The sequence below is a fragment of the Natrix helvetica genome, assembly GCF_964273705.1.
Source record: "Natrix helvetica genome assembly, chromosome: 1".
NCBI classification, from domain to species: Eukaryota; Metazoa; Chordata; class Lepidosauria; order Squamata; family Natricidae; genus Natrix; species Natrix helvetica.
The window spans coordinates 215025205-215095315 of record NC_138548.1 but is presented as its reverse complement, the minus strand read 5'-3'; the positions used below and the strand labels follow the sequence as shown (position 1 = coordinate 215095315).

At 43.8% G+C, this 70111-nt stretch overlaps 4 protein-coding genes across 6 annotated transcripts; all 4 read left to right on the top strand.

The window, feature by feature from the left end:
- The first annotated feature begins 3826 nt into the window (after positions 1-3826).
- Positions 3827-9736, top strand: HOXC13 (homeobox C13). 2 transcript variants are annotated; one of them, XM_081934365.1, is made up of 3 exons: positions 3827-5692; positions 8262-8476; positions 8966-9736. In XM_081934365.1, exons 1-3 carry the CDS (start codon positions 5029-5031, stop codon positions 9062-9064), a joined length of 978 nt encoding a protein of 325 aa, XP_081790491.1. In that variant the 5' UTR covers positions 3827-5028; the 3' UTR covers positions 9065-9736. The 2 variants fall into 2 exon arrangements, with proteins under 2 accessions (XP_081790491.1, XP_081790492.1); XM_081934366.1 differs by having other exon boundaries at positions 3831-5692; positions 8262-9736.
- Positions 9737-20941: 11205 nt separating this feature from the next.
- HOXC12 (homeobox C12) lies at positions 20942-23550 on the top strand. Its single transcript, XM_081937268.1, has 2 exons — positions 20942-21798; positions 23179-23550. Exons 1-2 carry the CDS (start codon positions 21231-21233, stop codon positions 23415-23417), a joined length of 807 nt encoding a protein of 268 aa, XP_081793394.1. The 5' UTR covers positions 20942-21230; the 3' UTR covers positions 23418-23550.
- A 508-nt stretch (positions 23551-24058) lies between these two features.
- On the top strand, positions 24059-52334 carry HOXC11 (homeobox C11). 2 transcript variants are annotated; one of them, XR_014173774.1, is made up of 2 exons: positions 24059-24195; positions 50937-51075. XR_014173774.1 is itself a non-coding variant. In XM_081935342.1 (2 exons), the coding sequence occupies exons 1-2, from the start codon at positions 48715-48717 to the stop codon at positions 51167-51169; spliced, it is 939 nt and encodes a 312-aa protein (XP_081791468.1). In that variant the 5' UTR covers positions 48404-48714; the 3' UTR covers positions 51170-52334. The 2 variants fall into 2 exon arrangements, 1 of the variants encoding a protein (XP_081791468.1); XM_081935342.1 differs by lacking the exon at positions 24059-24195 and adding an exon at positions 48404-49420 and having other exon boundaries at positions 50937-52334.
- A 10995-nt stretch (positions 52335-63329) lies between these two features.
- Positions 63330-68914, top strand: HOXC10 (homeobox C10). The gene is made up of 2 exons (XM_081935785.1): positions 63330-64243; positions 67778-68914. The coding sequence occupies exons 1-2, from the start codon at positions 63379-63381 to the stop codon at positions 68053-68055; spliced, it is 1143 nt and encodes a 380-aa protein (XP_081791911.1). The 5' UTR covers positions 63330-63378; the 3' UTR covers positions 68056-68914.
- The last annotated feature ends 1197 nt before the right edge of the window (positions 68915-70111 follow it).

Sequence of the window (70111 nt, the reverse complement as noted above, 5' to 3'; positions counted from 1 at the left end):
CTTCCTTGCAGGTGAGAGGGAGAGGAAGATTTAGTTCAGAGTCCTAGTCTGCCAAGGATTTCCACTGGGATCTGGGGAGGAATTATCTTGGAAAGCCAACATACCATTCTGTTTGTGAAATCTATTTCCAAAATTTGATAGAGTGCCTTGTAGAAAATGTCTGCAAAAAGTGGACGGGGAACACTTTTAAAAAGTTCCTTTAGCAGCATTTTTTCAAAGGTAGTTCTCCTTTTTTTTTTCTTCTTCTTCCTTTGGACAGGTGGGTTAATGTTTAAGACATTATAAAGGCTGTTCTTCTGCAGCTCCAAATGAAACATTGATTGCCAGGTTTTTTTTCCTCCTGCAAAAAGCAGCCGCCAACTCTTCAGTAATTTTTGGCTAGGTTTACTACGGTTGTCCCAAGAGGGCTGGCTTACTTGTTGGTTTAATTAATTTATACATCTCTAACTACTATCTCCAACTAAACCCAGACGGTGCTCTTTAGGGGGACAGGTTCTGCATGAAACCATTATTTTCGTGCCTCCGCTGCTGGGCGAGTCTACCAAATGTACCATTTTTTAAAAATAGGGTGCATTTGGACTCCGGCATTAAGGTGGTAATTTGGTAAACACCAACTGGGAAATTAAACCCTTTTAAACTCAGTGGAATGTACTTCTGAGTTGCCAAGCCATTAGCTTATGGTTAAGGCTTAAGTATTTGAGAAAGTATATGGAGAGAGTGTTTGTGAATAACTCTGGTCCCGGAGTTGCTGGGGCGGAAATAGATGACATTTCAACCTTGCCTCTTTACCTAGAAATAAATTAGAAGTGAAAAGAAGCCGATTTCACTTCAGACTGGTTTACACAGGTAGACCATTTCCTCAATGTTTAGCACTATGATTTGCTTTTTACAACAAGGATCAAGGGAGAGGCTTATCGGAGACTTTCCTTATCTGCCCTCGACAACATACCAGAGTTAACTAAATATTAAAGTTCCAGAAGATGGCTCAGTAGGTTGCGTTCTTGGCAATTAATCACTAACTGCAATTAAGTACTTTTATCTCATTCTTCGAAACAGCATCCTTCATTCCTATAATCAGATCAGAGTCATTGCAATTAAAGCAAGGAAGAGTTAGGCAGCTGCTTTCCAAATGAAACCCCTCTTTATCATCTTCCTCCTCCTTTTCCTCTACAAAAAAACCCCAATTTACAGCTTATTGGACATACTAACTAAACACATTTACACCTTAACAGCGCAATCCGGGTGTAACCAGGAGGAAATAGAATCTTCCCATTCCTTGGCGTCTTCTCATCGGGACGGGCTGCTTTCCTTGACAAAACTTTTAGAAAGGGTGGGTCTTACTTTTGAGTAAAACTTGGGGCTGCCCAGTCCTTTTGTCTTTCAGATTTCTCCCTTTCTCTGACTGAAGGTCTTTCTATTTTTCTTCTGTTTGTGTGCACGCCTGCGTGAATGGAAAGGGTTGCAAAGTGAACGTAATCTCAGGAGTCAACGTGGCTCTCTTTTTCTTTTCTTTGCCTTCCTTTTTCTCTTTCATTCTTTCTTTCTCTCTTTCTTATTATATTACATTGCCACAATCATAAGCGGAGATGCACATTCCTCTTTTTCCAAAGTTACAAGCCAGCCTCGGTGTGCATTCTTAAGTTAATTAACCTGCTAAAATTGATTTCTCCTATCAGCCAACAGCTCTCTATCTGAGCCAGATCAGCCCCTTTAAATGAGATAGGGCTGAACAATTTATGAAATGAAAAACTGCTTAAGACAAGACAAATAAATAAAAAGGGTCTTATGGCTCAGGAATAAACTGCTGTGAGGAAAGAAAGAAAGGAAGAAAGAAAGAAAGAAAGAAAGAAAGAAAGAAAGAAAGAAAGAGAAAAAAAGACTTCACTTCTCAAGAAAAGTTTTAAAATCAATGTTTCTCTCAGAGAATGAAATGTGCAAATTCTTCATTCAGTTTTCTTCACTTAATTTTTCTGATTCCTTTTAAGATGTGCTAACAGCAATGAAATTGTAAAATCCAATTGTTAATTAAAACCATATTTCATTGAAATGAACATTGTAAATAATCTTACATAATCTGGAAAAAGATCAAAGTCAACTTTTAATTAATTATTTTTGTCTCATTTACTCAGAAACCACTTTTAAAATAACTCACACAGTTTATTATTTCTGGACATAATTTTAAGCCGAGAGTACTCTTTCATTTATACATAAGCTCTTATATCTCTTACATGTACTGTCAGATGTGTGCCGTTATTTTGTTCAGTTTATTCTCCTGATATATCCCTTGATTTTATAACATCAATTGCCAAGAACATTAAGAGCATGTCTTCTGTGCCCCATGTTTTAAAAATGTGTATCAACTCTTGAAAACATTCAAATTGTACTTTAGAAAAGGATGTCCAGTGCTCTCTGTATTTCTTAAAGAAAAATTAAATTAGATCTTTTGAGTTAAGATTTTGGTTTTCTCCTTTATTAGCAATAGCTCACCTATTGAACACCACACATTCTTGGTCACTTTGATTCCACAAGTAAAGTTCACTAAGATTGAGGTCAGAGAAGGTTGATTGTGAAATAATTTGTCTATTCCACCTTGACCTTGGACTTTGCCTGGTTTGATTGTCACATGTGCAAAACTGTAAACATGGGTTGTATGTGAAGCTCGGATGTCTCTTTTGAAGACATCGTATTTTCAGCAAAAACTTCGGATGATTCTTTGGTTGAAATATTGGATAGATTTTCCAGCTTCACCTCACACCAGGGTGTTTTATTGATAGCAGGCAAGATTTATATTGGAAGTCCAGAAAGAGTAATTATACCTGCATTTATTGATAATTCTCCTTAAATTCTGGCAGTGAAAATCTAATGTGCCACCACTGTTCCTTAACATAGGAAAATATTGATATTTGACTCATAGGTGGATATCATGGAACCTGGATATTCAGCCTTTTTTGCTGTACAGCTCCAATTATATTAGATTGGATAGTCATCCACTTATTGATTTATGTATTTATTTTGGTAGATTCTTCTTGATCGGTAAGTTAACTTTGTTGACTGTAGCCTCTTGGAAGCAATAGCCCCACCCATCTTTGTCTGAAATAAAAGGCACCTTGGTTTTGGAACTTGGTTTTGAATAATGGAACTTGGTTTTGAGTAAACCTACATGATATATAGATAGCTATAGGCAAGATTTGGCCGCTTTCCACCACCATCCCAACCTCCACTCCATTTTCTTTTCTCAGAATTCTGTTTTTTCCCACGCCACCAAAATCCTGGTTCATCCCAATGTTCACATTTGCCAAGATTATTTTGCATAAAATGGGGATGAAGAGCGAGAGGAGGAAGAGAGGAAAACGGAAGATCCCTGCTCCTTTTAAGCTAAATTTCCCATGGTTTCACACACAAAATTAGAATTTTTAAAAAGGAGAGACATGTGTTCCTAAGAAGTAAATAAACAAATTAACTGATCCCGTGGTCCAGTACTGCTTGCAAAGTGTTGGCGACCTGCGTGCATTACAGCCATCAATCTTAGGAAGAGACACTTGCAATTCTTCTATTTCATCCATCTCAGATTCAGTTTATATTGCGTACACTCAGTTGCACTTATTGTCTTTTACACACACATACACACACACCATGTATGCACATGGTAATCAAACTTCAGACCACATATGTAGTACACACAAGCATTATTGCACTGTTCACTGCTACAATATTAAAATTTAATAACATAACCACCCAATACAAACATGACCAGACTCTTTGAAACCATCAGTTAATTGAACACAAAGTAATACATATTATTAGGTTGGATTCATTGAAAGAATACATCTTTAGAAAAAGTTGAAGTGTTTCGAAAGCATCTAAGAAGTTCTTGTGAGGTTGGTGACTTCTCCTCCTTTCTGTTTTTCCTATTGCATTTCTTTCTTTCTGCCCCAATAATGGTTTGTTTGAAAGATTTTAAAAAATCAACAAAAAGAAGAGAAAAAAAGCTGGGGAAAGTAGCAAGCAAAATCTCAGATGCACCCTTTCAGTGAAAAACAAGCTGTAGCGTTGTTTGGGTTTCTAATATTAATACAATTTTATTGGACACTTGAAGCAAACAAAGGGTTAAAGGTTTTTAAGACATTCTCCATCGAAAAATAAGATACTTAAATAAACATTTGTACTGCGTAAAAACTATCAGCTGATACACATATGTTAAAGCAAGCAGATATGATTTCCCCCCACTCACTCTGGAGACCGAGAGAAGAAAAAATCAATTTCCGGAGTGATACATGTCCAGATTCCTTAGTTCCCGTAAGATCCAAGAGTGGATTCCCAGAAACAGGAGCAGGGAAGGGGGAGGGGGGAGATAAAGCAGCCCAACCGCACCTAAGCGCTACAATAAGATTTACCCCTTTTCCAGTGGTTGTTTTTTTTAAGGTCTTTTTGCGCTAATATTCCGCAGCTCTCCTTTTTTTCCCTTGTAAAATAACCAAATCCTTCCTCCGACTCCCATCCCAGAATTTCATTCACCGCATTTTCCTTATTATGGCAATTAGGATTTCCTTTCACTTGATTCCCCCCATCGCTCCCGAATATATAAGCCAATGCCTTTTCTCCTCGATACTACAATCTAACGAGAGAGGGAAAGGCAGGCCAGCTTATTCCAACCACCGCTTTTATATTTAGCGCTAAGGTGGGTTTTTCCCCCCACCAAGATTCGCAGGACAAATAGCGAGCTCTTTGTGTCGGCCAAACATAGACCGCCACCACCACCACCCCTTATTTATCTCCCCATTCTCTTTACAATCAATGGGTGACTCACTTTGCCTTTAAAGATTCCTACCTCTGTCTCCGGGAGGCAGCCAATGGGAGGCCTCCGGAGGTCACGTGGCCCGGCAGATTTCTTAATGAAGCCGACCCATCCCGCCGCCTCTGCGCATGCTCCCGGGTAAACAATATGTTGGGGACTTGTCTCTCTCTCTCTCTCTCTCTCTCTCCCTCTTTCGGAAGTCGAGTTTTTAAAAAGCTCGAGCAGACCATGATATGACGACTTCACTGATTTTGCATCCACGCTGGGCGGACACTTTCATGTACGTGTATGAGGAGAACCCGAATGAAAATAGCCAGACTAAAATCCCAGCCATGGAAGGGCTCAGTGGAAACTGTCCAACGAGCCACTGCAGGGATTTAATCACTCACCCGGTCCTGAGTCGTCACTCCGGCACCATTGGGACTCACCAGGGTTCCGTTTACACGGAAATACCTGCTCCAGATGCAGCCAGGCAGTGTCCCGCGCCGCCCGCTCCTTCTAACGCCACCTTAGGCTACGGCTATCCCTTTGGAGGCAGCTACTATGGATGCCGCCTGTCCCATTCCCACAACGTGAACTTGCAACAGAAGCCTTGCGCCTATCATCCGGCTGAGAAATACCCCGAGCCCAGCGGCTCCCTCCCCAGCGAAGAACTATCCTCCCGGGCCAAAGAGTTTGCTTTTTACCCCAGCTTTGCCAGCTCCTACCAGGCGGTCCCTGGCTATTTGGACGTATCGGTGGTTCCAGGTATCAGTGGGCATCCCGAGCCAAGACACGACGCGCTGCTCCCCATGGAGGGGTACCAGCACTGGGCTCTTTCCAACGGCTGGGACGGGCAGGTTTACTGCGCGAAGGAGCAGTCGCAATCCACCCACCTCTGGAAGTCGCCTTTCCCAGGTAGGGTGCTCTCCGCTCGGCCTCTGGCTCTCTGCTCCGCCATGATTGCGTCTTTAGGCTGGGCAAAACCTAGCACACAGGTAAACTTGGCAGGAGGAGGAGGCACTTGCTTGGACGCGGATGGCGGGGCGAAGGGGCCGCGGGGAGCGGGAGCCGCGAGAGAGACTTCAACAAAGCGCAGGCTTGGAACTCTTTCGCGTTTAGTTTGGCAGCTGCAGCCGGTTGGGGAATAGGAGGGTTCCGCGGGCGTGCCTGGTTTTTTATTCTTCTCCGCCTTGGTCCCCCGGCTAATTTTTTTTTTTTTTTTTGCCTCTTCGACTTTAATTTTTGCAGGAATGTTTAAAATCAAAATTCTATATCCAGAAAAGCAGATGTATCTCTTCTTCTTCTCCCCTGTCCGCCCCACCCCTTAAGCACCAACAACCCATGGAAAGGCTGGGCTTTTCCAAGGGACTCAGCAAATTGCGCTGTAATGCAGTTACCAGAAGTAGCTGACAAGTGTCTTAGGGAAATGCGTCTTGTAAGGCTGGAGGACCGAGTGGGAAAAGCAAGAAGGGCAAACGCTTTCGCCTCTAGGTTTAGAAATCTGGAGTGAATGACATCTTACGAACGCCCCCCCCCCCCCCCCGAAAGCAGAAACGTCTCGGAACGATTGCCTCTCGTGTAGAGGAGTGGCGAAAGATGGGGTCGAACCATGCCTTCTGCGTTAATGGGGGGGGGGTTCCTCATCTCGCCCACCTTCTCGGAAATTGGCCCAAGGGATGGGTTGTTGGAGCTCCCCAAAGGGGAGTAAGTAAATAAGGTAGGACTCGGACGTTTCTCTTGACAAGACGGGGGAGGAGATACTCCGCCAGGTCGGATGCGGCTCGCCAGCGATGCCTCTGCAAAGCGTTGCATGCTGGGGTTCCCTTTTGAGAAAGGAAGAGGAATTCGAGCTTTGAGATGGAAGGAAGGGAAGGCCTTTTTCTTTTCTTTTTTTATGGTGGATCTCGCTGGATTTCAGCCGCCGGCAGCGAGCAAAACAAACCCATCCGCCTCCGATTCTTTATGCTAGAGAAAGAAAACGTCTATCTTGTAAAAAAGCCGTTTTCTTCATAAATGGTTTTTGTCCCGCCCCGACTCCCCCGGGTGAAATCTGCTTCAAATATCTCCACTCTTACCCTCGTTTCATTTTCTTGAAGCTCTGTACGGTTCTCCTATATATATTTCTTTCAAATTCCATTCTTTATACCCCTGCTATCCAAAGCCTGTCCCATAACCTCCTCCTACTGAATTTTAAGGCCTTAATAAAAAAAAATCCAAAGGAAGATTATCACCCATAAAGAGATTGACACTTCTCTTTTAAAGTTGTAAAAAATATGACTGGAATATAGAAATTACACTCTCTAAACGATGAGGAAAATATTAGAGAAATATTTCTTTCCTAACAGCTATGAACGAGCATAGCTCGAGGACAGCTCGGAATAATCATTTGTAGAGGGGTTCTATTCTCTTCCACTGGGATTCGTTTCATTGTTGTTATTACCGCTACTATTGTGCGCATTTTTTAAAAAAAAAAACCCATCAAGTAGCATATTTGACTTTTAAATCTCTGCCTCAGGAAGCCTTTGAGGGAAATAGGGGGATAAGAATGGTGGGGGGGACTGATCTGTGAGTGGTTATAGTTAGTCGTGGAGCACTGGCGAATGGGGCACCATGGTGTAAGTAGCTATGACTGAATGCATTGGCGAGGAGCAGGCAGGGTCTCTCCAATGCATTCTAGAGAAGTGCAGGAAAATAACACAGCTGGTAGGTACTTTTAAGGAAAGTAGAATATTTCCCGAGCAGTGAACAGTAGGTGAACGTATTGAGCACTTAGCATAAGTTAATGGAGGACTTGAAGAGTTAACTCTACGGAGCAGAAATGAGGATGGTCCCCATGTTCCCTGGATCATTGGGGAGGGGGGGGCGGAGGAGGCTTCCGAGCAACCTGCCTCTATATAAACAAGGCAGCTTTTTCAGGAAACCTGCTGAATTAGAACACCCAGGCTGGAGCAAAAATCTGTATCTGAAACCCACCTGTTAATGGTGGTCAGGTTTAGAAAGGAGGTTTGGAAAAGTTGCATTCTGTTTCCAGTTTTGTGAGTGTTGGGAGTTTAGTTAGACTGCCCCACTTGCCAGGGTCCTTATGTGACTTGACTCAACTTGCCGTGGACAAATACCCCATGGAATAAACCAAATGCATAGGTTCATATCTTGTTCAGCCTGCATCCCATTTCCCGGACACCCATCTCTCAAACCCCACTGGTTCCGTCCCACTCCTCCCCTCATGTACTTCCAAGTTCACCCCCTCCTCGTAGATCCATTTTCATTGCTGTCTCGCTTACATTCTGACCGTCTTGCTACTTTTCCGCCTGTTCCCTTCCTAATGTCTGTAAGATGCATTGCCAAGCTAGTTGCCAGGTGCCGTTTAATCTAACGCAACCCTCTCTTTCTCTCTCTTCCTTCCCCTCTTCTTTTTCTCTCTCTTCCCCACACTTCGCTTCTCCACCTGGTTTCCTCTGCTCTGTTCTCCTGGTCTTCTTCACAGATGTGGTACCTCTTCAGCCAGAAGTGAACAGCTACCGTAGGGGCCGGAAGAAAAGGGTCCCTTACACGAAAATCCAGCTGAAAGAATTAGAAAAGGAGTACGCGGCCAGCAAGTTCATTACCAAAGAGAAGCGAAGAAGGATTTCCGCCACTACCAACCTTTCAGAGCGCCAGGTCACAATCTGGTTTCAGAATCGCAGAGTGAAAGAAAAAAAGGTTATTAGTAAATCTAAGACATCCCATCTACATGCTACCTGACATAGAAATCTTTCGAGAGGGAAAAAAATTAAAAAAGAGGGAGAAGAAATAAATGCAAATATTTATCTGGTAAATTTGTACAAATTTTTTTAAAAGTACATTGAATAGGGTTATTTAAACACCCGCACAGTCTCCAAGGAGCGGTGGGGGGGAGTCAAACAGCCACCTTTGGGTTAGTCTTCTGTCCATTTATTACCCTTTCTTAACTGTGAAGCTGACTTGCCTGTCTTAAAATCAATTTTTCGGTGTTCTTAAATGTGTACACTTTATTTTCACAGACAAGCCAGGAGGGAGAAATTATCTCTCCTCCCTTCCTCCCTCCCTCCCTCTCTCACACACACATACAAACACACCCAGACGTGTGTGTTTATATACAAACACACCCAGATTTGCCATGATGGGATTCGGAGTGATTTTGTTCTTTCTTTTCCTTCCTTCCTTTTGTAGGTCTGTATTATAGTCCAGCACTTTCCCTGTGCCATATTTTCCATGTATTTGGCTGTTTTTGTCTTTTTATGTTTCAAAAGCGAATTGCGAAAACTGTAAGCTGTTTCATGGGAAGAATTATTCACGTTGGGTTTTTCTTTTTTTGTAAAAAAAAAAAAGCTAACATATAAAATGGGGAAAAAAATAAGGCTGCTACTCAAAAGTGCTGAGGAGTTTCTTTTTGTCCGTGTTCGCGCAGTTGTTATGTTCAACTAACTTTACGCCATTCCTAAATTCGAAGTCACTGCCTGGAATAACTAGGATTGGGTCCAATAAAAGCAGGTTCTATGTTTTTGGGAAAAGACGGGGTGGGGTGGGGGGGAATAGATTAGACTTCCCTATTGACATAGACGGGACTGAAAACTCCAGCAGGATTCCTGCTCTTAAGAATAATTACGGTTTTGATTTTCTAAATTATGGTCTCACTCCAGCTGTTTTATTATTATTGTGTGTTGCTTTTACTGCTATAAAACGGGAATGTTATCGATTATAAGGAAAGGTACACGATAAGGCTTCGTGGCTGGGTGTTTGTTTCCTTTTTTTTTTTTTCCAGTGTTCTGTTTCCCCCGGAGAGTAGCGTTCCTTTCACGCCTTGTTAAAATTACCCCCTTTTTTAAACCAACAAACCGTCTTGTATATGTATATAATGTTTTGTCCGAATGATATGTACTGAATATTGAATGCAGAAATACATTTCTTAAAAATAAACCGCTCTCTTTCTTTTTGGCGCCACCTCCCCGCTTTTCCTTGCTTCGAAAACAAGACAGTCTCCTTTAATGACGGGTCCGATTTCTCCCTCGATATCAGCAGGGAGGGGCTTAAAGTGCATATTTGCGATTATTCACTATCACCACCCCAGTTGTGAGAAAGGGAAAGCTTCTAGTGATCCCTAAACTTTTTTCTTTTCTTTTGGCGAAGTCGTTCCATTGGAATCTATGGGACTCCCCCAGAAAGAACGGGACGATCAGGTGAGGCGTTTTGTTTTGGTTTTTGCTTTGTTTCGTGGATCGGACCTCTGGGAGGATTCTCGGAGCTTCCCCGGCTGATAGAGGAGATCGATTTGGGGAGATTAAAAAGGGAGAGGAGGATGCTTGTCGCCGGACGGAGTCGTAGCAGATAGCAGAGAAAGGCAACAGTGAAGCGAGGCCGTCCCCCGCCCTTCTAACGAGACACTGACTACGGTGTGGACTGAGCAGCATTTAGGGAGGTGGCTTTAAAAAGTAAAATCACTTTGCTAATTAATTAAATTAATTAAATTAAATGAATTGATTTACTTTCGGTTAGGCCTTGGTGATTTTTATTTCGGCTAGGCCTTGGCTTGTAGGGATTTTGCCCTGCTTTTATGCCTTACCTTTCTTTCTTTTTAATTGCGGCGAGCCACCGAACCGAAAGCGGCGATGGGGTGGGTAGAAACTCAACAGCAAATAAATTAATAAGGCCGTCCCAAAGAAAACCGCGGCAGAGGGGTTGCAAAAAGTTTCGACCGAAGTGCGGCGTCCGGGCCTCTCGCTAGACAAGGGGAATCCCTCTCCACCTCCCCTTAGTTTCCCTGGTGTTAAGGACCTGTTGCATTGTTTCGCCCAAGCTTAAACTCCCTCACCCAAAGAAATCAGAACCGCCCTGCTCAGCAGCCCAGCTGTTTTTAAACAACCCTCAGAATAATTCCACCAGAACCCATAGGGCCATTTCTCGATCAGAAAAAAACACACACCATGCATTGGACTTGGCTAAGAAGGCCCTCGGCGGCCAAGTTCTTTGCAGGCAAACTCGTGCAGGATAAGGAGCGAGGCCCCGCGAAGGCCGAGCTTCCTATGGATCGCTTGATTCCCCCCCACGACTCTTTTCGGTGGATTATTTCGTAAAGCAAGACATTCCCACTTTCGTGCCTACTCTAATTAATTACCTCGTCAGATTGCCAAACGCGAGCCCCCACAGAAAGCGCCCGCAAACCAAGCCAATGTTAGTTTTCCATTCAAGGAGCGCCGGGGAAGGAGTGCTGCACGAGCCGTCCTGAGAACTGCCCCCTTCTTACCAAACAAAGGTGGGCGAAGAGCCAGAAAATCAGTCAAGGGGAAGGCTCGGCTGCTTGGCAAAATTTGCGCTGGCGGAGGCTGCTGGGTGCCTGGGTCCTCTTCCTGACTACAATTCAGCACGCTGCTCCCTTTCCTGGAAGTCTACGGGGATTAAGTTTTTTAAATGGCATGGAACTTCTGCTGGATTCTGGCCCTGCCGAAAATTACTGCCTGCAAAAATGCAAACTCTTTCTGTGGGTTTTTAGGCGTGCACCCACATACATAGCAGACAATTGCACTCTACTCCTGTAGAGTTTTCCCTTTCCAAGCAAAGGATGGGGTCTCCTGGTTGCAATAGTGTCCCAGAAATGAGGGCCAATATTCAGAACCAGCAATCTTCTAAACTTGTACTTAAAACAACTGCTTATTCTCTACAAATATGATACAGGTCATCTGTTGCTGCTTTTAGCATTAGCTCAAGGAATGATCTAGAGAACACAGGCCTCTCTCTCTCACTGCAGGACATCCAGGGTTTTCAAGTTCTCTGGAATGTATGTTTCTATATTTTAATCAAGATCTACATTCTTAAAGCTTAGCACCATTTTTGGTAAATCATGCTGAAAGCATTTGGCGTCTTCCTGGCATGAAGTCAAGACTTTAAAAGAAAGGATGGGTGGCTGGCTGGCTGGCTGGCTGGCTGGCTGGCTGGCTGGCTGGCTGGATGGATGGATGGATGGATGGAAGGATGATGGATAGATGATAGATAGATAGATAGATAGATAGATAGATAGATAGATAGATAGATAGATAGACAGACAGACAGACAGACAGACAGACAGACGACAGACAGATGCATAGATACATAGATAGAAAAAAATCCATCTACTTTTTAATGTCGTTAACAGATAGATAGTGGGAAACATATATTTGCACATTTGCTCACCTCAGTTGGGATTTCCAGCCTCACAATGACAATGATTTAAAACCCTACATATTTCTGGCAAGTATACTGCATTTAAGTGACATAGAGACATTGTTATAAACCATGTCTCCCTTCTGATGGAATGTAACCTCTATAAGACTTTGGCTTAGTCAAGAGCCATTCCTTGGGGTAATGTGAATGGGCATTTACATGATAGTTGGCATTTTCTGGAGGTTCCTGATTTCCTCTCTCCAAACTCTAGTTAGAATTTAAATTCATAGATTAAAAAAAAATCCCACGTTGGGGCAAGGCTGTCATGTGGCTTTCCCACTTCTCTTTATGAACTCATTTTAAAAAATCATGGCAATAAGTTCAGGATAGTTAAATCACAAAACTCTGAAACTATTAAGGCCGGTAGCAATCTGTTGATCATTTTCACATCATGGTTTGTAGAATCTCATGGCATTATTCACTATGCAATATAAAGCATCTTTATTTTTATTTATTAAATTTCTACACTACCCATCTGACTTAATGACTTTAGGCAGTTTAGGACATCTTAACTTCTGATGTACTGCCATAGTGATGACTGGATGCTATTGTAGGATGTGGGATAATCTTTGCCCATTTTCATTATTATTAACTGAAAGAAATCTGACTGAATCTGAATATTCCTATTGAAATAAAATGGCATGCAGGAGATTGTTCCTTTTTTTAGGATAAATATTCCTGGTGTTATGTCATTAGAGGAGAATGTCTATAACCAAAAAAGGGGGAAGAGCTAGCTAGTTTAAAACATAGATATACTAACAAAACAAAACAATTATGATCAAGATTTTTGCAGTTTCTCCAGTTTCTAAAAGACAGGTCTCTATTCTATAGTTCTTCCTTTTGAAGTCAATAGGAGTAACCAGGCTAATATATCAGGCTCTGTTTGCCCACAGCTCAGCAAAACCAAAATTCCTGCAAGCAATTTAAGATATCAATCCTGCATTCCTTTACCTTGGAGTAAGGACCAGTACATCTGTAGGACCTGTTGCTAAATGAACATGCATTGGGTTTTTGCTATAGAGATACTCCTCAGCTTGCTACCACAATTGAGCCCAAACTTTCTTTTGTTAAGTGAGACAGTTGTTTGTTAAGTGAGTTTTGCCCTGTTTCATGCTCTTTCTTGCCACAGTTATTAAGTAAATCACTACAGTTGTTAAGTTACTAACAGGATCCAGTTAGGTGAATCTGATTTCCCCATTGACTTTGCTTGCCAGAAAGTCCCAAAAGGTGATCACGTGACCCCAGGACACTGCAACCCATCATAAATATGAATCAGTTGCCAAGTGTCTGAATTTTGATCATGTGACCATGGGGATGCTGCAACAGTAAGTGTAACTATGAAACCTGATTCATAAGTCACTTTGTTCAGTGTAACTTTGAATGGTCACTAAATGAACTGTTATAAGTCAAGGACTACCTGTACTGTTTGTAAGGAACTGGCTTGGCATTCTATAAATGAGGCTTATGACCCCAGTGGTGTTTAGGTTCCATTGATGAAATACACAACCTCATTTCATGAATATTCAAATGTAAGTCCATTCAAGCTATATGTTAAGCTCAACTAGTGCACTGTAATGTCAAAGAAAGGGGCCATTGATGTCAAATGGACTGGACTTCCAATCAGTATTCTAAAATTAAGGCATGACTGACAGATTTAGCGAGGTGATAGAGTCAAAAGGACCTTAGGGTAAGTTAAGGGGGGAAACCCCCACAGAAAAACATATTATATCTAACCCTGGAACTCTGCTAAAACTCCTTCAATGGAGGAGGTGACTTCAGATATCTTAGTTGTTCCCTATGACAGATTACAGATCAGATCCTTGACTTCATCTACACTTCATTGATTGGGTTGCTTGAATGAAAAAAAAAAGGGATTCATCGACCTCTTAGATCCCTGTTTTTTTGTTGTCCCCTGACACACAAGCCTTATTAGAACTTTGTCATTAATAAGGTACATGGGGTTATAGGCTTAGACAGCTACCACTAGGCATTTTCTGAACTTTGGTCTCAGGAAGTCCTGCTATTCAATGTACCCACAGAAAAACCCTTCTGGTTTTTTTTGTTAGTTGAAAAGTCCTATAGACCCATCAGGACCCCATGGACAATGTTCCTCCAGGCCTTCCTGTCCTCTACCATCCCCTGGGAGTCCATTTAAGTTCACAGCTATATTGAAATACAGATCATGTCTGCAGGGGGGATGATATTTTGATATATATATCATTTGTACTGATATTTATTTATCAGTACAAATACAACACACAGACATATATATATATATATATATATATATGTGTGTGTGTGTGTGTGTGTGTGTGTGTTGTATTTGTACTGATAAATAAATAATAGTGACCTTCCTCCCATATTTAGACATACCAGGGGTTGTAACACAAATACATACATATATATATATATACATTAGCAGTAGATATATTTCAGGGTCATCTGTTTCTAGATTGCCTCAATATTGCCCAGTATATATATAATACTGGGCAATATTGAGGCAATCTAGAAACAGATGACCCTGAAATATATCTACTGCTAATGTTGATGGCAAGATTAGATTTTAGCTTCAATGGGGCATAGATGTCATCCACTCTGGACAAATGAACAAACTCTCATAACCTGAACCAAGATCCTAAGGATGTGACTATTACACAGAGGTCACACATTGTGCCATTTTAAATAGGTGTTTTCATAAGGAGGCTGAGTCAAGACCCCAGATCTCCCATATCTGAAAGCATAGACCTTCTGCTTCTCCCGTGCTCACCTTCCCCAGTGCTAAATAAGGTTGGTTGCTGAACTACACTCTTATCCCACCCACCCCTCCTCTTTATTATCCTTCTGGCAAATAGTTGTGATTCTAGTGAAGGAAAATACTCCTCAAAATCTTCAAGGTGGTATGCGGGGGGGGGGGGGGCCCGCAGGGGGCGCAGAATAGGTGAGGAAGAAGTAAAGCAGGAGAAAACATGTTTTAAGTAGTTGGTAGCTGCAAGGCCTCAACTAAGGCAAATAACTGGCCAACCGGCTTTTTGTTTGCCATATTATAAAATCCATCCCGTATTAAAATTCTTGCATACTTAACACAGGGCTGAAAGGAGTAATATGAAGCAATAGGTTCTTTTTTCTCTTCCCCCTCCCTCCCAATTCCCTTTCTGGTCCAGGGTGGACATTCCATTCCTGGCAAAGGCTCTTCTTTCAAGAGCTGAATGCAAACTGGCACTTGGGTGAGAGAGCTGTATCCTCACTTTGGAGCTAGCCTTGACCATGACTATGCAGCCCATTTGACCTTGGCATCACCAGCTTCGGGTGTGATTGTAGAGAAAGAAAAAGCCTTGATCTCTGGCAACCCCACCAGCGTTGATCCTCCCTTAAGTGTCTTTTGGCTCCATGTATAGATAAACAAGGTGTCATTTCCAGTCTAGACAGGCAGCCTAATGACCAACAATAAAGGCATGAAAAGGAAGCACCCCAAGTTTAGCCTTTTTCTTTCTTTTGTATGGAGGGCTTTGAATAAGGTCTTAACTGCAGCCCCCTACTTTTTTTATAGGTAAAGGCCCCTCTCTCCAATTTCCACCATTTCCTAGTTCTGTACTGCTTGCACTTGGAAGTTGGTTGTTTTAGAGGTTTTCTAAAGTTCTCCTTTTATGGAAAGAGAAGAATGTGAAAAAGAGAGAGAAACTGAGAAAAACAGATGCATAGTATCTCTACCTCAAAGTAATTCAATGGGACAGATTTCCAGGTAAGAGTGTGTGTGTGTGTGTGTGTGTGTGTGTGTGTTTATCTGCATGTATATTGGAACTTTAGTTGCTCCAATGGTTGCACTGTTTTCCATCTTCCCTGCCCCTTCCTTTAAATCCACAAAATAGTTTTTGCAATAACTTATTAGTAAAAGTCCTAGAGGGAGCAAGTGACTGACTATACTAGTGACATAAGAGAACTAGATTTCATCTGCATGAAAACCCTGCACACTATCACGGAGCAAAGTTTGTAGCCACAGATCTCTCCACAAAAACAATCTCATCCCAGGAATCAAGTAAGTTTCAAAGACGTTTTAAAAGCAACACGTGATTGCTTCTTCTAAGAGAGGATCACATAGTTGCAAAGGAGATATCTGGAATCTGGCAATGATGAAGATTGGATTTGTTTTCCATGTGTAATTAATTTAATTGTGGAATGCCTAAGATAAGTTTGAAAAAGAAATAGTTTAAAGGTGATGCCTCATGAGGCTTCAAGGTAAGACCCATTGAAATCAATGAGATCAGTTTCCACAAAACTGACCTCATTTAGAAGATCAGTTTAGAATGAAACAGATTGTCCTCAAAAAAATAGTAATCAATGAAAGGAAGAACACGCAAAGAGAATTATTCTCATTATTTTGTCTTCATTAGTCTTACTTCCCTGAAGACCCAGTGAACTGGTTTACATATCAATCCCGCAGGAGACGGACAGCCTCTGCTGGCAGTGCTGGGGAAAACGTAGTTACACCATAAGCATTTAACTCTTAAGGGCACATTGGGAGAACCTTTAGGCAAAATCATTGAATTGGAAAAAGGGAGGAAGAGGTGGAGGAGGAAGGAGAAGGAGAAGGAGAAAGAAGAATAATCCTTGCAGGAGTCAAGTATTTAGGCATGCTCTGTATATCTTTTGCTTTTTACAGTACATAATGTTCTTCCTCTTTAATCTCTTTTCCATCACGGTTCCTATGAACTACTCACGTTTGCAATATTCAGCCTTTTGGATAATTTAGTTTAATCGAATCATTTTCATTACTTTGGTGCTCATGTGAACATTTATCCATAAAATATATAGTGGTAGCTTCAGAGATTTCCAGGAAAGCTATCAAAATGTTTGCATGGTGCCAATAGATCTCAGAGCTTTGATATGCCTGTCGTTACATTAAATTAGTAAGACAGTGATTTGGGTCACGAATTGAGACTTTTCTTTCCTTTCTTTTCCTAACCATAATTAGGCCAATTTTAAAAAGTGGTGGAGATCTAGAACTCAAAATCTGTTTAAAGTTAGGCTTATTCATTGGAAGGTTACGTTTTTAAATGCTTTTTGGAGGTGAATAACTCGTTTTCCCAAACACACATACTTCTAAATAGTTGGTAGTTTAATTGCTTGGGGAGAGTAATCTAGAAAGCAGCATTATTGCGGACTGAGTTCCACCCCTTCTCCTCCTGCTCTTTCTCCGCAAAAGCTAGTTTAGGAGAGGGTGAAGCACCAGGGGATGCTAGGCTAAGATCCATGCGGAAGCTAGAGCGATGTGCCAGCCAAAAACTGGAGTGCCTATTTAGAACTGCTGAGAGTTATCACGAACAAAGCTTCAGAAAGCATCCAAGGTGGGGGTGGGGGAGCTCTTTTCTCTCCCGCAAGAGCTGGGGTGTCTTTCAAGACCTTCATTTGCATAAGATGAAGAAGCCATTTCATAACCTAGGCAGTGACCTTGAACTGGCCAAAGCGCCCTCCGATTCCCAGATTTTCTGGAGTTCCTTTTCTCTCCATCCCACCCCGAGATAAGTTGGTGAACAACGGCTCGCTCGGCAGAAAGAACCATATTTTCTTTTTTGTTTTTCCTTTTTTTCCTTTTAAGTCCGTAGTCGATCTTCCTCTAGCGCGGAGGTGAGAGTTTAGAAACAGTTGCTGCTTTTTTTTCCCCTCCTGTTGCAGTTCTTCTTTTGGGAGGACGGGTTGGTGGCGGCCTCGCTGCATTTTCTTTTCCTTTATTCCTCGAAGAAAGCTGTCGTGGATATTGGGGAGACGGTGGATATTGGGGAGACGGATATTGGGGAAACTTGGCTGAAGCTGTTTAAACTCGCTTTGAGGGGCATCAGGTGTGTAAGGGATCAGTGAGAGGGGGTCGTTCAACTTGTCCTACTTAACAAAAGAAAAGAAAAGAAAGAGTGGGGATTAAGTTCTTCCACTTTCTTTAAATTCGTGATTTAAAATACAATAGCGGGGGAGTAAAGTATGGTACAATAATAGAATAGAATAGAATAGAATTCTTTATTGGCCAAGTGTGATTGGACACATGAGGAATTTGTCTTTGGTGCAAATGCTCTCTGTACATAAAGAAAAATAAAATAAAGCCCCTGATTTAAACTACTAGGATATTTCATTTTCAGAAACTGCAATGGTGATTATTGTCTTGCATCAGTAAGTGGGATACGTGCCCCCTCTCCCGCACCCGCCTCTTGTATCTTTCGGCTTCAGCACAACTTGGACTGGATGTTTGAATAATTCCTGCACAGTTCAGTGAATTTTCTCTCCAGGAACAGCTCTCTGGGATTCAAATCTATGCAAGCTTTGCAGTCAACCACTCTCACCGCTCAGCGACGCATATACGGGGTTTAAACCCAGAAACCATTTTTCATGAAGGTAAGGGACTTTACTCCCTCACTGCAGGCAGGATGGCAGGTCTCGGTTGTGGACCCGAAAACTGGTTTCTTCATTTTTGGTTTCATTCCTTTCCTTTCCAATAGTTCACCCTAAGAACGCTGGAATCTTTGAAATAAAATCCCCACCGAGCAAACTTTTCTCCCCCTGTCCAGTTTGGGGAGCTGCTAAATCAATCAGACCTTCTTCTAATCTAAAGGCTATAATAGCTGGGGGGGGGGGGTTATGATTCAGAAGGAAGCAGAAATACCAGGTCGTTTCTCCTTGGAGGGGGGGGGGAGATAGTCTTGATTATTTGAATAGCACGTGCTGGTTATCTTATTATTAAAGTCTAGATGAGTCAAGATCATGATTCACTTTGCCTGCCTAGCTACCTACCCACCTACCTCCGAAGAATATCCCCGGCGGTAAACACCAGCGCCTTGTGAACAGTTCAGCAGCTTTAAATCCCACTGAGGTCAATGAGATCGCGAAGGTCTAACGGTGAGTAGGAGTGAAATCACAGGCGTCTCGCGCGGTAAATTAACTTGGAAAACGTTTGGCGCTTGGCTGCCAGCGAGGGTTAGCTTTGGTGGAGGACGGGCGTGTGTTTGTAAAAGAGAGAGAAAGAGGGGGCGAGAGAGGAAGAGGGAGAAAGACAGAGGGAGAGAAGGCGAAAGAGAGAGGGAGAGAGAGAGAAGGAGAAAGAGAGAAGGGGGAGAGAGAGAGGGATGAGGACCTTCACACAAGTACAGTTCTTCTCCCAAAGCCCTGAAGAGGTCGGAGGGGTTTCTTGGAGCGCCTGGGAGCTGGCGTTTCTCGGCCACCCTTAGCAAGAGAACAAAGCCCACGCGGGCTAGCAGGGAGCGGAAAGGAGACCGTCACGCCAAAGAACAAACCCACCAGCTCAAATGTAGGAGCAATCCGGATTACATATTTATTAGGTTGCCCAACGATTTCACCGCGCTGGAAAAGGGGTCTCCAGTTTGAACTCGGGTCCTGCGAAGAGCTGCTTTGCAGCCCTTGAAAAAGATTCAAAGTTGGGGCGGGGGAATCCTCTCTTAAGAATGCCTCAGCCCGGGTTCAACTGGATATAGAGTCCTCGCACCGAAGCAGACACCCAGGGAGGCAAATGGAAGGCCGAGGAGCTTCCTTTAACAACCAAGAAATAAAAGGGCTTATTTCTTTTTTTAGTTCTCCTTCCCGGGGCTGGCCACTCTCTCCACATAGCTAGAGAAGCGGTTGTTGTTGTTAGTTGCGAAGTCGTGTCCGACCCATCGCGACCCCATGGACAACGTTCCTCCAGGTCTTCCTGTCCTCTACCATCTTCTGGAGTCCATTTACGCCTACTGCTTAGGTGACTCCATCCAGACACCTCATTCTCTGTCGTCCCCTTTTTCTTTTGCCCTCAATCTTTCCCAGCATTAGGCTCTTCTCCAGTGAGCCTTTCCTCATGGACAGTACCAAAAGGGGGAAGCGGTAGTGTTTCCTAATGGGTGGGGAGGGAAGCTCGTGCTGAATCCTCCAGGGTTTGAACGGCCTGGAGTAGCGCTTTGAAAGCGTGCAAGGGGAGATTCTGTTGCTTGGTTCACTTGGTTTATCCGGAGGGATGAGAGAGCAGAAGTCCTTCAGGAGCATTCCTGCAAAATGAAAGTTACTGGTATTGGGGTATTTACGGTAAATGAGCCGTCGGGTCTTGGAAATAGTGTCTACAGTACAAATTTCTCTTTTGTGGAAAAGAAAAGTAACATTCCCACAAACTAAGCAACTCTTTTCCTTTGTACTCAAAAGCTGTTGAGATGGATTTTTTTCCTGAATTCCTTTTGTTTTTTTGAAGGGTCTCTGAGACTTATCTGACTTTTTTTTTAAGAACCCCCCCACCTCCCCCAGCAGTTTTCTTTCCCAAAAGCACTAACGCTTTGGAGGAACAATTCCCTTCCCCTGCCCTGTAACCAGGACGTGATAAAACCCTGATTCCTCCTCGAATTACAGTTCTGGAATTAAAAGAGCCAGAAAGAGTTCCTGGCAGTTAGGACAGGTGAGATCAAGGAGAGGGGGGAAGTCTCCGAGCCCCTTTGTTCAGTGGGTCTCATTGCAAAAGGGGGGATCCCCCTGGCAAGACCGCAGAAGGGACTGGCTTGTTTCCTCTCATCCTCTTTCTTTCTTTCTTTCTTTCTTTCTTTCTTTCTTTCTTTCTTTCTCTACTTCTAGAGGGGGGGGGAATCTTCCTCTCAGGAAGGAAATTCTTCTAACTGCAAACGTTGCTTCTCCTATTGAAACCAAACAAGGTTTTAAAAAGGAAGAAAGTGGAAGAATTTTCTCAGAGAGGATTTGCAATTCCTCCGCCCCTATGAAGACGAGCCTGTTGTGATTACATTCATTCCTCTTCCTAAAGAGCCTGTAAACTTTACATGACACAATATCTAATAGGGATTTATTAGGGATATATTGTCAATTTCAGCGGATTCAATTAATGAAAACACAGTTTAATTTTTGTCAGCTGCTTAAAGGGAGTTTTAATGTGTCTGGGGGGGGGAAGAGAGGTGTCAATCCTTTGTGGGGGGAAAAGAATTGATATACATATTTTCTTTACAATACTTCTGGTTTCTCAAGGCGGTGCTTAATACGCGTTTTATTTTGTGTGTGTGTGTGTGTGCGCGCGCGCGCGCGCGCGCAAGAACCCGCCCGACGGACAGAACTTCGTGTTGCGTTCCCGTCTCAAATTGCGAAAGGTGGGTGGCACCCTTTCTTAACGCAAGTTGGCGCTCACGTGACCCCTTCCAGACCAATCGGGTGGACCTTTAGGTTTAACTATGTTTAATGTCAGATAGCAATAAACTAGAAGCTCTTGGTCAGGCCCGCGGAAATGGGCGAACATAATCTCCTTAATCCTGGGTTTGTGGGACCGTTGGTGAACATCCATACGGGAGACACCTTCTACTTTCCCAATTTCCGAGCCTCCGGAGGACAACTACCCGGCTTGCCGTCTCTCTCCTACCCAAGACGGGACAATGTCTGTTCTTTGCCCTGGGCATCCTCGGAGCCCTGCAACGGATATCCCCAGCCCTACCTCAGCAGCCCCGTGTCCATTAACCCTTCCTTCAGCCGAGCCTGCGACCTAGCTAGAGTGGAAGAGAGCAAGTGCTACTATAGGGAGGCGTGCTCGGAAAACGCGCCCCTCAAAAGGGAAGAGAGAGTTAGGGACGCTGCCTTGATGCCCCTCGAGTCGGGCATCCCCCACGGAATGAGCGGCAATTTCGGCAAATTTGATTATCCGGCTCCTGAGGCGGCGGTGTCCCATGACCCCCCTTCTTGTCAGTCGTTGGAGTCAGACTCCAGCAGCTCTTTGCTCAATGAAGGGAACAAGGGCGCAACCAACGAGCCGTCCGCACTGGTCTCCCCTCTCAACCAAGGAAGCAATCTGTCCGCTGGGGGTAAGATCCTGCGCCTGGGAGAAAAAGAGTCGGCTCTTCGTAAAGCAAAGCAAAACGGATTTATGCAACGCCTTCTTCCCTTCCCTTCCCTCCTTTTTCCTCCCTTTCCTACCTCTCCCTCCGGGCTGGGAAAGTCTGCTCCAAATTCCAGGAAATTAGCAGCTGGGCTGCGCCCGCCCGCCAGCCTGCCGATTTGTACCGAAGCCACTAGGGGTAGCCCTCAAATGCCTCGCGCTTTATTAGGAGGTGCTTCTTTTAAAAGGGGGAAAAAGCCTATAAACATGTAAATATCCCATAAAAAAAAGGGATCGCGAGGGCCCAAGCAGACAGACGGGAAGGCGATTTCCTTTGCCTTTTTCTCTCCCTCCCCCTCCCCAATCTCTAGGCAGCTTCTGGCCGTCTCCGGAGCGGCCGGGCGAGGTGGCGCTGGTCGGGATGACACTTTCTTTCTCGATTTATTAAAAGTTCACAGGCGCCCTTTCTTAGTCCGCGGGGAAAAATCCCCATCAAGGGCGGGGGTGTTGAGGGGTGGGTGTTATTTGTTAACTCTGGTAGACGCGAAGCTGTTCCAGAGGATCACCCGGACCGGTTCCTTCTGGAAGAAGGGGGTCTAAGTTCTATCTAGAACTTGATCCTCCAACCTCGCCGTCTCCCCACGAACAGTCCAGCGCTTACAGCCAGCAAACCGGGGAGACGCCGGTGCCTGGATAAAGAGACGCCACGAACCATAATAGCACGTCCTCCGGTTAGACGCTTGTTTTTTCCCGTCGGAAACTCTTCCGGGAAGAGGGATCGGTTCGGTTTTCCCTTGCGGCAGCGGGTAAAATCCGGTCTCGGGCTTTAGGACTCTGTAACCCCCTCGCCCCGAAAGTTCTCCCAAAGTAGCTTTCGAAAACTGCCAGCCCCTGGGGTTCCTTAAGTCCGTTGCCTATCGAGGTATGGAAACTTTTATACCGCTGATGGCCTTGTTCTGTTTATCTGATCGGTTTTTAAAATAAGAGATTGGGACTCTTTCCTTCTTAACATTCCTTCCCAAACAACAATTGTGGGCAATGTCTGTGCTTCCCTTCCCCCTCCCCCCCTCTCCCTCCTTGTAAGAGAATATCAGCTAGGTTTTAACCTCTAATTATTTTTCCAGATCCCTGCAGTTTTGAGAACTTTGTTTTGCTTAAGGGTGGGTGATAATGTTGGACGTAACATCCCTAGAGTTTGGCACTGAAGAAGTATGTGGAATCTGTCTGAGAAGTGAGTCAAAGGAGAGAAGGACCCCTTCTGAGACACGCTCCTTCTCTCTCTCTCTCTCTCTCTCTCTCTCACTCACTCACTCACTCTCTCGCGCGCTCTGCATATTAAATCTCCTTTTCCATCCCCTCTTCTTAGGTGCTCCCTGGTATCCGATGCACACGAGGTCCCGCAAAAAGCGAAAGCCCTACTCCAAGCTGCAACTAGCGGAGCTGGAAGGTGAATTTATGGTCAACGAGTTCATTACCCGCCAAAGAAGGAGAGAACTTTCCGACCGGCTAAATCTGAGCGACCAGCAGGTGAAGATCTGGTTCCAGAACCGACGGATGAAAAAGAAAAGACTTCTTTTGAGGGAGCAAGCGCTTTCTTTCTTTTAGAGCTGCTCCCAACTGTGGGGAAAACCGCTAAAGACTCTTCTAAGCCTTCATGGTAGCTGACGGACTCGGGACTCTTAGCTGGTGTGATTGAGGTTTTATTTCCCTTCAATGATGATAATGTTATTAATATTAATCAGTATCCTTTTTTTTTTCAAAATGCCGGCAGTAGGCGTGAGGGTGGGGGTTGTGTGTGCGTGAGAGGGAGAGAGAGCGCGGGAGAGCGAGAGAGAAAGCGAGAGTGTGAATATGAGAAAATGTTTTTCTTCCGCTCCTAAATCTGTAGGGAAGCGCTTAGAATGGGAATGCGCAGATACCAGGGACCGCCTCCCTCGGTCCGCCTGGGTTCTTGCAGCTAAAAAAGACTTGCCAGCCAGGGACGGGAGTGCTCCGTGAATGCCATTTCAACTGGATGGTTATTGGCTTGGGCAAGCCGCCACACGCAGAGCGCTTTCCCGAACAAGCCCCAGAGGCTGCCCCCGTTTTCTCTTTACCTGGCTCTCTGGCGGTAGGGTTGGGTTTAGCTCGTCGGCAGGGAGAGGCGGAGAAGGAAGGAGGGTCGAGGAAGGACTCGCTGCCCGCTGCTCGGCGGGGGGAGGGGTGGGGGAGCTCCTGTTGGGATTTTGTTATTCGCTGGAGAGGAAGGGGGGGGGAAAGCACGCGTGGATGTGACCATCGTCTGAATTCACTCGGAACCATTCTCCCGGAGGCTTGGCGAGCCAGGTTTGGTCAGAACTGGCTTTCAAGGCGAGATTCGGGGAGAGGCGACTGTGGTACCCAGGTGAGCTGAATCTCTCCGTCTCTAACGGCGCAGATGGTACAGATCATCTACCCAGCTGTCTGTCTCTACCCATGGAGGGTGGGGGATCTCAGGCAATCGAAGGGGGGCTGGTGCTACTCGGGAGTTATTGTCCTGAAAGTCACTGCGGCAGGAGAGTGGGACCGTTCACTCAGCCTCCACCGATATACAGAGCGGTTCACGGGCTACCATTATCTATAGGTACGTGTATGTGCGTGTGTATGTATGTGGAGGGGGGGTTGTCTTTAGCGAGATGCATTGCTAAAGTTTGTTTGTTTGTTTGTTTTTAAAAGGAAAATTCTTAAGGAAGTTACCTCATTTATGGTATGTGTTTCTTTTATCCGAGAACGGAGCCTTTTGGAGGCTGCCTTCCTTGCAATCTCCCCCACCCCCACCCGCGCTTTCTGTTCCCTGCCTGTCTCTCTAGCTCCCCTAATAGAATGCTTAACAATAATGTCAATTTGTGCTTTAATAATAGCTCGGTTGAAGGAGAGGTTGTGCTGTTTATTGTGCCGTTCTATTTATTGACGATTAAGAAGGTTGTGAGAAGGGGGGGTGGCCCCTCCTTTTTTATATACATTAACCACAGTGGCAGCCCCTTGGAACTAATTAAGCTATTAATAGCGTTTCCCGCTTGCACGAAAGATGCCCTCTAATATTAGCGCACTTATCAATGATTTCTGTGGTTAAATGAACAAAAGAAAAGGGGGGGGGTGTTCCCCGTCTCCTATCACTCCCCTCTTTTAATATCTCTTGTATTGACACTGCGAAGCACAGAATAAGAGGAAAAGCAGTATCTAAGCCCTGTTGTCCCCCCTCTCAAAATGCAAGAGATTTCTGTCTGCGCGTGCATGCCCCTTACTCTCTGTTCGAGATCTCTGTTCCAGCGTGCGCGCTTGAATTTTTTCATTCCCGATTTGCCATAGATAGCAGCTGCCAACTGTGAATATTTATGGAGTGTGCAGCGTTATTTCTCTCCTTTTTCTGACCCACCCACCAGCCCGCCCGCATGCATGCATGCATGCAGGGCTGGCACTTTAGAATCCACTTGTGCAGATAGGGGTGGTTTCCACCCAGCTCTGCAAGTCTGCCACCCACTCTCCCTCTTTCATCTGCATTTTTCCCCCTTACCACCTAGAGCAGGACAGGAGAGAGAGGAAAGCACAAGGGCGGGCGCTAGTTGTTTCTTTGTCGGTCATTTGTGTTGTTGGTGGCCGGGTTATCACTTCCTAAAGAAAGTGGCAATTTGTTTTTCTAACAACTGCCAGGTTTTGGAGGTTTCTTCTTTCCTCTGAGAGGAGCAGCGGGTCCTCTCTTCCCCACCCCACCCCAGTTTTGCTGCTTTCATTTCATAATTACACTCCCACGACAACCGCCATAGTGGGCTTTGCGGAGACTCTGGGTACTAGCGCCGGCTTCTTGGCAGGGACGTTCACGGTCACGGCTGGGAACAGGAATTCCTCGCCTTTACGATCTGCAGACTAGTCTTTCAAATGCCTTTGGCCGCCACCCCCTTCCCTAGGAGCCTTAAAAAAAAACCTCAGGCCTGTACGTATGCTTTTTTAGCCGGCCCGCCTCATCCTTCTGCAGGGGACTGGAGGACGCTCTCTAATGTCTATCCCCCTTTCTTCAGGAAGGCACACCTTCTGCAGGCTTCACAAACACACACACACACGCACACACACACGCACACACACACATCGACAAAAGAGGGGAAGTTCCACCTGGCTGTGACCTGAAAGCGATAGAGATCCTAGAATAGTGGTGTGCAGCAAATGTATATGTGTTTATGGCTATTCTCCCGCCGCCCTGTAATGAAGGCGCTTTGGAATGGTGGGAAGACGTATGGAGTCCTACTTATTTCCTTCGAGGACTGCAAAACCAAAGGTTCCTTTCCTCTCTCCTTCCTTTCAGCAGCGGCTGACCCGAAAAATCCCTTTTGCCCTGATTCGGCTTTCTTGTTTATCCTGAAAAGCGTGGGCCTGTGGTTTGTGTGGAGTGTGTGCGGGCTTAAAACAGAGGGGAGAAAGAGCGGGAGAGGGAGGGAGGGAGAGAGGGAGAGATAGATAGAGAGAGAGAGAGAGAGAGAGAGAGAGAGAAAGGGGGAGAGAGAGAGATGAGAGGGAGAGAGATGAGAGAGATGAGAGAGAGAGAGAGAGAGAGAGAGAGAGAGAGAGAGAGAGAGAGAGAGAGAGAGAGAGAGAGAGATATGCCCTCGAGCCACTGCGGTATAATGCGATATTGGCATTGTATAAATGAGATAAGGTAGCCTTGGCCGCAGCGCGGGTGGGGAACAGGACAGCGGGTGAGAGTTATCAATATTGCCTTAGATTTATTATCTCGAGGGTCTCCCGCCCAGCTCGCGACGCCTTGTAACCCGGGGCTAATGTTAACTCGCCGCGAGGGTGTATTTGAAAGTGGGCAGCTTTACCAGGCACCGCTCGGCTTACAGTCAGCGTAAGCAGGCGCGCTTAGGTAAATCCTGCCATCCGGGGAAGGAGAAGAAGGAGTGCTGTGCCCATAAGGGGGACTGGCTGCCTTGCTCATACACTATTTCACAGTCCCAGGGCAGTTGCGCTCTCCCTGAGCTTGGAAACCCCAGACATCAGCAAAAAAAAAAAAAAAAAGAACTTAAACCCAAGCTTTCCTCCTGCGGACCCAAGGCTACCCCTGCTTCCCTATTTGGAGGAGGAGGAGGAGAAGGGGTGAGTGGGGTGGATTGAGGGAGGGAGGGGCCGATCCACTAAAAACAAAGGCGCTGAAATATATGCAATATTCTCTTCCTGACTGAACTCAAGTATTCTTCTATGTCGATTTTGTTGGTCTTGTGCTCGTCGCCGGTGTCCGTGTGTCCGTGTGTGTCCGAGGTCTCCCTCGTTCCTTCCGGCTAGTGAATTTCTCGCAGTTATTACATAGCTATCGCTCGCGGTAGAGTCCCAATGTAAATTGTTTCTTACCCCAAGCATATTATACGTAGGGCCCTATGCAAATGGCTGTTACATAGCACGTTTCCCCGGCTTTATATAGTCATGTATTCTTCCCCCCTCCTTTCATAATAATGATAAAGATGACAATAAATTGAATGTATTATTATGTGATTTGTGATAATAAATAAAATGGCTCAAATCTCCACTTGGTGATTTATTACCGAATGAGGACGAATTTTAAAAAAGGTTAGTACAGTAGGGCTTTTTATAAAGATAATGAAACCTTTGGAGGCTTATGTAGAGAATATATTTTCCTTTTAAAAAAAGTAATAGATACATAAACCATGCTGTTAAAATAGAGAGGCAGCCTCGGGAGCATCAAGCAATCCAAGAAGATAAGCAGAGAAATTTATCTCAGTTGTTAAAAGTACTTTAATGAGAATATATTGAGGGTGGGGGGAGGGAAGATGGAATTCTTGCGCGCGCTCCTGTTATTGGAAAGATATATTTTAGGGGGAAAACACGTCTGGTCCCTAATTGGTGGGTGAGTAACAAAACATATGCCACAATTGAAACCTACCAGTCATTGATGTCTCTAAATTTAGAAGGACGTCAGATAAACCTGCTGCTGTCGGATTTGCTAGGAGCGCTGTGCAGTGTAAATATGGGAAGGAAGGAAGGAAGGAAGGAAGGAAGGAAGGAAGGAAGGAAGAAAGAAAGAAAGAAAGAAAGAAAGAAAGAAAGAAAGAAAGAAAGAAAGAAAGAAAGAAAGAAAGAAAGGATGTGATCAAGAGTTCCCTGCATTATTCTTTTTAATTAGTCTGGCATGCCATTCCTTCCGCTGCTTCTATACCGAACCCGGAGTTTAAACGGAGTGGCGTTGCCCACTTTTGAGGCCGAGTTGTAGAAGAGAGGAAACCAATGCAACCCCCCCCCCCCCTTGAGAACATGCACAGCACTTGAACACGAAGAGGGACGCCCATAATGGGATATCCTTAAAGGAAAGGAAAGGCAGCAATTCCTCCTGTGGGATTCTGCTCCAGTTTGACCCCCTCCTATATGGGCTCACTTTTTCCTCCCAGCTTCCTTTTGCCCAGATCACAGGATCTGGGGGCTTTCTGGAAGAAACAAGCCCGCATTCATTGGGAATGAAAGTGATTGGATCAGACCAAATACGAAAGCCTGGCAATTTTATTTGGTGGGGAATCCCTTCTTCCTCACTCACCCAGCCCCTTTATGATCTGACCTGCTGCCAACTTATCTGGGTGGCAAGGGAAATCTAGGAGTCACCGGGATCCATAAAGTTAAGATCTTTGGGCTTCCAAAAAAGAAAAAAAGAAATCCCTAAACGTTTTGATTTTACTGGCTGAAATGTTAATTGATAAAATATCCCTTGGGCAAATAGTACCTTAAGTGGTGTGCACAAGATCCTTCTGCCAGCATCTGCTCATTTACTCTAAAAGCATCTTAATCAGTACCCACAACCAGGAGCGTTGTTAAAACAGCCTCTCCAACAGCTGGAAGGACTGTTTCAGAATTCGCAACCACCACCACCCCACCCGCCCCAGGGAAAAATACTTTAAACTATAGGATGAGGCTGCAAACATATGCGTGTGTGTAAAATTAATAGGAATCGCTACAGGGGTTTGAAGGAGGGGTGAATCAACAGTTTAAATATTAAATAAACATAGAGGGAAAAGATGATATCCTTGTTCGGAGGTCTCTAGTGCCCTTTTAAGGTAAGGACCTACTTTTGCACTTTGACAGCTTGGTAGGGTTCAGCCCATTTCATTGAGCTTTCCCTCTCAATGGAACAGCTTTTTTTTCCCCTTTCAATTTTTAAAAAAAAAAGCTTTCTCTGCAGCTCAGCCCTAAATAAGGCTCGGGATAAATCACACAAAATCTGGACGTTTTCAGTAAGATGCTAGTCCTGCAAACTTTGGCAGGAAAAGAATTCCTGGTTTATTCTACTTAAGAATCTGAGAAGGACTGAAACAGGAGCTGGTGGCCTAAATTTTAAACCAGGGTAGTTTAGGAGTTCTCTTATTCCCCCCCCCCACTTGCCAGGACCTTAACCCAACAGCCCCAACCTTTTGGGCAATAGGAACCGGTTCTGTAGAGAGCCCCCCCCACGTGGCCCAGAAGGGACATGGTATCACGTGCTGCCTGCATCCCATGAATGGGACATTGCTTGTTTGCGTGGACAGGTTTCTGGCATGCTGTGGGCTGGGTACCAGTCCAAGAACCCTGGCCTTAACCCAACCTTGCTATTTGGAGCAAGTTTTGCAAAGGTCAAAGCTGTTGTGAATAGCTTGCATCAAGCCATCAGCTCAAGAAGACTACTGCTACTGTCCTTGCCCTCTGGTCCTGATCTGGGGGGGGGGGCGGGGGAGAGAAGGGATCGTTTTCTCCTGCAGAGCTCTTACTCAGTGTGTTAAATGTTGACTGAGCACTTTGAACATCCACAAGAGCTGTGCTCTTTCTATATAACCCACACGTTTATTGTCATTACTATCACATCAGCAGATTCATCCTGGCAAACCTGGAATAGCCTCACAGGCCTCATAGAATTCTGGGTGAGTTACTTCCAAGTAAACATAGCAAGGGCCAGCAACTTCCACCCCAGGGCTTTCTTTCAACTTTCTCACTGGGGGCGGGGGGGGGGATCTAATAAGTAAATAAATGCGAGCAGGCATACTCTGCCTGATCCGCCAGGAGCTCTTATTCACAGTCGTGAAAATCAGCTGGAGACTTGCTTTTTTGGCCTCCCCGGGATGCAGATTTCACGGACAAACCAAGGTAGCCTGTCTCTGCGGCTTCCACTTTAATTCCACCCCCGTGATGGGAGATAAAAGTTACCACCCAAACACCACACTTCCTCTCGGGTTCACTTTGAGGTGGGTGGCAGCTGAGGACAGCTTAGAAAATAACAAGGCGGCTAAAGACTTAGGCGGAAATCAGTAGGCCCCTGGCCCCTGGCCAACACATCTGAACGGTATATAGTAGCATAAATTGTGTAGAAAACGGTGTGTCGGTTCACCTTGAAGCAGGAATGCTTGGTTCCAAAGATGCTTAAGCGTTCATCCAAATAGATAAAACTTATTTATTACCAGTGAGTGGTTGGACAAATTGTTGCTAGCAGTAAAAATGCGTATTGTTTTCCCGAGCCCGGCTGGCTGCTGCTTCTTTTTATGTAGGGGTGTATTTCATAGCTACGGCTTTAAAATGAATTCATTAGGAAGCGGAAAGTATATCTCGCTGCTGCCCATCCCGCCCACCCCATCTCTAGAATTGCTAGGAGTAATTCTGCTTTCTGGGGAAGCAAGGGGGGGGGAGAGACAGGGTGCTCATTAAGGCACTTTTTGCTGGGGTGGAAAATCCCCAAGAGAAAGGGAAGGGGACAATAAAGAGTGCGTGTTTTTGATCTCTGAAGAGTCTTCACAGTCACATTTTTAATAGAAACGATCCCCAAAGAGATCCAAAGGGAGAAGTACCTTTAAGGCAAAGCTTTTGCTTAAAGATGGTTTAAAGACAGCGACCCCAAATACAGAAGCAGAAACAGGGGGCAGCTTCTGCTGCGATGAGAGGCAAAAATGGATTTAAAAAATCCCAGAAACCTATGCAATGAAGGAAGATATATATTTAATGTCAACCCCTATAACACCAGCTGCTCTTTGGAAGTGCTGCTATAATACTGTTTGTCCTGCCACGAATACCACTCCCCCACCCATCGATCTGCCCTGCAACAGGCATTCCCCCAACTTACTACAGATGTGTTGAGCTGTGGAAGAAATGGAAGAAGCAGTCCATCAAACAAACAAAAAAAGGGGGGGCAATTACGGAGATAGCTAGTCCAATCGTCTCATCCTTGTGCTTTGACAACCCCAAATTGGAATCCACATGTCTAAACTGCTGATAATTTGCAACGTGTTCAGGGCAGAAAAGAAAAGTGAAATACTGTCTAGGGCACTCCTGAAATGTAAGGGTATCTTATGAGGAGCATTGATTTGCTTAGAGTTGGCATATCTTGGGTTTGAGCTCCTTGGAAGACCCAGGACCCAGCTTTCAGCCTTTGATCCAGTGGTGACGTTAAAAGAACAGTGCAAGGAGTCTCATTCTGCGTCTCTGGCATTTCGGAAAGAACGGAGAACCTGTGGAGAAAATGGAAAATACAATGCAGTTGACTTTTAAGTTGCTCCAAAATTTATATACACATGTATACTTCAAACTCCTTTGCTCAATAAGCAAATGGCTGAAGTTATTTGGTATATGCACACGTAACCATTTTCAAAGAGAAGATAGGAATAAGGCACAATTAAGTCTGGGCTGTATGAATACAAAGAGGATGATGGTGGTGGTGATGAAGATGAAAATGATGATGATTCTTAAAGAGACATGTGAATGTATGCAAATACTAAATGCGTTTTCTTTGACCATGTCACTGCTAAATAGTTGTACACAAAAAATTAAATAGCAGTACTGTAGTATTGTTAATTGCAGCAATCAACACCACTCAACTACGGTTTTAAAAATATTAGCCTCCATCCCACTTTAATGGAATTTAATCCTGGGATTTGCATCATCCTAGGAAGGAAGAAAAGGTGGTATAGTGGGAACCGGAGGAGTATATTTAGAATGCATGAAAGAATAATTTGTATGCTGTTTTGAGGTGGCAACGATGGGAAGTGATGTACAATATATATGAAATAGATGTTAGTTTCAAAGGGTTAAACAGGTGGTTTTAATTTGCCCATTAAAATTAGAGGTATGCTTAGTTTTGTCTGCATTCTTTCCAAATGTCCAGTGTGTGTGTGGTGGAGGGGTGAGGATAAGAAAATAATCTTAGGCACCTACAAGCTCCTTTTCCTATTTAACCGTATAGCCCATAGCAGAAGACAGACTTGAGGATAAACGAAGTTTATAGGTAATAACAAGGTAAACTACACCCTTGTTATTATTGTGCTGCCAGTTGAGTCTATGCAGTCCTGTAAGTGCCTACTCAGAAGCAAAATCCACTAAGCTTAAGGAGTCTTTGCTCCTAACTCAACAATGCAATCTGGGCTTATCGCTCAGAAAGCAGCCCCATCCATTCAGTAAGACAACATAGTTATAGTACAAACTTTCGTCCATAGGGCTTGATCTCTGATTATTCTACATAGGATTGCAGTGATATAGTACCAACTGGACTATGGGCATCCAACCTTTTGGCTTGCCTGGGCCTCACTGGGTGAACAGGAATTGTCTCGGGCCACATATTAAATATGTAATATAGTTAATGTATATAAATAACAAACTTCCTTTACTTTTAAAATATTTTTTATTATTTTGTGAGACCATATTACCAGCTGTCTGGGATAACATGCAGCCCATGGGCCGTAGGTCCGACACAGCTGTTCTAAACACAGGTGTTCTGTCTGGAAGACCTAAAGCAAGCTTGTACTCACACCCAGGGACCTTTATGTGGAAAGAACTAAACTAAACTAAACTAAACTAAACTAAACTTTATTCATAAACTAAAGACAGGCAAGCTTGATTCACAGGTGTCAAGATTGTAGATCCTGAGCCCCACCACCCTAACCAGAAATAGCTCACATTAAGCTCACTGGAGTAGTAGTGATTGACAGACACTTGGAAAAAGTGAACACCCACAGAACACCCATAGAATATAGCCACATGCCTTCAGTTGTGTCAGAAGCTGAGTTAAATTTTAGCCCAGCTAGGAACAAATAAAGAATCAGAAGACCATGAGTTCCAGTGTTGCTTTAGATGTAAAGCTCCCGGGGTGACCAAGAGCCAGTCCCTTTTTCTTAGCCCTAAGAAGGAGGCAAGAACAAACCACTTCCAAAAGACATTGACAAGAAAAAAAGGGCCTTGACCAGAAAACTGCAGGAACTAGTCTTAGATAGTCACCAGAAGTCAATGCTGACTGGAAGGTGTGTGAGCATTCGTGCTTGCGTGCATATGTTTAAATCCACACATGTGTCCCCCTACACATCACTAAGAGAAGACAGACTTTTGGAATTATTGCTATGCTTCCTCTTCTCTTCATCCCCAGGTTCTGGAGGAACCTAATGCTTTATTCCAAAGTACATACCTGCCAAACAAAATCAAACTCCCTTTGAAACTCTCCTATGTTGTTAGGTACCCAGTGGTGTTGTGCTTTTTAAGTGATGCCTGCCACAACAATCAATGTGCTTACCTTTAAAAAAAACAGAGTATTTTCTTCTTTTTTATAAGCATTTGCTTCATAAATACTCCATAAAGTCAGAGCAGGCATAATTAGCAGTGCTTACCAACATATGCCACCCATGCCACCCTGGAATCTTTTTGATACTTTGGGGCAGGGAAATAAATAGAATATGAGTAATTAGTTTTAAAGCAAAGCATTTGAAACGGAAAACTTATAGGTAAAGCCTAATGAACTGCAGAAGAGGGTTTTTTTTTTTAAAGAAATAATCTAATTTTTATATGACTTGGTAGGTAGCAGAGGGAGACGTAGCAATATTTTACTGCTGAGAGAATAAATTAATTAATACGTCTGTAGCAACCAACTGCAGTGGCTCCATGGTTGACTGCATTTAAACGAGATATATGTATCAAGCCTCGCTGGTGTTGTTAACAAGAGTGATAATAAAGATGAAAAGATAGGAAAGATAAAAAGATGGGCCTGTTTGTATTCCTTGCAGAAGCCATAAGAGCCTGCTTAGATTATTTTTTTAAGCAAAGCCTTGCGTGATTACACTAGCCAGCTGAGTTCATGAATCAAGACTGCTCCTACTTAGAACAACAGCCCCAGTCAGAATATGTATACCCAGCTGTCTGTCAATATAACTGCATTGTTCTGTACATTTATGCAATTACTTTAGAATAGATGAATCTACATAAAGTTTATCCATAGAGGTGAGATACATATTCTCTTTCTCTCTCTCTCTCTCTCTCTCTCTCTCTCTCTCTCTCTCTCTCTCTCTCTCTTTTCCCCTGTCTCTCTCTGTCTGTCTCTTTCTTTCTCTGTCTCTGTCTCTCTCCCCCTCTGTCTCTCACTCTCTTTTTCTCTGTCTGTCTCTCTGTCTCTCTTTTTCTGTCTCTGTCTCTCTTTCTTTCTCTCTGTCTCTCTCTTTTTCTCTGTTTGTCTCTGTCTATCTCTCTCTCTTTCTCTCTGTGTGTGTCTCTCTCTGTCTCTCTCTTTCTCTTTCTCTGTCTCTCTTTTTCTCTCTCTCTTTCACTCTGTCTCTGTATCTTTGTCTCTCTTTGTGTGTGTATCTGTCTCTCTCTCTTTCTGTCTCTCTCTTTTTTCTCTCTCTTTCACTCTGTCTCTCTCTCTGTATCTTTGTCTCTCTTTGTGTGTATGTCTCTCTCTCTCTTTCTCTGTCTCTGTGTCTCTCTCTGTCTCTGTCTGTCTGTCTATCTGTCTGTCTCTGTCTCTGTCTGTGTGTGTGTGTCTGTGTCTGTGTCTCTCTTTTCTCCTTCTCACTCTCTGTCTCTGTGTATCTCTCTGCCTCTCTGTCTCTGTCTCTGTCTCTCTCTCTCTCTCTCTCTCTTACACACACACACACACACACACACACACACACACACACACACACAATGTTTGACAAATTGAAAGGAATGATTTGGTCCTTTAACATCTGATTTCAGTCGGGTGGTTGTTAGCCCCATAAACCATTTATACTTACTCTGAAGCCTACTGAGTTCACCCAGGCAAGACTCCCGATTTCCAAGTAGCACTGCAGACTGAAACAGGTGTTTAAATCTCTCTCCCTGAAATCAGATATTGCAGCACCACTGATTCCATTAACTCAGAAGTACATTAATATTTTAAATGGAGCTGCCCAAGTCTTCTGCTTAAAAAAATAAAACCACAGACCTGTATCTGGGAATAGGCCTCTTTGAATTTAAGGCTAATTTACTTCTCAGTAGTAGTAGTAGTGTGTGCATAATGTTGCCTGGAGAACTTTTCCATAATTAAGTATTCTTTTAAAAAAAAACTCCTTTCACGGCATGTTCAGAAGACTGAACATCTTAATGCCTTTCTAGGTTTTAAATAAAATGACCCTTTCATGTCTTTGGCTAGAATGCTGATTGTAAATATACCAAAGCGAATTATTTGCTTAAACAAATCTCTTCTTCCCTCTCCCCACATTTAATAGAATCATAGGAATGCCTTTCTTGTTATGCAGCATTTAAAGATCATTAAGAATCCCAGCCCAAGAGCAAAGGAGGAGGCAGAATAGCTTTAGCAGGGGTACCCAAGACTTCCTTTTATCTCCTCCAAGACACATGTTCATTGGCTAGGAGTGTATAATTTACAGGGCATGTGGAAATTTATTTCAGTGACGAAGGATAATTCATCTGTTATGAGGTTTGTGAACAGGATGATTATCATGCATCATTAGCATTATTTCATGAAAGGGAAAAGGGGGAAATGAAATACTAATATTAAATAATGGCTCCAAATGCAGGCATCATCATTATTATTAGCATCAGGGTCTCTTTAGGAGAATATTACCTTGTGTGGCTTTCTTCCCTCCCTCCATCTCCAAGGTGAAACAGGCAGCATAGCTAAGCTTCTCAACTGCTACCTTGGTTTCCCTTCAAAATCCTCCAAGAACCAAAATGTCTGGGAGGAGATATTCCTACATTGAGCACTTGTAAAAGCAAAATTATCATGGCAAGGGCCACCGGTTTGTTTTTTCTTCCCTGCTTCCATCAGCCTTAGAAACCGTGGTGTATTAACCATTAAGCAGACAAAGCACATGTTTAGGGCACCAGGCCCAAAGGGGGCACCACAAAGTTGAGAAAGAAATTAAAAATACAAGAAGATTTGTATGTAGAAAGAAGAGGAGCACCAAGATTTGTCAGTGCTTAGGGTACCAGTGAGCCTTAATCCAGCCACTGCTTAGAAACAATCAGGGGAAGAAATACTGCTCTCCCCTCCCCCCCCTCAATACTTGTTGCACACCAGAATGCAGGCAAGTCGATGCCCCTCTTGCCAATAGTGATTATTGTAAATTAAAATTAATCTCATTGCTATTGCTTTCCGAATAAAACTACTTCTGAATCCAAAGGAAACCAAGAGGTTTGAAAGAAAAGCAGCAACTGCTAGAATGTCAAGGACGCTATCCATAGTTATTGGCATAGTGTCCAACTGAATCACCCTCCTTTTTTCATGCATGTAATACCTCTGTAAAATGTATGTTTCAATGTGGTAGTGGCGGGAGAGGCTGGTCAGAAGCCCCCATTGACTTGAGTCATGGAGGCAGGTGACAGACACAAATAAGAATATTTATAAAACCTTACAAATCCAGCCTGCTCTTCACCATGCATGTTGGCCTACCTTGTCAGGATGCAAACACACTGCTCCAACTTCACTAACAGCATCTCTGTCTGCTGCTTTACCCCTATCAGTGTGCCTGAACCAATGGAGTAAAGGACACCTATTCCAAGTAGCTGGCCTGGCTCAACTTTGATCTAACTATATCGCTCCTGATGGGTTTTTATTTGGGTATTTTAATTGTATTCAATTATTTAGGGGTTTTTTAAACATTGTATTTTATTCATTAGCCGACCTCCTCCTTGTACATGTCTTGGTATATGTCTTTGTTATATGTATGTCTTGTCTATATATTTATTTCATATGTTTTATTGTATGCCGCCCCGAGTCCTTCGGGAGAGGGTGCGGCTAAGAAATAAATATTTATTATTATTATTATTATTATGATCCAACCCCAGCAAAAGGCATTGAAGTCCCATGGAAAGTAGAGTATAAATCTCTCTACACCAGCAAAGGAGACAATGAAGTTATAATACTGCCTTTTTGTGGGCCCTCCCTTCCCTAAATTCCCTTCCTTCCTGACATCAGAAGAAGAAATCCTACTGACCATTTATATATATATATATATATTTGGGATAGCCTTACTTCATCTTGACCAAGAAATGGGTCTCCCAGCCTTCCCTATTCATTGAAACAGAGTGTCTTTAAATAAATCTAGCATACTAATAAATCTAGCATCTTCCCCGTGTGCCCCCTTTCCTTCTCTCTTAAGGGAGACAACATTTTTCTCTGTGGATATCTGGCATATGTTTGTGGGTGGGTGTAAGTGTGTGTTTGTCATGTGTGTCAGGCATTCAGAGATACAGTAAGCCAGGGGTGTCCAAACTTGGGAACTTTAAGACTTGTGGACTTCAACTCCCAGAATTCCCCAGCCAGCTGGCTGGGGAATTCTGGGAGTTGAAGTCCACAAGTCTTAAAGTTCCCAAGTTTGGACACCCCTGCAGTAAGCAGACCGATTCCTATGCTGCTTTCTCTCACCCACAAACAAATGTGAAGCTGTCCTCATTACTGAACCACTCCCATATTCGATGTGTAATAAATGAAATTTAATCTTATTCTCTGCTCAGTTGCAAACTTTAACCACAACTGTGAAGTAATTGAGGAAGGAAGGAAGGAAGGAAGGAAGGGAGGGAGGGAGGGAGGGAGGGAGGGATGTTTCTTCTTTTTCTTTGTTTTGGTACCAGTTTGGCTTAAATTCACAAACCCTTCTGTTGCTTATCACATTAAACATCTTTTTCAGCCTCTGGTACTGAAACTAGTATGAAAGCTTCCCACTACTGATGAAGGGACATTCAACTATTTGAAGCTGAACTAAGAAAAGTAGCTCCCTCCTCCTTGCAACTCCACTGCCCCCTTACACATACTACTTCAAGGCCACATTCAACAACAAGAGTCCCCCCCCTGGGGGGGGTGTTGGATCAACCAGGCCAAATACTGGAGTGCCCTTCTGAATAGGCTTTTAATAAAGAAGCTGGTTGGCTTCCATGCCCCTCTTTCTTTTTTCCCTCCCTCCCTCCCCCTCTCTCTCTCTGTCTGTCTCTCTCTCTCCCATTCATCTTCTCCTGCTGGAGTTTAGAGAAAACATTAACTCTCTTGCTGCAGTATACAAATCATCAAAGATATTGGCAATTTTTGTGGCCTACTCCCTCCCACCCTCCCTCCCTTTCCCTTTTGCCAGGCGGCTTCTGTTTACAACTGTCTGTCTCAGTGGGCGGGGGCCGCCATTACAAAGTGAAGGTCAAGTTAGCATCCTACCTTATATGGTAGACGGCGCTCCTCCATTTTCAGGGACTTGTCACAACTGCCCCTCGTCTTTCTTACTGGAGTAAACATATGGGCTGCCTCTTCCTCGCTCTCTTTTCCTCCTGGGGTTTCAATCCCCCCCACCCTTTCTGTTACATTCGAAGTCCCAGCGCGCAAGAGGAAAGCCAAGGGAAGGAGGGACGAGGGGAGGGGGGGGGAGAGAACCTTTTCTGGGGACCAAGACCCGGGATCTCTTCAGGAAGACGGCCGGCTCCGAAAGTTTCTCCCCCTCCCCTGGCCCCGTCCTTCATGGATTGAAGACTTTGAAACAAGCCTCCTTTCACCCAGATGCAAGCACCTCTGTCTGCCTGGGAGGAAATCCAGCCTCATAAAGAAGAGCCCTCGGGAGGGTTCAATAATGCCTCCCCCGTTGGCGTTTCTTCCCGACCTCTCGGTAAGCAGAGGGACAAATGCAATAGGCGGGGAAGGTTTTGGGAGGGGGGAGGAGAAGAGTGAGTCAGCTTAGTTTTCCATCTTGCAAAGCCAACGCAGGGCTCGGGGCAGGGGGGACGGGACAAGAGATTAGGAAGCGGGCCTGGGAGGTGGAGGTGGAGGGTGGGGGGGAGAGATTCGCTGAAGTTTTGAATATGCGTGTGCACGTTCAGAGACTCCCTGTAAACGCGCGCGCGTGGAAACCTCGGTGCACACGTACGCGAGCTTCTACTTCTCCCAAGACAAAGACGTCTTCCTAACGTTTTACAGAGGGAGACCTGCCAAGAATCGGTGTCGCGAAAGAAAGGGCGGTTTTTTTTTTTAATACTGAGGTTGAATCGGAAAAGCAACCCCGAATCTGAGGTGTACTTTGGGGGGGGGGGCCTGGAGAGAGAAAGAGAGGGGAAAGAGCGGCAGCGAGAGGAGCAAAGTGGAAGTTGCGTGAAGGAGCAAGCGGCTCATTTCCCACCCCCCTCTCTCTCCAAAGAGCTCTTTTTCCCTTCCATCCCACCCACCCTTCCCTCTCCTCTCTTCCCAGTGGCGAGCTGTTCTCCGCGTGTGAAAGATAACTTGGGTTTTTACCTTCCTCTCGAGGAAACAATACGACCCTTTATGAAATATTGGCAGCAGCCACTTGGCCAACAAAAGAGGCTCGATTTAATCTATTACAGCCCCCGAGGCCATCCCATAATTTAAATTCTTCCTCTGTCCTTTCCTTTTTTTTTCTGTCTCGGTTTCCAAGAGGCAGAAAGCATAAGGGTTTCCCAGATAATTGCTGGAGAACACTTATGGTATCGGTGATAATTTATCAATAATAATAATAATAATAATAATAATAATAATAATAATAATAATGCTACACCAACAGTCAATCGCAAAAGGCAGCTTTACTGGCTCAGCTTACATCTGCGAAGAAACATTTAACACCATCAAACATCAACAATTGTCTATCTAGGGTCCTTAGGAAGGACTGGATAGGTTGTTAAAAATGCCAAAATCTAGTCGAAACATCTGGCTGACTATGTGAACAACCCATAATAATCCCAAACTCCAGAACACATAAATTCCCTTAAATCTTGGAGCTCCCTATGCTGTATTTCCTCAGAACCAAAGTTGAGAGAGTCCCCCTCCCTTTTTCTTTTTCTTTTTTTGCCACATCCCAAAGTTCCTGAAAAGAAGAAACAAGGTTTTGTGGCATGTTGGCTAGTTTTAATGAAGGGCTTGGCCTGTTTGGGTTTCCTGATGAACCAACCCGTCTTTTTTTTTTTTTTAAGAGTCTGGTATAGAATGCATGGAAGTTTATTTAGCCATGGTTATCATTAGTTCAGCATGCCTCATTTGTGCTATAGAGAGAGAAGAAAAAGTTTGGATGGTTTGGTTCACCAGAAAAACCTAAGGTTGGGCAAGGATTGAGAGCTGGCACTGATATATTTTTTTTTCTGGATGACTGAGGAGAAATCACAACGAACCAAGTCGGTTGGTTTCAAAAGCATATTTCATCTATGCAGCGTATGTGTGTGTTTCTGGTATCTTGCTTAGATTCAGGCCAGATGTGCCTTACAAGTTTCATCACACACACACACACACCCGTGTCTCCCTCCCCCCCCTTACACTTCTTCCCATTTTGTGTTTCCGGTTTGATTTCATCTTGGTTAGTTTGGAAACACCTCGCAAAGCACTTCCACCCCCCCCCCCTCCTTAGTCCTGCCAAGCAGATAAGAAAAAGGAAAAAGGGGAAAAAAAGGAAGGTAGGTCAAAATAGATGGTGATGGGTGGGTGGATGGGTGGATAGATAGATTGATAGATTATTGATAGATTATTGATATAGAGAGACAGATGGACAGAATAAAAAAAATTAAAATCCTTTTCTCTCTCTCTCATCCTCCTTGTGTGATCTGACACCTCTATTCTGTTAACACAAAGTTAACACAAAGATCTAAACTCCAACGGCCTTACATTTTTAGAGTTTTGACTTTAGACTGTTAGCATTTAAAAGTAGGCAAAAGAGGAAAGAAAGAAGGTGGGGGGGGGGAACCCAAGGAGGTATATACATCTGTAGATACTGCTCTTCGGTAATTACACGTGGGTCTTTGCAAACTTCTATGTTAATAAACCCCACCCTTCAAACCTATTGTCCCATATGCAAAAGTGGAAAAATAATCTTGAAGAAGTTGCTCCGTTGAACCCCGGGGAGAAGCAGGCAGGCAAACAGACTGACTGACTGTGTGGATGCATAGTTAATTATTGAAAGGGGTGTAGGAATTCATTAAGATAGCTTGATAGATGACAGTGTTTAAAATGGAATGCATAAATCAGGACATTAAGGTCTAGTATAAATAAATAACCAATTCTACTGTCTTTAAAAAACAAACAAACTCAGCTTTGCTTCCATCCTGACCAAATCATTGGTGGTGATCTGAAATATTGGCTGGGTGGTGTGTTTTTACCTGTTATCATTTGAAGGGATAGACATATAGAAACAATATATTTAAGCTCCTTTCTTAAGCTTCCCCCCCCCCCCGCCACCGCCCAGCTCCCCGTACTATTTTTTTTTAAACACTGGCAAAGTCAATTTGGGATTTCTTTCTTAGAAGGTTTGTGACATTTTCCAAGATATGGCAATTATTAAGTGATTGACTGGATTAATCCCATCCCTCTTTTCCCTTCCTCAATAGCCGCCGCCACCCCACCGCTTGCAAATATTGAAGGATATATTTGACAGGGTAGTTTAGAATCGTCAGCAGAAGTTGCATTATGTCCCACTAAACAATAAATCACCACCACCACCCCATACACAAAATGTTTAAAAATCGGAAGGGGAGAGAAAAGAAATCCTTTCATTTAACTTGTTCTTCAGCGGCCCCACTTTCTCCTGACACCCAGAGCAGCACCCACGAAGCTTCACGGTCCTCTTCAATAGGTCCGCGTGTACACAGACTGGGGGTGGGTGGGGGGATATACGCACACTTCGGGGAGAAAGAGAGAGTACAGGCTGTGCGCACGCGCACATGGCCCCATGCAAACAAAGAGACGGGTATTTCACAGGAATGAAATAATGTAAAACAAACACACACACACAACCAACAACAACAACAACTCCAAACCGGTTTTTGGGTTTGCAGAGTGTCACTTTTTCCCTCTCTCGGTCATTCTCTTTTGTTCAGCTCTATAGTTAAATGCGGGTTGATTCTAAGTTCGCTGACCTACGTTGTGCACGAGAGGGTGTGTGCCCAAGGGGTGGGGGGAGGAAAAGGAGAAGCAAGTGGAGAGTTTTAGCGTTTCCCCCTATTAACCCCCCCCCCAACAACCTCGAGATTTTACTTTGACCTTGTTAAGTCAAATGAAAACGGAATTGCCTGTGGATCAAAAATAAAAAATAAAAAATCAAAGCAGCATACAAATGAAGGGGTGAGTGAATGTTTGTGTGCATCTTTCTCTCTACACAGAGAAAGTTATAGAAAGTATAAAGTATGTAGATAAAGGGAGGGGTGGATATATTTACCACCACGCCCAACTCCGAAGAATATATTTCTGATGAAGATTTTGGTTAAACTTCATATTAGCAGCAGCACCAGCAGCAACTCCCCCCACCCCACCCCCCTCTCTCTCACAAACTCCTGCAAAGAAACAAGTCCTCATGAAAAGGCTGCTGGTGCCAGGATATTTGCTGAGAAACTAACTTGAAAGAGATGGCATATTCTTACTGTAAAGAGAATGTTTTATACCCCCCTTCCTTCCTTCCTTTCAACCTGGTTGAGACAATGAAGCAAGTTGAGTGTATATGCAAGTCTCTCTCTCTCTCTCTCTCTCTCTCTCTCTCTCTCTCTCTCTCTCTCTCTCTCTCTCTCTCTCTCTCTCTCTCTCTCTCTCTCTCTCTCTCTCTCTCTCTCTCTCTCTCTCTCTCTCTCTCTCTCTCTCTCTGCCTGTTGTACAAATATGATTTCCCACGCTGGCTGATTTCGACAGGTTTCACTAGAGAACATGCTGCTCACACCTCTCCCCTCATTCCTCTTCTTTTTCTTTTTCCCCCATAAACCACTAACCCGATTATTATTATTTTTTTAAGTGATGCTCTGTACCCTGAAAATAGATTTCATGGGTGAATGGGTAGATCTCCTTTGACTTGCTTACAAGATGAATTGTTGACAAATTCCAGTGGAGGTGGCTTTGCAAGCATCTGTATTTGAGCCCCTGTTTGTGTCTGTGTGTGTGCGTGCCCACGCGTGTGTATGTGCGGCATACATAAATGCTCCCCTCCCCTACTCACTAGTTTCTTGTCAACTCAGAGCCTGCTCTTCCACCTACCGTAGTTACCAGGCAGATGGAACGTTAAGTTTGCTTACTGAGGAAGTAACCCACACGCGCGCGCCGAATGGTTTTCACTTCTAAGCAAAGCTGTATCAAAGTGAGGTTTTTTTTTTTTTTTGGTATTATCATATCTGCATTGGAATCCCCGGAAGAGGGAAAAACACAAATGCATAGGATCCGAGGGGACAGACAACCCCGAGTTTCTTACCTATCCCGGGACTCCATTTGCTCTTGACCCGATCACAGCCAGCGGTCTGCATGCATTCATAATAGGACTGCTAGGTGAGCATCTTCCTTTCCACCACAACCCTCCCTCCTTCTCGGTCGTCCCCCCACCCACCCACGACCCTGCTCAGTGTGGGCTTTGCATGTGGGATGTTGGTATCAGCTTTTATCTTTATTGGGTCCACATGATTTTGAACTTGCAATCCAGCCTCTCTGAAAGAGCTTCGGCCTGCCTCTCGCCTTCTATCTTGGAACCGTATGTTGCTTATGAAGTCATCTTTAGTAGGCTGGCTCCTATCCAATTAAATTTATCTTTGACATCGGAGGGCAATATTTCCCAACAGCTTCCTCCTTGTGGCTATTGTCTTCTGGTCCTCGGTTCCTTAACTGTGACGGCTAGCTAGTCTTTCCTCTTAATACCCGCAAGGTTTGCCATTTAATTTAAATACTTCGACTTTTTAAATTTATTTTTTGGCTTTTTTTCTCTCTCTTTCTTTTTCCTTGGGAAGTAATTGCTCTGTTGCTGCGCCAAAACTGCAGCATAAAAGAAAAGCAATCAAATGGCAGACTGTGATTCCAAACTCATTTATTTGCAAGCCTCTTCCACTGAGATCATTGGGCCTTAGTTCGAAGTGCAACAGCGAGATCTGTCGTTCATAAAGGCGTCCGAAAATGGGGGTTATTTGGCCTGATACAAGGCAGGAGAAAATAGCTGCTTAATGCAGGCCGAGCGGTGCCGGTTCCCAAATCATTGCAACGGTTATTGCAATACGAAGTGTGTTAAGAATATCTCGAATTTCCTAGGAAAAAGCTTGCAAGGCGATAAGGTGTGTGTGTTTTTTTTAATGCTGAAAAGGTCAGCGTTTTCTCCCCCCCCCTTTCTATTTTCTTTTTTTTCCCCTTCTCTCCTGATTTCTCCCTTTAAAAGCACTCTGCCTTGCACTGCTTGAAAGCCTGTGATTAATATGCTGGAAGAGGTGACTGGACCACAATCCTTTTAATGGATAACATTTAAGGTGCCTTGTCCAAAACAGACTCCATACCACATTTGCTAATATCAACCAAAGAACTCTGGAGGGAAAAAAAAAAGGTTATCAGATTGGAGTGCGAAGTTAATAGAAATAGATACAGGAGAACATGAATTTATTTATTTTTCTCGCTATCCTGGAGAGACCAATTTACTGGCAGCACGTGTGTGTTTCTAGCTCCTGCCCAAATTCATCCTCTGCATGCTTTAAGGGTCAGACTCAACTTCCTTTAACATATATAAACAACCTCAGAACTAAAGTCTGGCCGTTCTGGCGATTTTAACATTTCTTTGGCCCAGCCTGCTACAAGGAAAACGGGGCCCTGCTTCTTTGAAGGCTGATGTTGGTGAGAAAGAAAGAAAGAAAGAAAGAAAGAAAGAAAGAAAGAAAGAAAGAAAGAAAGAAAAGAAAGAAGTTTTCTAGAAAGTCTTATCCCAGCTGAACTATCTCACTCCTGTGCCTTTAAAAATAATTTCAAAATAAAAACGGCTAACATGTGTTTAAGCAGGCTCATCCTTAGGTCAGAAAATGAATTGGCAGGAGAGAATAGAAATGCACCATTGTATTAACATAGCAATTTCATGCAATGCAATATTGAAAGAGCCATAAACAACCAGCTGGCTGTAGATATACACATTTAATTGCATACAAGATGCCTGGCTTGAGAAATGACAGAATTGTTTCCTCTTTTTATTCCACCTTCCTCCCTTCCTTCCTTCCTTTTCTTCCTCCCATTTTATGAGGAGCGACCAGATCTCTTTTCAAATAACATTTGCATCACACTGTCCTTTATTTCTTCAAAAATTAAAAAGGTGTCCTAAGAAAGTTTGGTCGGCTGCAAAAATAAAATCTCTCAAGGATGAAAGCAGTCAGCGGATCTTGCAGTTTATTTGCCATATATATGTGCACTGGGCCTTTCCCCCCTTCCTTTTTTCCCCCTTTTCTTTTCTTTTCCTTTTTTTTTTGTTTAAGTGGAAACCAAAAGGAATGTGAGACTTCCAGCCTTCATTCTTCTGTTTTATGGTAGTCAGGGAACTGACTTTGGTGGTTCAAATTCAAGGGCTCCACAGCTGTCTTCTCCGTGTTTCTTCGCAGGAAGCCGACAAATCCTATACTTTAAACCGGGCATTAAAACAGGCAACAGCGCTGGGCTTGTTCAAACTTATATCTACCTATTAAGAGCAGTAAATTATCCACACACCTAGAGGAAAGAGCCTCAGACATTACGCCCCACATACTTTTAAGCCACAAACCTTTAGATCTCTTCTGTTCACTACCACCACCAAAAGAGTTGAATAAAATGGGGAAGTAATTCTACCCCAAGTACAAAACTGAGGAGGGGGGGAAAGGGGGTGTGTGGTCAAACACACTTGCCTTTGGATCAGATGTGGAATGGAGCATCTTTCCCAGTCAGCCTCACGGAAAATATCTTCGCCCGGGAAGGTTTCGGAGTGTTGGAGGGGTGTGAGGGTTGAGGAGGGTGTGAATGGATGAGGGATTAATAAGCCTTGTAAACAATACCTTTAATAGTGTGCTGTACGTATGAATATTACCCTATAAAAGGCAAGGGGAAGATTCCCTGATGCTTTAATGGACAGCTGGGAGAGACCAAAGGAAGGCTCCCAACTCCTCAAAGTAAGGCTGAAGAAATGGAGATTGGCATCAATGGCAAAACACAGGACGTCCTTTTCATCCTAGCACAGGGGGTGCCCTCAAATGACAGGGGAACGTGGATGTGTCTGGCGAGATTGGGAAATTTGCTTGTCCAGAGGAAGAGATTTGTAAAACAGCCCAACACTAAAATCTGGAGTGAGGGCAGCACTGAAGGAAAGTTGTCATCCTTTGGCTTAGGAAATGCTACAGACCATCTGCCCCACAGCTCTTGGCTTTACCCCAGCTTATCCTGAAAGGTCCCTAATAAAGTATGTGGTGGCACGCTTTCGGACATGTACAGGCACATTTGATTAAAAAGTGCTAGCGGACTCCTGGTTTTTGACTGGCATAAACTAACAGGGGATCTCCTTTTACAATATCAATGCAGGCTCTGAATAGAAAAGGCTTCCAATGGTGCCATCTTGACTTCAGATGACATGCCTCAATGCCAGGTGTGCCACCCTGGGAAGGACACTTCGGTCCACATCCCATCCCTCTCTCCCCCCCCCCTCTAACCACCACCGCTACCACCCCTCGCATTAACAAGGTTTTGGTCTTTTATGAGATATGGTCCATCAAGCTGATCTGTCTCTTGTTGTAAAGTAGCTTGCTTATTAACGGCAGTTCCATTTGGCTCTATGCTGAATTCTTCCCAGAAAAAATAGCCCTGCAAACCAGGTTTGCCATGCCAACTTGCCCTTATCTGTTGCTTTGAAAGAAAAGGAAGGTCATCCCAATCAAAATACATCAGTGGAAATAAATCAGAAGAGCAAATTAGGCCATATATATTTTTTCTTTTTCCTGTTTCCTTATTAGAAGTCCATTTTAAAAGATTCATGCCAGCCTCTCTTCCACAGAGGAAAAATTTCTCTTGCAAACAGTGGACAGACGACATTCGTAATGTATTATTTTCCAAACTGGCTACTTACAAGTCTGGATTTCTTCCTGTGAATTTAGTTCATGTATCCACAGGATATCACTACTAAAGTCATTTTTACTCTCCTGATACTAAATGAATTTTCTTATGGGGCTTTTAAACTGTCCAAAAGTGGAGCCAGTGACGGCAATAAAGGCAGGAGGATTTTATCTAAACAAAGTAAAATTGTAGGCAATTCCCTCCTCCCAAGCCATCTCGCTGCCCAACGCTGGAACAGACTGAAAGAACAGAATGGAGCAAACAGAATCAGCAAGAAGTAAATTAAAGAAGATAAACATAAAACTTGGGAGGGGAGGAGAAAGAGGGGAAATAACAAAGAGGCAAGAGAATATTAGACAGCTCGGCTCTCTCTAGTAAACAAATGTAGCCTGCAGCTTTGACAATATCTAAATACATGTGTATATTCTTCATTTTACTTTAAGCAGCAAATCAAGTCCATGTTCAATTTAAAACAAACATCTCTTTTGGATGCTTTTATGGATATATGAGTCACCTCCTCCAACTGTCCAGGTGTTTTATATATCTTTTATCATAGTTTCCTGAATTAATATTGGGAGAAGAGAACTATTGTTTGAAAGCCACTGGAAATGTCAATAACGGCACACGCTCCCTAAATATATCTTCTTTCAACTTTAAATCGTGGTGTGATATACAGAAGAAGAAGAAAAATATTCGAAGGCGGGATACAAGGACAAATGACTTTAATAAAACTCCTTAATTTCTATCACACATCCCTCCCCCAACTTAGCTGACCAAATAAATTTACAAGACACAGCGAACATATATTGATTGACAATAAACACTTGCATTAAATATTCACTCTACTTCTCTTACCTGATAAATATTTAACCAAACATTTTAAAAAATATATATACAGGCTTCTGATCCTTTATCAGTCCTTATCTTAAATCATTGGTTCTTCCTTTTGAGCTGGCCTCTTTCATACTGGGCTCACTCTAATCTTTCCTTTAGGCCTCAACTAGATTCCAGTTTTGGATTTCCCTCTCTGGCAAAAGTTTTAAAGTTTACACCACCATCCAACACTCCCCTCCGGCTGCCAAAGGAGATTTCCCCGTGATTTCTGCCTACCTGAGATGCTGCTAAAGCAACCAGGTGATCCATCAATGGGGAAGGCCAGGGGCTAATTGCTCCCTCCTTTCTCTCTGTCTCCCTACCCTTCTGGGCAAGACACAGAGCGAATGTGGATGCTAGTCTCACTCCCAAATGGAGACCTTGAGAAATATTTGAAAAACTTGCTGAAGAATTTTTATCCTCTCCTCTGAGCTTCTAGTAATTCAATCTCCATTAAAGGGGGAAAGGAAAAGAGGGGGAGAGATAATCCAGCACTTAAAATATGACTAGCATGGGAAGGAACACACATGCGAGGGGGAGATTACAGTTAAAGCCGTGGATAGACCCTCCCACCCACCCCTCACTCCCATGCAGCTACCCCACATAGGAATCCCCCCCACCCGAACCACTTTTACGCCAAACCCAAACGGGAGAGGAAGAGGAAGAGAGGACTTCCTGAGCCATCCCTTGGCGCCCGCTCTGCATGCTGACGAGGGGTGTGTGCCTGGCAGAAAAAAAAACCAACACAAAATTCCGCGATTGATTTTCATAATGTTTCTGCGGTGTTTGAAAACCAATCGTTTGAACCTCTGAGATCTTACCTAAGTGAACCACTCCTACGCTTCCAAGTGCTTCCAAACTGATATATGGCAATATCTACTTTGGATCACGTGTCCCGGAGAGCGCGACTAAGACGGATAGCGCGTCATCTCGCCTTCCCAAATTTTTCCCCCTCTGCACCTCGGATCCCCAACCTCTATCTATAGGAGCGAGAAAAGGAGAAAGATGTTTAACTCGGTCAACCTCGGGAACTTCTGCTCCCAGTCGCGCAAGGAGCGGAGCGGCGACTTCGGGGAGCGGGCAGGTTGCGCTTCTAACCTCTACCTCCCCAGCTGCACCTATTACGTCCCCGAATTTTCCACCGTCTCCTCCTTCCTGCCCCAGGCCCCGTCTCGCCAGATCTCCTACCCTTACTCCGCCAACCTCTCCCAAGTGCAGCCCGTGCGCGAGGTCTCCTACGGGCTGGACCCCTCCAATAAATGGCACCCTAGGAGCGGCTACGCCTCGTGTTACTCCGCCGAGGAGCTGATGCACCGGGACTGCCTCCCGCCGTCCACCATGACCGAGATGCTGATGAAAAACGAGAGCGCCTACAGCCACCACCATCCCCCCAGCGGCAACCCCCCGCCGCCCACCGGCTTCTACTCCGGCGTGAACAAAAACAGCGTCCTGCCGCAGGGCTTCGACCGCTTCTTCGAGAACGCCTACTGCGCGGCCGAGAACCCGCTCGAGGGCTGCCCGCAGAAGGCTCAGAGCAAGCTGGAGAGCGACCCCGCCGCCGCCGCCGCCGCCGCAGCCGCCGAGCCCACTGCCCTGTCATCCCGCGGCGAGCAGGGCGTCGACCCGGAAGACGAGGAGGAAAGCACCAACCCAGCTTCTTCAGCCTCCTCTTCCTCGGCCAACAAGGACGCCGGCAAAGCCAGCAGCGCCAGTAGGTAGCGAGCGAGCGAGCGCCGCGGCCGTAAATGGGAAAGGTGAAGGGAAAACTAGCCCGCTGGTTTTCTTTCTTTCTTTTTTTTCCTCGGCCAGGTTTTTATGTGGAGTTTTATAAGCATTCAAAGGGATTTTATGATAAGCTGCAAAGCTGGGTCTTGCAGCGGGAGGAATGTTTACGATGGGAACGGCTTCTGGGAGAGAAAGGGAGACGGGAGGCGAAGACCCAGCCCCCCCCCAGCCCCCAGCCGGGGAGATTTGAAAAGCCCACCGGGGTGACAAATATTAACTTTGATCATGAACTTATAGGGATGGTTTTAACGGGATTTGAGGCCGGGCTTTGGAGGGGTAGAGCAAGAGTTTCTTGTCCTCCCGAAAGGCGCAGGCGGCTTGATAGTCGAGATGATATGATAATGATTATGATTATAATTATAATTATTTTTTTTAAAGATACACGTGTGCTCTGTATATGTGTGTAAACACAGAGGAGAGCAACACCTCATGAGCACAAGTTAGCCTTGCTTTGCTTGCAAGATGTCACTGACCTTTCTCCAAGCCCCGGCTAAATTCCCTTTTTCATTTGTTTAAGCAGTTTTACTTTGTTGCTAAAAGTACTTTGCTGACCACTGAAATCACACACAGACACGCACGCGCCTCTGTCCCGTCCGTCCCCCTCCCCCCCAAAACCCCCAAAGACAGGACATCTCAGAGATTGTACACGCCCCCCCCCAACCAACACCCTGGCATAAGGTACACATTTATGTTCTTCTTTGAAAAACGTGGATCGAAGCAATTGATCAGACATGTGTCCTTACGCCATCGATTTTCATTCATAACAACTGAATGGGACGGTAAAATATTGTACGGCTGCCTGCGCGCTTCCAGGTTTTTATTTGCCACTCGAGTGCCTTGTGGGGGGGGGGAGTGTTTCCTTTCTCCCCTGTTCCTTAGGTTAGGGCGGGGATTCGGTTTAAGATCTGTGGCTTTAATTTTCTTTGTGCGTGAAAAACGTCTCTGTGTGTGGAGGGGTTCTGCGGAGGGTGGCACTCCAGTTAACCAGAAGCATAAACAGAGAGCTTGCCTTGTTTACTTCTGCTCCACTCGGAGCCCGACTGGTAATGGACAGGGCAAGACTAAAAAGAAGAAGAAAAAAGTCTGTTTCCCAGCGGCATTGCAGACGCCTGGACTCTTTCTTGGCTCTTATTCCGAGGGCCAAGCCCAGGGTGGCAAATTGTCCTAGCTTTAAAAACTGAGCGGGAAAGACGATCCACATGGTTGTAATATGTTGCAGAACGTTGTGTTGGCAGAAACGTGTGTGTGTGTGTGTGTGTGTGTGTGTGTGTGTGTGTACGGTGGAAGGACCCGTGTGCAAGTGAGCTCTCATTTGGGGGTCGGTGGGGGGGGGAGGAGGGAAGAGAAAGGTTAGGATTTTGCAGGGATTACTTTGTGCAGCTGCTTTTCCTGTCTTCTGGTAGTATTTTCTCTTTCTGCTTTCTTTCCCCCCACCCTTTAAGGTGCCCCCCGTACGAGGAAGAAGCGATGTCCATACTCGAAATTCCAGATCAGAGAGCTGGAAAGGGAATTTTTCTTCAACGTCTACATCAACAAAGAGAAAAGGCTGCAATTGTCTAGGATGTTGAATCTCACTGACCGACAGGTTAAAATTTGGTTTCAGAACAGAAGGATGAAAGAAAAAAAACTCAGCAGAGACCGCCTGCAGTATTTCTCGGGAAACCCCTTGTTGTGAACTTTCTTTTATTTTATTACCCTTTTGTAAACAAAAATTTAAAAAATTAAAAAAAAAAAAACCAACAACCACCCCTCTGCTCCTTGAAGTATTCTGTGTAGGAAGAAGAAACAATGTTGGCAAAGTACGGTTTGACTTGACAAGTGGAGCCTGGAAACAACCCATGAGTTTTAAATTCCCCCCTCCTTCCTTAGATTTGTATTTTGGGGGACTGTTTGGGACATGATTTTTAAAAAAAAGTCTTGTATAGTCCCGTCTACCTTTCCCTAAACCTTGAAGAAGACTGACTATTTCTATGAACTTCTAATGAATGTTTCCTTCTGAAGAATGGGAATCCGATTCGTTGTTGTTGTTATTATTATTATTATTATTAATTATTATTATTGTTCTCCTTTCTCCTTACCATCCTTCAAATCTCTTCCTCTTCTCCAATCCTTTGGAAGAACCTACTGAGCTCTGTTCCGAAAACGCTTTCTGGTGGCCCTGATTTCTGACACGCAGATTGTTGATGCGTGGTTTCTAAAACATTCCTTACCCAAAGAATTTCAGTCTTCAAATGGGAGGAAGGCTCCGTGCGAGTCTGCGTGGATAGGTGTGTGTGGGTAGATGTGCAAGAGCGGTGAGTGTGTAGGTAAGCGTGCATGGGTGTAGATGACTAGACGACACCACCACCACCACCCCCGTCCCGCCATGCACACGCGCGCACACACACACTTCATCGGGGCTTCCATTGCTGAACATGCCTTGCTGCTTGAAAACTGATTTAAATCCCCTTTCCCAGAATTGGCGCCACTATAATAGTCTAAGTTCCATTGATTCCCTCGTAGACCTGTGATATATACATATGCAGGAAGCCCCCGGTTGAGTTTTCTCCTCCGTCCCGTTTCTGCATCTGGGGGTCAGGGTGGAGGGGTGGGGTGGACTGGGAGGAAGTGGAATGGACTACAATAAATTTGCAATAACTGTCTCTTAAATAGTGTGTAAATGCATTTCCCTCCCTCCTCTGGACATCAAGAGACCAGCAAACAGCAACAAGGACAAGAACAGCTCCAGCAACCGGCAACTGCAGTTATAAATAAATCTTGGTTGTATGTAAAGAACTGAATCCAGGGCAACTCTGTGAAATTCTATGGCAAATAAAGAGATTTCAAGCTGTTCTATATTATGATTTTATTTGACCATTTTATTAGTATTTCCCTCTTAAAAGACAAACTGCAGCCAGTGTGGTGTGCACTTTCCTGCAGGACTTTTCAATGCCAGAACAGAGAGGTGTCCACGTGCGGCCTGGATATCTGTGTGACAGAGAAAGATTTGTGCAAAATAAATCCCCATTTGTATGTGTGTGAGTGTGTTTGCATATATACAAATGCGGACGTATAGAAACATAAGAGAGAAACATCCTGCATGGTATATACTCACATTAATAGGAACCTTCTGTGTTTAACTAGACATTTGTAATAAAGTTCATCGTTTTTTTTCATCGCTGCATTTACATTTATAGACATTTCTTGGCCCAAGAATAGGGGCGGGGGGGGGGCGCTATGTTTGGCTCCAGATGTCTTTGTCCCATCTAGTAATGTTTTTGTTTCTTTATTTCTCTCTCTTCCCCCACTATTTCCCCCTCCCTACTCCTGCAGCAATGATATATTGCAATATGCTGAAATGGTGGTTAATGAGCAATATTGCAATATTTCCCGCCCCCAAATGTCATTACGGGCGACGATGCTTAAGGAGCGCATTTCTGTCTGCCTCAACAAAGAAGTCGAAATTCTCCTTAACGCCAAGGATAAAGTACCTCGCCCACTCCTTTTCCACCCCCTTTCCCCTTGTGTTAGGCGCAAATACAAAGTCAAGTACTTAATTCCTTCTCTTAAGCAAAACAAGTTCAACCCCAGGACGCGGGACAGGAGCGCAATCTTATGTTTGCATGTCAATAAGCCCCCCTCCCGCCCTTGCTCAATTTGCTAACAAATACAAGATAAGTAAGAAGAAAGTGCCTTACTAGTTTTATGCATGTTTTAATTATGCAGATGTAGGGAGTATCACAAACAAGGAGAAAGGGAAGAAGAAAGGAAAGAGCCTAATATTTTTCAACGTGGAGCCTAATATTTCGCCCTACATTTGCCACTGAACCTTGGCCAATCCTTATATAATTTCCCTTCGGTGCCTGAAAGTATTAAGTCTTTGGATAAAGAGATAACTGAGCTCAAAATATGTTTTCTCATACAGTGGCTGATAAACTGTTAACACAGATTATATTCAATTAAAATACTTCGAGGAGACCTTTGGGATTTCATCAAACTATGGGGACATCCGCAAATACATGCTCAAGTTTAAAACGGGTGAGAAACTTTAGCTTGCTTGTTAGATCCATTTCCAATTTCATCGTGAAGCAAGGATGGATTATCTGAACAGAAATGTTTTCTATTAGATGAGGTAAGGATTGCCTATATCTCTATCTCTCTCTATCTGCCTATCTGCCTGCCCGTCTATCAACTATTTTGCTCACAAAAATACTGGGTGGGAAATGTTGTGCCTCCCGCTCTCTCTCTGTTCTGTTTGGGATCGTCTTCTTTCCAGCAAGCGCTTGAGCCCCCAACGCCAAAGTAACAAACTCCCTCAAAGATTCAGAAAGTCTGTACATGTGCTTAATATAAAGATGCCTTATAGATGATTATATGAAGATGATTATTTCACAACTAGCCAAAATAATAGTGAAAGGCTGATGAAGTCCAGGTTATAAAACTGAGGGGGGAGGTAGTACAACTGTGTAGGGAGGCAGGGAGGAAAGAGAAGAAAGAAAGAAAGAAAGAAAGAAAGAAAGAAAGAAAGAAAGAAAGAAAGAAAGAAAGAAAGATAGCGAGCCTGGCAACTGAGAAAACAAAATGGCGCGCCACTTCAAGGTGCCCTTCTTCCTTTTCCAAAGCGGCGGCGGGGAAACCTTTCCAAGGTTAAGGAAAAGTTTCAGCCAAGGTGCAATAAGGCGCATCTCCCCCAGTCCCAAAGTCCAGTCAAGATACCTTCACAGCGGCAGTTTTGTCTGGACAAAGGAGGCGACTAGTCTAGACATTGTAATAAAGCCTGCAGCCCTAAACAGCTTACTTTTCCTTAATGACCACCGTCTGGCCATAGAAAAAGACTTCCGCAGTAAATAGTAAACAAATAAGGGTGCCTTTGCTGAGCCTTTCTCCAGCTTCCTCCCCCCCTCCCCAACCCTTGCCCCGCACACACACGCTCTCATTCCGACCTCTCCCCTTCCTCCCATGCCCCCCCCACTCTCCCCCTCCCCTCCTCTCCCACATCTTTTTGCCAGGGCTGCGACACAATGAAACTGGAGGCCTAGTTCAAAGTTTTTCTCCAGCTAAAATGGAATGCCAGTTGTAAAATCCAAGTTTATAGACCATGTGGGACTTTACAAGGGTATTAAGGAGCCGTGCGAGGTAGGACTAACCCGTTAATGCGCTTTCCCGGGGAGGGGAAAGAAGGAAGGGTGGTGGGTTTTCTTTCTTTCTTTCTTTCTTTCTTTCTTTCTTTCTTTCTTTCTTTCTTTCTTTTTTTTTCTTTTTTCTTTCTTTCCTTCCTTCTTTCTTTCTCTTCCCTCCTTCCTTTCCTTCTTTCTTATTTGGATGCGGAATTGGGATCGGAGAGGCATCCTGTAAGACTCGAGTCTAGAGAAGCGGCTCCGTTTTAACCTTCCCCTAAAATCGGAGCATTCTAGCTGAAACAAAAAAAATAAAAAAAATCCGGAGAGCCAAATAACCTGGTAGTGCATTAAGATTCTACTTGTTGCGGGGGAGGGGGAGAAAACGGGAGTGGGGGTTGCAAGAAGCGGAGAAAAAGTGAATATATGATGTCTTTGAACTTCAAGCGAGTCAAGTCCATCACCTTTAACCCTTTTGTAATAAACCGGAATCAGAAAGGCCCTTAGTCGCTTTTTTTTTTCAATGTTCCCGCCTACTGAGTTCAAGTAAGTGGACTGGCCACGGGGGGGGGGGGGGGTTCGTGTGCGCGCGCGTGTGCGTGTCTGGGAGTGCCACCCAAATTTCAACCCAGCCGCGGCGTTTTATGACCCTTCATATTTAACTCAGCTGCTCAGTAGTTTCATGTATCCAGAGGAAAAAGATGGACATTAACGCATAGACACCCAGACACCCGTTGCCACATACGAGGTTTATGATTGTTATAAAACCTTTTAATATCTTAACGCATGGAAAGTTTTTATAACTTTGTTTGGCATAAAAGTTTTACAGCTAGGCAACCCCTCCCCGACGACCTCTCTCTCCTTTCCCGGCCGTCTCTTCCTCTTCCGCTCCTCTCCCGCCTCCCCCCCCCCCCCAATTCCTACCAGCTTTGAGCCTTTGCAGAAGGCAACTTTTTTTCTTTTTCCCTCCCTCTCGCTCGGAGAGATCGGAGGAGAAAAGCTTCCTCGTAGGCCGAGGGTTGTAGGGAAAAGGCACTTTAATGACCCTCGGGCTAATTGCTGGGGAAACTCTCCGTCTGGCTGCCAACATGCACGCGCACGCGCGCGCGGGCATGCAAACACACACACACACACACACACACACACACACCGAGCCAACCTGTTTCCTGCTCCTACTAGGAATCCCGCCTGAACTTACTGGACGCTGTTTAGGAGGCGGTCTTGGCGGGGAGACTAGTGAGCAAGGTGAGGGGGTGGGGGTGGAAGTGAGCTCCGAGCCGGCTACTGGGAGGACCCGCAGCTGCCTTTAGGTCGGCTGGAGGGCAAGAAATGTATCTCCCTCCCGACGTTCTTATCGTAGCTGTAAGCTTCACCTTCAGCACCGCTGGCGGCGGCGGGAGAGGGGGGGGGGATCCGGATTCGTCCCGGGTGGATGCGAAAAGATGCCGCTCGGCTTTGACGAGTGTATCTACTTCCTCCTGGATTCGGGAGGCTAGAAACGTGGGCAGGAGAGCCGGAGCTCTGCCGTGGAGGAACTTGACTGAGCGAGCAGATTCGGGCTCTCTCCCAGGGCGAGCCCTTATTTGACGGGGGGGGGGGGGGGGGGCAACGTGTCAAGCACAACCGCACCAGATCCGCAAGATAAGGCCCCCAGCGCAACGCGCCCGACTTGACTGCCCGCTGAGTTTCTGTTTAGGCTCGGGAACTTGGCCAAGCTGGACCCGTGGAAGCCCGAAGAACCGCGACAGTGGCTTTGGGAAGTGGACTTGAAGCTTGCCCCTCTTCGCTCGGCTACGGACTTTGAGGGGAGGGAGAAGGAAGCAGTGTGTGTGTGTGAGAGAGAGAGAGAAAGAGAGAGAGAGAGAGAGAGAGAGACAGACAGACAGACAGAGACAGACAGAGACAGAGACAGAGACAGAGACAGAGAGATTTAGCTGACTTCTTTTCACGTGAACGTTAGCGGGAGGCACCTTTAAGCGGCCGGAAAGAAAGAAAAGCCTTTCTTTGTATGTAAATAAAATCCTCTCTTAGTCCCATGTCTTAGAACAGTCCCTTTCTCAACAATTAAATGTGCCATTAATTCTGCTTCTTGCCTTCTTTTTTATTTTTGAACATCTGACTGGCACAAAACTTTTTGACAGAAGGGATAGATTCATTGAATGAAAGATAGACATGGAGATAGATAATAGATGGATAGATATGGATGGATGGATGGATAGATGGATGGATGGATGGATGGATAGATAGATAGATAGATAGATGATAGATAGATAGATAGATAGATAGATAGATAGATAGATAGATAGATATAGAAGAGATAGCTATAGAAGATATAGAAAGATAAATAGATGATAGATAGAAGATATAGAAAGATAGATAGATAAATAGATAGATGATAGATAGATAGATAGATAGATAGATAGATAGATAGATGATAGATAGATGATAGATGGATGGATGGATGGATGGATGGATGGATGGATGGAAGAGATTTGCCTGCAGTTAATGAGTGACATTGATCTGAACTAACGAAAACTGCTAGCTTTTTCATTTTCGCGCTTAGGTAATATTTCTGAACAAATCTGAACTTTTCTCTGAATCTGAAAAGAAGCCAGGCATAGTTTTAGTCTTCTTATTAGAAGCGAGCTAACACAATCCTCCCTCAAGATGGCGACTCATTAAGGCCCTTTTTATATGCTTTTAATAAAGGTGGATCATATATGGCTGGTCAACATATGTTGGACTTAAGCACTCTTTCTCTGCTTGTGATAACTCACAAATCGTACCATGAAATCACAAGAATGCAGCTTGGAGCCCAAGAAGGTCTTGGAATCTTTGCTGCAGCAAATTTTAAAAAAAAGATCACTATTGCTCTAACGTTCAGAATGTTCCTGCGGTTTGTTTTGGTTAGTGTTTTGTTTGTTTTAGAGGGGGAACAGTTATTTGTAGGGTAGGAGAAAGAGAAGAAGGAAGTAAAGAAAGAAGGAAGGAAGGAAAGAAGGAAAAAAGGAAGGGGTTTATGCATTGGTCTTCAGCCATTATTCTTCAATATTTTAATGTAAATCTTAAGACTTGATCCAAATGATTTTGCAATAGCTGGATCCCCGTGTGTCAATTGCATTTTATACACACACAAACACACACAGAGAGGAAAATTTAAATTCTAAAAAGGACAGAGGGCAACTAGATCCAACAGTGTACTTATGATATCCAACTTGCCACCTCTATGTTAAGATCCATTTGGTTGAATGAAATCAACCGCTTACTCCCGCTGATCTTTATAATATAGTGAGGCAGAATGAAAAATATAAATAAGTAGCTAATTCTGGTTTTGTGTGAACAATCCTCTCTCACAATAGGGGAAAGTATCATCAGTTTGAGAACAATGGGAAAGGACAGAAACTAGGAAAAGGGAAGAGAATATATATTTTGAAATGAAATTATTTTTACATATGTAGCATTTCAAAGCATACTGAACAACCAAGGGTAATTGGAAAAAAGCTGCTCCTTCTGTAATTCACAGTAATCTTTGGGTTCTTCCTTTCAAAATAAACAAATCTTATGTATTTTATTTTGTGTGTCAGTTCTTTCTTTAAAATATAACATCATGTCTAGCTTGCTTGCTTTCTTTTCTGGTACACTCATTTTATACAATAGTTTTCATTAGAAAAGATCCGGCGCTTACGAAAATACCATTCTAAGGGGAACAGGGGGGAAAAAACCTTCCTATATATATAGTTCCACCTATTAGATAATTTAATTTCTTTTTTAGCATTACTCCTTAACGTCTTAAAATGCTGATACTAATAACATTAGCATGGTAGTTAAGCAAAGTGCTTTCGATTTCTATGTTATGAAAGCATTTTAAAAGGTTTATTTTCCGTCCAGATTAAAGTCACACTTAATTTCCAAAGTGAAAATGGAATGATATCCGTATAGCAAATGAGATATATACATGGTTTTCATTTTTCATTCTACGGCAATGCATTGTTGCATTGTTCCCCATCCCGCCGACTTCAGTTGATCTATTTAATTGAAGAAACTGAATATTTGTGTGTGTGTACATAGCTGCATACATGTAAGATATTTATCTATTATAGACATAAAACAGTATGCGGATAAATGTAATGTGATCAGGAATGTGAATAGTGTAGGAGGAAGTTATGCATGTCAACTTTAATTTCTGAGCTTAAGCACAAAGGGAGAATACCTGTGTGTGTGTGTGTTCATTCTATGTTGGGGGTAGGAATAACTAGAGCATAGTTTTTCAATACCACCTCAAGGCATATAATATCATTCCATAATTCTTCGACTTAAGTTACGCCAAAAGAAGGGAAACAATATAAGACGGACTGTAAAGTTTGATAGATTTCTTATGGTGATAGTTTACACTTTCCAAGCCAACATCTAAAGGGTTGGATTTTATTTTTGCATCATTGTTATTGTACTCTCGTGTACTTTGTCATAAATCAGAATATTTATTTCCTTCGCTACATGGGGTATAATAGCAAGGCAGAAATACAAATTTAAGATAATCATTAAAATGTTCCTAACCAAATTTTTTTCCGAGAAGTGAAAATGAATGCTTATCATAAAAAAAAGTGGCTAAGGGAGAGGGAGAAGGGGAGTTGTTTAAACATATGGTGGGCATAAGAGGCATTTTGCGGCTTTACTCTTGATTAGATAATTATGGGGGAGGGGAAGAGAACAAGTACAATATGAAAAGTTTGAGGTAGGTGCTTTTGTGTGCGAGTTGAAGAACAGGCCTGCACCCACACACTTGTATATGATTTTTAAGGGAAATGTGAAGTTTTAGACAGGACTGTGCCAGTGTTCCTGCATATCTCCCCCCCTCTCTGTCTCTCTCTGTCTCTGTCTGTCTGTCTGTCTGTCTGTCTGTCTGTCTGTCTGTCTCTGTCTGTCTCTGTCTGTCTCTGTCTGTCTCTGTCTGTCTGTCTCTGTCTGCCTGTGTTTGTGTTTGTGTGTGTGTGTGTGTGTGTGTGTTTGCAGCCCATTCCTTCCTTGCAGCCGCGTGCCCTGTGTCTTTGGGGCTGAAGGCTGTTCCAAGGGAGGCGCAGGGGACCTAGTTTCAAGACCTCTTTTGGAGGGTCAACTTAACTGTCTGCCTTTGGCATTCAGAGAAAGAGCAATCAGACACTACAGACAATGGGAGCCCGTCTGCAGATTGCTCCATATACCCAGGAAGGCAGAAAACTGGCAGGGCGCACTTTATCCTGTTTCTTTGACTTTTTAAAAAATTAATCACTTCCTGACTTTTACTTCAGTCAAATAATTCCAAATAACTACCAGGCCCAAGATAAATGCATTAATGAATCCAAAGGCACTCACACAAACCAGCATCAATTCTACTTAGGTGTAAGCCCCGTGACCCTCGGTCAGCCTGCAACCTCAATCTTTCTTTTGTGGTTTTATTTTATTACTATTTTTTTTAAAAAAAAAAACCTAATATGCATTATACGTTTTGTTTCTAAAGAAATGTAAAAAGCCAGATTGAGATGTTAAGCATGTAGAGATTTCCCCATCATTTAAGTTTTAATAGCATTTGTTGGTATTTATTTTCCGCAATTAGAGTAAAGCATTTTCCCAATGGGGGTTCTACTTAAGCTGATGAATTTTATTTCTTTTTCCATTAACGACCCATGTTTGTCATACTTCTAATTATTTAAAAACTTTAAGTATTATTTGGACTTCTACGTGCACTCGCGTACTCTGGTATACAGCAAGACCTCTTTATATTCACATACATAAACATATTCTGAACTGAAGTGAAGAGGTGTGCTTCGATCTTTTAAATGAATCTGATGTTTTCGCCATCCCATTAGACAATCTGTTTGTGGAAAGCTTCAATTATCAACCCAATTGACACTGAAAACTTTTCCATTTGTTTGTACAGATAGAAACAAATCCGCTTAGGTTTTTTTTTTAATGAAGCAATCATAATGACAAATAGGCAATCAATATTTAATTTCTACCAGGTTTACACATTCAAAACCCTTCTATTCTGTCTCCAATTATATTCAATCTGATAAAAAGTCCTCAATGCTGTATATATGAATCTCTGAAAAAGATCTGGGGTGTGGGGAGAGATAGTATTATTTGACAGGCTTTTATCTGAGGGCAATTTGGGCTTCCTTTTTCCTATTTCCCATGGGGGAGAAAAAATGGAATTCAATACAGACAAGAATCCAGAGTGGAAAATATAGATATGAAAGATTTTGAAATGTATTGTCACTTCATTTTCATCTAGATAGTTTTTCTCCCTAAAAATGCATCCATGAAGGGATCTCTCGAGCTTTGGAGCCAAAAATGATTGAGTTAGCTATATAAGCTGCAAAAATAAAGAGGGGGGGAGGGGGGCAGGGAGAACTGGGAGAGAATGGGAGAAGGCTATAGAGTGCCACACTATATTGGTCTTTAATTTCTTCACCTATAAATGAGGAAGCCTTGGCTCCCATGCTAAAATTTTATTCATTGTTTATAAATATTATGTGGAATTTTCGTGGGATGTCATAAAGCCGAACGATTTCTATCAAACTGGTTTTTAAAAAAAGACCTATGCAGATAACACAAACAGAGGCTATAAAGTCAGGAATAGCTTTCCAAAGGAAGCAAAACAATGTTTAAAGTGCAGGAGAGCTCTTAGAATGTTGTATTTTGAATTGTGTGGCGGGGGAGGAGGGCGTTTGTGTGTGAAGGAGGACTTGAGACAAATAGAATTATGTGGTTTAAGACTTCCTTGGCCTAAAGATATTAAAACTTCTCACCCTTGAAGATCGGATGGAAGAGGGGGGGGCTGAAGGTGGGCCCCCCAGCTTTGCAAGTCCTTTCAAAGCAACAGCCAAATTGAATTATAAAACCAGGTCATTGAAAAGTTGTTTCAAAAGCTTGGCTGGCTTTAGGCAGCCATTCAGCCTATTTAAAAATCTCTAGATATATATTTCACCAAAACTAGTTAAATTCCACCTTTCCACATCTCTCAATCTTTTTGAGTAAAATTTCCCCCACTCTTTATTTAATCTGTTTTTTTAAAGACACCCAATCCACCCCTTGAAAATGACTCTGAACCCTCTAAAGGTTTAAATTCCTTTGCAATGATCTTGAGGTTCCCTTCCATTGAGTGAATCTGTTCTTGTGGTCATTATGATAAGGATGATCATTATTTATCTCTGCATCAAAATCTTTAGTTACATGGCAAGTATTTCTTAACTATACTCATTCATGCCCACTCACACGGAAAATACAGAGAAAACATCTCAAGCTGGCAATCATCAACAGGATTGTCAGTTTGGGATTGTAACATGTTAGTCAATTTAATATACGCTAAAGAACAATTTGACTTAATTGCAGTCCAATTTAGAAAATGTCCAATAAAGAGAGCAGCCACAAGAAAAACATCTCGTTCAACATAACTTAATCTATGAGATAACATTTATTATTCTGAGATCATTAAGTTCAAAGAGAGAAAGAGAGGCGGCAAGGAGAAAGCAAGCATATAAAGTAAAGGAAATGAACCTAAAAAAGGAAAATTAACTAAAGGAAGCCATCATAAAAAAAAACTTAGTGTGCAATCAATAAAAATATAGATCAACTAAAATTGTGCATAAAATTGTGGTTAAGCACTCTTTCTGCTAAATAAAAGATTCCTCATGCACCCCACAATTTGATAATTCATTTGATTGTGATAATTTCCTGAAAGAAGTAGGTGCCAAATCCACACAATCCTATAGAAAAGAATGCTGTTTTAGTTTTGTTAATATACCAGTTTATTTACAAACTTGTGTTTTATCTTTGGATTTCGGAAGAAGTGTAAATAGGGTTGATGCCTACTTTAAAATAATGACACGGGTTATTTTGGTCAAAATTTGAGGAGGAAATTTTCTTCCCCCTCGCCCCCAAATGCTAGAAGAAAAGACATTTAAAGGTGGAATTCGTACAATAAAGGCAAAAAAGGCATTTTTGAATAAACACGAAAACAGCACAAATGTCAATGACTATTTTCAAATGGAAATCTTTTGAGTGGTTTTAACACCCGAAGGCTTCAGTCTTTCTTTGACTCCAGTTGATGATAACGATAACAATGATTTTTCTAAAGACTTTTGGGAAGTAAACTCGCCGTCCCACGGCTAACGTTGAGTCCACAAAGTATTGAAGAAATTAGAAGGGTAGCCGAAGAAACATTTTCTGTGCGTTTTGAGTTTAATTGGGGTGAAGAATTCAAAGGGTCCAAAAGCTCATTTAGTGTTCGATTCCTGGCTTATTTGTTTTTCTTCCAATTTTTTGTATTTATTTAAAAGATGATAGATAGATAGATAGATAGATAGATAGATAGATAGATAGATAGATAGATAGATAGATAGATATTCTTTGCTGACCTTTTAATTTGAATTTGACTTTGCTTCTATTTACGGGTTCACTTCCTTTACTTTCCCCCACTTCGTTGCAGACACGCGTTCGTTCATTGGTAAACAAACTCGAGGAAAAAGCGTGTCGCTCTCCTTTGTTCAATGTGAAGGTCCTGGCTTCCCTACCTTCCAGAAGCGGATAGATGTCGCTGTTGCTCCACGCAGGTTTTCTTCTCTCGAAACAACTTGACCCCGGTGACGTCACTGGCGTCTGAATCATCAAGGCCATTTTCAATCCTCATTGGCCTAGTTATCACGTGGTTGGGACCGATGCGTGGATAATTATGGTGCTGATATTTTTTTCCCCTAAAAAAAAGATGTCAGCCCCTGGCTGTAGTATTCCTCTTTAAAATCCTTCTCTGAAAATGTCATGTCCCAACAATGTGACTCCTAACTCGTTTTTGATGGACTCGTTGGCTGGTACCTGCCGGGGAGAGAATTATTCCTCTAATCAAGGAATGTATATGCAGCCTGCGAACGACTTCAGCTGTGGAATGATGAGGAACTGTGGAATCATCCCGGCTCTTTCCAAAAGAGACGAGGTGAACCACGCCGGCGGGCTGTCCCTCAACACCTACCCAACTTACCTGTCTCAGCTAGACGCCTGGTGTGACCCTAAAAATACTTACCGAATCGAGCAACCTGTTGCAAGGCAGCTGCCCTCCTGCTCCTTCCCGACCAGTGTCAAGGAAGAAAATGCTTGTTGCATGTACAACGTCGAGAAAAGGGCGAAAAGCGCCCCCGAGGCCAGTCTCTACCCGGGGCAGATGCCTGAAGCTTGCCTCGCTGACCAGGAGGTGCCCCTGCCTAGCTACTACCGCGCCACCCCAGGCTATTCCTCCCTGGAGAAGGCGCCCAGCGGCAGCAGCCCCAGCGCCTACGAGGCCGGCTTTGAACCCAGGGCGGGTCTCAGCCAAGCCAGCGAGCGACGGGAGCAGCAGCCCCCGGGCCCGCCGCCGTCGGCCACCGCTGCCGCCGCGCAACAGCCCCAGCCGCCGCCCGAGCGACCCCCACCTCCACCTCCGACACCCGCCTCCCTCGCCCAACCAGGAGCCCCAGGGAGCTTCCCCGAAAGCGCCAAGCCGGACCCCAACCTGCAGAACAGCCCGGCCGGCGACGTCAAGACCGAGAAGAATCTGCCCGGGGCCAAACTCAGCCCGTCGGAAACGGAGCAAAGCGGGCAGAAGCGTGCAGAGAGCAGCAGTGACAATTCGGACCACGAGGCAAAAGGTAAGGTCATAGGGGATTCCTTCTGCTGGCTGCCCAGGCAGAGGAACCCTAGGAGGAAATGGACAGCGGTTTAGTGGTCGGTGCTATTTGGAGCTGGTTGTTATTTGTTATTGGTGGCCATGGTTGTTGTTGTTATTGTTATTATTAATATGATGAGGCTTATGGTTTGAGAAGCTGCGCCCTAGTTTAGCCTCTGGGGCTGCAGTCCAACTCCATCAACTTTTCTCGTTGGGACCTGTGGCGACGTTTGCTGTCCCCTCTCGGAAGCGCCCCGTCACCAACAGCACTTAAGAACGAAAGCATAACGATGACAGCAGCAAGAATAATCACGGTAACAGTAGCAACAACAACCGCCTTAAAATCCGTTTGAAAGGAGGCACCGCAGTGTCTGTGGTTCGGTCATCCTGGCTAGAAGTGGACGGCCCTGCCTGGCGTGCTGTGGTTTTCGTGGGGGCAGCAGCTGGGGCTGACGGGGAAGGGGCAGGCGACGCGGTCTGGTTACGTTGGCGAAGTGGATTTTTTTTTTTTTTGTCTCAGGCAGAGACCCCAAGGGGTTTCTGGCGCTGAACGACCCCCTTCGGAGGGGCGAGGGAGTGGTTCAAGGAGCGGTTGCAACTTCTCAAACATGCTTCTCTGGATGAGCTCGCCCCCTTCTCTCCTCTCCTCTCCTTTTCCCCCAGCCTTGGAAAAAGCAGGCATTAAAAGTTTTTTGGGATGTTGTGTGTTGTGGTGGCGTGGCCGTGGCGATTGTCTTGAGGAGAATTTGACTGGCGAAGGCTGGGCTGTGGGCTTGGGGGCGAAGGTGACCGGAGGGGAGGGAACGTGAGGTGTACTGGGAACGGTTTGCCAAACACTTCAAACTGGACTTGATTGTTGAGCTCCATTATCAAAGCTGCATGCCCCCCCCCCCAATCCCCGAGGTTGCTGCTTCGAGGATCGTTTTTGCGCAGAAACAAAGTCTTCTCTCCCACCCTTTTCCTCCTTCTCCTCCTCCATTTGCGAAGGTGGTAGGAACCTCTGCTTGAAGCAAAAACAGCTGCTGAAGGGATGAAGAAGGGGCTTTCACAGAAGATACTTAAATTTATCTTGCAGGTGAAGCTTAAAAAAAGGAGCCAGTGGATAGAACGGTTGGAGAGGGCTTAAATACGTATTATTTATTAAATTTATGTCACCTTTACTCCCAATGAAGGAATGGAAGAGAAGGAATGAGGAGAATGGAAGCATTAAAAATGTGGAGCTTGTTTTCTTCATAATAGGGTTAACTTTTAGCAAAGTGTTCCTTTGCCTCCCCAAAAACTATTGGGAATAATTACGGATAAAAAGAAAGGCGTTTTTTACTTTGGCGTGTAGGACTCCATAGCCTCACAAAACCCAGCTTTGAATTGGAAGGGTGGGGGGACTTCGAAAGCAAATAGAGACAAGTTGGCTTATATGGAGTCCTGTACATTTTCTAAGCATACATGCTTGTGCTAGTCTGCATGCTTTTACCAATTCCTTTTTTCATACATAAATTGCTTGAATTCCATCAAAGAAAACAAGAACTTCGTCCTCTCTATTTCTCATCTGATCTCATGTATATGTGTGGCTGTACTGTATGTAAATGTGTGCATGGGTTTGCATGTGTACACATATATACAGTCCATATGTATATATCTACATCTACCAATGTCTCCACCCACATCTTTATATATACGTTTATATAGAATTAAAGTACGAATTGAAAATGGCCTAAAACGGATTTTCCAATCCTCTTCCGCGCAACCAAGAATAGATTATTTTATCTACCAATAAAATAAGAAAATATGCAGTGTCATGAATCTCTGAAAACTAATCTCGTCCCAAAACGCTTTCTTGTTTACACTTTCTCCATCGTCCTTAATTCACAAAAGTAAAATGAATTAAAATAATAAAATACGATTGGCTTTTAGGATCTCGGAAGGGAGAAAAAGAGAGAGGGGAAAAAAAAACCCAACAACTTCATACTCTCTTTTAATCACAACAGTCAGTTCTTATGAAGGATTTGAAATGTCCCACCTCGGTTTTTCCAAAGTTTTATTTAATTTTCTTCCTTGGCGGAAGAAGAGAGCTATTTGCTGGAAATCCAAAACTGTTGTGTATTATGCCAGCAGGGGGATGAATTTTGATGGGGATGACGATGATAATAATAATAATAATTATTATTATTATCTTTCCACCTTCTCTTTGTCTTATATGGAGTCTTCCTCTCTGTTTCTATTACTGTACATCCAGCACACCCTATGCAAGGTGTGGAAAGGGAGTTAAAGGTTTGATTGGGGAGGGGGGAGGCAAATCCTTAGAAAGAATTAACAGGGTTCAATGGCAGAGGGCTAAGCATGTGAAAGGCTTTTCCATGCAGCCGAATTCGCTGGTCGGTTCTGGAGCAGCTTTCTGATATCTCTAAATTTGGGGCAAGGATTCGGATCCTAGGACAGGAAGACTCCCGTAGACCCCCTCACATTTCAAGGGGGAGAGCTGATTACCTCTTCCACCAGTCTTAGAAGGTCCAGATTGAAACCTGGGGAGGTGTTTGTGAATTTGGAGGCTGAAATGAACAGTTGGAGTTGTGAAAAGGGGACATTTGGAAAAAGTCGGGGTGTTGTATATGTGTCTGTCTGTCTGTCTGTCTGTGTTACAGACAGATAGGAAGATGGCTCGTTTTAAAGGTACAAATAAATCTTGGTCGGCTTGTTTTTGTTTTTTTTAAAGTCATATCGAAAGTTTACCTTCACTCATAATAAAACTACCCAGAGCTTTCACATCAAAGGAAAATGGAGTCTGGACTATTGGGAACGGAGGGAGGGGGAACAAGAGAGAGCAAAAGCACCCTAGACAGGCAAAATATTTCTTTCTACCCACCCTCTGAATCTCCCACCCTATCTTGTTTGGCTTTTGGCGAGTTTTGAATATGAAGGGGCAGTTTCAGAGCAGGGTCTGAGCTGGGGAGCTCTGTGGCCGTGCAAGCAAGCAGCTAATTGGGACAATCCTTAAACCTCTGGAATTTTTTTTTTTAATCTGTCTAAACCTGGATGGAATTTTGTAACTGCAGGAGTCTACTGATAGACCTGGCGCTTAAAAAAATTCGGTCTGTCCCCAGGAAAGTCCTATTAAGTTTTTCCATATGTATCATAGGCAAAGGGTGGGTGTGTGTGTGTGTGTGTGTGTGTGTGTGTGTGTGTAGAGGGGAGGATCCAGTAAGAGCTGGCATTATGTAGGTAATGTCCAGGTGAATATTGTTTAAAATAGGACTTCAGCCCCAGCTTTCTGCGACCCCTTGGCTCCTGTTATTTGCCCAAATGCTTAATCAGTCTGTTTAAAACAAATAATAATAATAATAATAAATGTTAAGTAAAAAAAGGAGTTGGAGGTTGAACGCCCATTATATTTTAGCAGTGGACAGAGCGATTTCCTATTAGCAAAAGAAGCTGCAGGGGAGGAAAAAAAAGTAGTCTTGACTCTAGGAAGCTCGCTTTGTTATTCCAATAGATACTTATTTAATAATATTATTTTTAACAGAGGATATAAAGGCAGAAAACACGACAGGAAATTGGCTGACAGCAAAGAGCGGAAGAAAGAAAAGATGCCCTTACACTAAACATCAGACGTTGGAACTGGAGAAGGAATTCTTATTCAATATGTACTTGACCCGCGAGCGCCGCCTGGAGATTAGCAAGAGTATTAATCTAACAGACAGACAAGTCAAAATCTGGTTTCAGAACCGCAGGATGAAACTCAAGAAAATGAACAGAGAGAACCGAATTCGCGAACTGACTTCCAATTTTAATTTCACTTGAAACGTGTTCAGAGGAAGGAAGGGATGGGCTATATGGGGAGAACTATTGCAAATCTTGTGCAGTATTTTTTTTAATTATTATCATTATTATCCCCCCCCCCCTATAATTGCAAGGAGTATAAGAGGGAGGACGGGGAGGGGGGAGGAAGAGACCTCAGGCTAAGTGCTAAAGTCTGTAATTTGGATATTTACAGATTATACAGCGGAGATGCATTCATCAGTATGAGCATGTGTATGTATATATATATATAACCAGCTGGTTACTTACTAGCTATGTTTTTTGTGTGTGTGTGTATGTATCTGTGCGTGTGTGTGTGTGTGTGTGTGTGTGTGTGTGTGTAACCAGCTGGTTACTTGCTAGCTTTTCAAACATCTTCTAAGATTTTTTAAGTTATTCAGAAACAGCACAAAGCAAAGGAAAGGGTGTGTTGGGCGCTTGTAAGACGGAAGGATCTACATCTATGCCATTTTTTTTTAATGTTTAGGACGCTAGCTATGTTGGAAAGTTTGCTTTTCATACCTTAGTGTAGCCTGCCTATTGTACAATAATTTAAAAAAAAAAGATATAATGACGCCAATGAATTTCATATGCCTGAATATGTGGACATAGCAGAGAGAAATGAGAAAGAAATGCTTACTCAATGTAGTTTATGCAGTCTCCTTCCAGTGAGGTGGTGCTGTCACCTATTATATTTAAGAAAAAAAGAAAGAAAAAGGCAGCACCGCTATCTTATCGCGGGGAAGAGGGGGGCGGGGAGGAATGCTTGTGCTTTTCTTTTGGTGACTTGTTATTTAAATATATCCTGTATGTGGAATCTGTGCATGTATCTTTCTATATGGAGCCAAATAAATTTCTTAGAACGCTGGACAACTGGGTATTTTTCAAAGTAATTTCCTCCTCTTTCTCCCTCCCCCCCCCCGCGCCCAAAAAGCACGTCTCCTCCCCCCCCCCACCTCAACCTCTCCGTCTAGGGTATTTTCTCCCCCTAGTACTCATCCTTTTAAGGCTTTCAGGAGAGTATCCTAGCGGGTTTAATATAAGTGAGAGACCATAACGTTGATTTAAATATTATCCAGGTGACCACAATAAGTCAAGGTCATAAAACAGTAATGTCAGGACAGTCTTGGTAAGCGCTGGAGGTGGATTTTATGATCTGCAAATATAATGTGCCGCAGCAGTAAAAGATGCATTTAAAGGTGACTGTGGAGGAGGGAAGCAAGTCAGAAGCAGAGCAGCTTTCTTGGGATGCACACCCCTCATAGCTAGGGGTCCTTTTTCTTCCCCTGTCTGTCTTTCTTTCCACCTTTTTCTTTCCTTTCCTTTCCTTTCTTTCTTTTTTTTTCTTTTTGAAAGGAAAGACATGCTCCTTTTCTCTCCTCCTCTGGAAGAACCGTTTTCTATTATTAAAGAGAAAGAAAAAAGAAAAAGAAAAAAGAAAAGAAGGAATACACTTTTTTTTAAAGCCACCTCTTGCTCCCCAGCCTAGCACAGAGAACGGGGGAATGTCACGGCGGAAGGCGTGCAGAAGGTAAGACAGACGATTTCTTGGCTGAGATACATGGCTGAGATGCAAGTGGATTTGTGTGTGTGTGTGTGTGTGTGTGTGATCGCGTGTGTCTGAGTTTCTCCCTCCCTCCCTCCCTCCCCCCTCTTCCTGCGTCTACTCAAGGTAAAGGCAGCGTGGATGTGAACTCCACTTTGAGGCGATCTAGGTTTGATCCAGATAGGGCGTCTGGTTTGGTGTCTTAGGACTTGGGGGGGTTGGATCAAGGGGGCTTCCCTGTGCCTTGTGTGACAGCTCATTTTCGACCAGAATATGCATGGGCTAAAGAATGCTGGTGCATAGATTTCCATGTTGATCCCCTTGGCCACCAACACCCCACCACCACACCCCTTCCTCTTTCTCTTCCTCCCCTTCTTCCTCTTCCTCTCCTCTTCTTCTTCTTCTTCTTCTTCTTCTTCTTCTTCTTCTTCTTCTTCTTCTTCTTCTTCTTCTTCTTCTTCTTCTTCTTCTTCTTCTTCTTCTTCTTCCCTCTTTTTAAAAACTTACTTCTGA

Excerpts from the sequence above, each read along its gene's own strand:
- HOXC12 (XM_081937268.1), top strand. The coding sequence starts at position 21,231 with ATGGGCGAACATAATCTCCTTAATCCTGGGTTTGTGGGACCGTTGGTG. Across the intron at positions 21,799-23,178 it reads AAGCAATCTGTCCGCTGGGG|GTGCTCCCTGGTATCCGATG; the intron begins GTAAGATCCTGC and ends CCCTCTTCTTAG.
- HOXC13 (XM_081934365.1), top strand. The coding sequence starts at position 5,029 with ATGACGACTTCACTGATTTTGCATCCACGCTGGGCGGACACTTTCATG. Across the intron at positions 5,693-8,261 it reads CTGGAAGTCGCCTTTCCCAG|ATGTGGTACCTCTTCAGCCA; the intron begins GTAGGGTGCTCT and ends TCTTCTTCACAG. Across the intron at positions 8,477-8,965 it reads GCAGAGTGAAAGAAAAAAAG|GTCTGTATTATAGTCCAGCA; the intron begins GTTATTAGTAAA and ends TTCCTTTTGTAG.
- HOXC11 (XM_081935342.1), top strand. The coding sequence starts at position 48,715 with ATGTTTAACTCGGTCAACCTCGGGAACTTCTGCTCCCAGTCGCGCAAG. Across the intron at positions 49,421-50,936 it reads CGGCAAAGCCAGCAGCGCCA|GTGCCCCCCGTACGAGGAAG; the intron begins GTAGGTAGCGAG and ends CCACCCTTTAAG.
- HOXC10 (XM_081935785.1), top strand. The coding sequence starts at position 63,379 with ATGTCATGTCCCAACAATGTGACTCCTAACTCGTTTTTGATGGACTCG. Across the intron at positions 64,244-67,777 it reads TTCGGACCACGAGGCAAAAG|AGGATATAAAGGCAGAAAAC; the intron begins GTAAGGTCATAG and ends TATTTTTAACAG.